The 72,089-nt window shown below is 39.4% G+C and overlaps 3 protein-coding genes across 6 annotated transcripts; 2 read left to right on the top strand and 1 right to left on the bottom strand.

Annotated features, from left to right (window-relative positions):
- Positions 1-15,086: 15,086 nt before the first annotated feature.
- On the top strand, positions 15,087-19,185 carry LOC134549454 (anti-sigma-I factor RsgI2-like; the record flags this gene model as incomplete). The annotated part of the gene is made up of 3 exons (XM_063394998.1): positions 15,087-15,107; positions 18,445-18,594; positions 19,111-19,185. Coding segments are annotated over exons 1-3 (246 nt in total), but the record flags the coding sequence as incomplete, so codon positions are not given.
- Positions 19,186-37,458: 18,273 nt separating this feature from the next.
- On the bottom strand, positions 37,459-56,420 carry RPAP3 (RNA polymerase II associated protein 3). Of its 3 annotated transcripts, none has more exons than XM_063396578.1 (17): positions 56,306-56,420; positions 54,258-54,416; positions 53,528-53,668; positions 52,990-53,112; positions 51,671-51,798; positions 50,967-51,088; positions 50,560-50,630; positions 49,434-49,565; positions 47,930-48,057; positions 46,187-46,308; positions 44,738-44,808; positions 44,457-44,573; positions 42,524-42,732; positions 41,230-41,425; positions 40,521-40,618; positions 39,029-39,129; positions 37,459-37,946 (listed from the first exon to the last, which is right to left on the bottom strand). In XM_063396578.1, exons 2-17 carry the CDS (start codon positions 54,411-54,413, stop codon positions 37,855-37,857), a joined length of 2,007 nt encoding a protein of 668 aa, XP_063252648.1. In that variant the 5' UTR covers positions 54,414-54,416; positions 56,306-56,420; the 3' UTR covers positions 37,459-37,854. The 3 variants fall into 3 exon arrangements, with proteins under 3 accessions (XP_063252648.1, XP_063252647.1, XP_063252649.1); XM_063396577.1 differs by lacking the exon at positions 56,306-56,420 and adding an exon at positions 54,511-54,836; XM_063396579.1 differs by lacking the exons at positions 39,029-39,129; positions 56,306-56,420 and adding an exon at positions 54,511-54,845.
- On the top strand, positions 56,411-62,516 carry ATP23 (ATP23 metallopeptidase and ATP synthase assembly factor homolog). 2 transcript variants are annotated; one of them, XM_063396581.1, is made up of 6 exons: positions 56,411-56,644; positions 57,896-57,941; positions 58,044-58,125; positions 58,417-58,554; positions 60,894-60,977; positions 61,975-62,516. In XM_063396581.1, the coding sequence occupies exons 1-6, from the start codon at positions 56,467-56,469 to the stop codon at positions 62,176-62,178; spliced, it is 732 nt and encodes a 243-aa protein (XP_063252651.1). In that variant the 5' UTR covers positions 56,411-56,466; the 3' UTR covers positions 62,179-62,516. The 2 variants fall into 2 exon arrangements, with proteins under 2 accessions (XP_063252651.1, XP_063252652.1); XM_063396582.1 differs by having other exon boundaries at positions 56,505-56,644; positions 57,844-57,941.
- The last annotated feature ends 9,573 nt before the right edge of the window (positions 62,517-72,089 follow it).

Below are 72,089 nucleotides of genomic sequence, written 5' to 3'. Positions count from 1 at the left end.
ATGCATGCTGGATTATAACATAGCTAATGAGCATCAGTGCTGGTGATGCTCATTAACTATGCAACATTTTCTGGCTTACTCATGATTTTGGCATTCCTTGTCTATCTACAGATACCAATTACTTTCTTAATGTAGGCTTTTATTTTGGTGGTCAAGTGAATGTTGCAGATTAGGGATCTGAATATAAGGAAAAGTTAAGTGGTTTTAGTTCCCATGAGAATGATTTTAGTCAACTTGTCGTCTGGCCGTTCATTGCGTGCAGTTAAAAAGTTCTGTCTTCCTTGATTGAACAATACTATAACAACTGACAGTCTAAAATCAACACAATCAGTTAATAAATACATGAATAAATAAATAAACAAACAAACAAACATTTCCAGCAATTAATTTTTGGGTGTTTTTTAATCCTTGGATATGCCTGCCTATGTCATTATCACTCCATAAAGTCCCATATGCTAAATATAATGTATTTAAATATAACGTTCCATATGCTTTTATGTAATAAAAAATAAATATTTACTTCTTCCTCAAGTTTGCACAACTACTTTCTCTAACTGAAAACAACCAGTGTGTAAGTATTGGTACTGGTTCTAGATAAGACTGTGGAACTTGATGGACAAATTAATCTAGTTTAATCCAATGCAATTTGTAAAACTACATTAAAATCGCTTTAAAATGATGGGTTGATTACAAAGATATTGGATATTTTATCTCCATATGGAATTTCATAGAAAGACATGGTTTTTAGTGAATTCAAAGGTATAGCTCAAAAATTATTTCCTAATGTAAAGCTGTATAGGATATTTTCATAATCTTCTGTGACAAATGAAATACATCTTCCAGGTCAATCAGACATAATACTGTGTAAAACTCAGAATATATTATCCTTTATTATTGCATGTCTGGATAAATTGTGTATTCAAAGATGATGAATATATACTTAGACTGAGCTCTTCTATCACTTAAATATAAGTGACAGACATGCATGCAGCTCTGTTTTGTCATGTGATGTCTTTGTAATTACTAATAAAGTAGTGTTTATTTATTTAGATTTGAATGAATAAACACTTATATTCGAGTTTCTGTATTTCACTGATTTGCCACTAAAATGCATAATGCATACACAGCATGAATTATTGTCTGTATTTGAGTGGGAGATGTTTTATGATATTAATCTCCTTTCTTTGAGTAAGAAGCTTTGCAATGTATACTGTGCATAATCAGACCACTGTTTAGCCTGCTGTGCATATCATCAGCAGTTTTAAAAGTTGCCAGTCAAGAGGGTTTTCATTTGCCTCAAATATTTCATCTGTCTACGTAGACAGAAAACAAAAGGAAAGGAATATTTGGAGCATCTCCCTGTGTTTCCCTGTTCCTCTCACCCCACTTTTCAGCAGATAGATGGAATGGAACTATTCTTTGTCTAGTTATATTGTAGAAAAAACTGACTTGGGGCTGGGCTGAGGGACCTATGATCGTGCTAGCATTGAGCTTGTGAATGGATTATGGTGACAGGGAATAGGAAAATGTTAGCATTCCCATCCTTCACATTTTACTGACAGAGGGATGGTTCACAGTTCTCAAAACTGTTCACCATATGCTGAGACTTGCAGCCCCAGACAGAAAATATTAGGGGTTTTTTTATATCTAGATGGCTCCACAGATCTCGGTGGGATTTCATTTGCATGAAAATTCTAAACAACCACCTAAACTATTTGTTATCAAATACATCCATTTGCACTCTGCCAACTTGAATTTTGTGCTGTCACTCCAAGGTGAGGTCACCAGCACCCCTGCAGCCAAGCATTCTTGCAAAGATCCCCAGCTACTGTTTCCTACCAGCAGGCCAAGAGTGCACATGGACACAGCACACCACTGAGGCACCCACTGACTCTGGTGATGAACCTGTCTGTAAGAGTTACTGAGTCCGATTATGGCAGAATAGTTGTACCAGAAGACAACAGCAGTTTGTGCTTCAGAGTTCACAGGATCAGCACATGGCTGGATGATGTTTCTGTCCTGGATATCTGAATAATTATTTTGTACATAAGAATGTCAGTATTTTTGTTTTGTTTACACTTAGTGCATACTTATCATCATTAAAAATACTGTGAATAAGTGATTTGCCTTTAATGGAAATGAATGTTGGAGTTGAGGCATTTAGGAGTTCTGCCAGGAGTGCAGATGAGTGAAAAACACAGTTCTAGCCTGTATATTTGTGATAATTATGGTTATGGTCCTGCAATCTTATATCATGTAATTCTTCATGGAAAGTTCTTGATGAAATATTGTCAGTTTAAATTTCACTCATTTTTTAAAAAAAGAAAAAAATTCTTCCCCAGGGGAAAATTATGAATTTCTGCAGATGTGAAATAAATCCAAAACTCTGTATAACAATAAGCCTCTATTCTATATTCCTCAAGAGCACCAGCACTTTCTTGCACCTTTTCAAGGTAATGTTTATAATGGTACTAAATTTTCATTTCTTTATACTTTTTTTTCATCCTGGATGTAGATAAACAGGTTTTACAATATCTTCTTTATCAGTACCTACATCCTAGTGGATTTGACCTTCTGCCAAGTGTGTTCCCTGGTGTAGAAAGTTCTGTTTATTTGTACCATTACAATAGCCAGGAAATTAATGGACTTCAGATCTCCTATGTTCATCTTCTAAGCCTCCAACACTAACTGTACTGTACTCAATAATAATACAAAAAGAACCTATTTATCATCCTCTGAGACTTCTTTTTAGCAACCACATTCCTGTAGTAATAAATACAGCAAAATTCATTTGTTTCGTGCCAGTGCTTCCATAATACAATTGTTTTTCTGAGCACATAGTGCAGCTTGCACATTGACTGGGCCTTAGATTCTTATTGCATTCCTTGTCTGTTTTCATTGTTATCCACTGCTGAGCTCTGTAGACAAACTTGAGGTTTCCTTCAAAGAAAAAAGGCTCTGAGGATTTAAATGGTAAGCCAAAGTTTGCTGTCCAATTATTTTTTCATACACGGTGAAGATTCAGTCTCAGCTGTGATTGCCCCTGGAGCCCTAGTGCAGGTCCACGTGCCTGTTCAGGGACCAGGTCACTCTGACTGGGTCACTTACAAGTGGAGCAAATCAGGCACAGACTTATCCTGGAGCACCTATCCTGTCCTGGGGTTTTCCTAAGCCAAATACACTGAAAATCAATTTTAGCAAACGGGTAGCAATAAAGGTGGAAAATGACTGGGAGATAGTGTAACTGTTTCTTGACTGTTTCTAATTTTGTGCAGACAAGGCCAACTTGTGGGTGCAGTCAGTGCTTCAAAATATGACTGAATATAAGGGTCTTGATGTTCAGCACTCCTCCCTCTATCATGACAAGACAAAACAAGAGAATTTTGCACATCAAGGTCTTACATTCAGAGAATCTAAGTTTTTCATTCTTTTTAAAAAAACTCCAGGTTTGAATCATCTGCTTGTAAAGCTCTCATGAGCTCTCATGATAATTTTAGTGATTCTGCTGAAGGTAAATAGTTCATGAGGACTGTTAAACTGACCTTTCTTATTAAGAAGAGATATTCTGGGGAGTCCCCACTGATTGCTGAGTAGTGTTATAGTGAGATTCTCTTTGAGAAAGTGAGTACATTTTGGACTAGCTGAGGTTTTTGGAAGGTTGGAATATCCACTCTCAAATTCAATAAGCTTCAGTAATTCAAGTGTCTATCATAGTATGCCGTTTTGGCAAAAAATTATGCCTGGTCCATTATGCAAACAAAACCAATTTTTTTGAAAGGTGAAAAAACATTCATGATTACTACCCTACAAAATGAACCACTGAAAAGCTGTCATGACAAAAAGCGGCCAGCCTGCCCTTTTTCTACCAGCTACTCTAGCAAGGGGTAAAGGCTATGTTTAATGATGTGGAAAGTAGTTCTTAGTATCTCAGCATCACTGACTGTCAAAATAACCATTCATTTCTGTGGCTTGAAATGGACTCTATACAGCTTTTCATGAAAATGCTTTGAAAGGCAAGCATTGTTTTCTTGTGAGTTATGGAATTCACATGGTAACTTCAAAGAAGAATTATATGAATTTGAACTGCATTAAGCCATAACTGGAATGAACATGATGATTCAGGTAATTCCTGGTGATGCTCTCCTATAGAAAATTGGGCATTACATACATTCATGTACAATAAAACCACCCAGCTACTTCTATTCTTCAAGCATTAATCTGCAGCAGGGCAGTTTTTGCTTTAAGCACTGCTGTACTCGAGGGCTGACAATTTGGATGTGATTACAGTGTATGGGTCTTTAAGGTTATAATTGTCATATGGTACTTTGTGCTCCTGTAGCAGGCCTGCATGATACTGGCAGTGAGAGGAGACAATGGATATCCCATGGAAACTGAGTAACCCACCTATGTTATGCTGCTCCTACCAAATTCAGTGGCAGTGTTTTCAATTATATCACTGTGAGCAGTATTGTGCCTGTCTGTGTGGGAATAAAAATGAGAGGCAAAGAAGAAAAGACCTGCATGAATCACAGACAAATCAGCATCTCAGTGTTTGATTTTAATAAAAGGTTGTTGGAAAAAGGGAAGAAAGGTAAGACTAGGAATGTAATTTAACTGTGGTTAAACTGTTCTTCTCAATATAATTTCATCACATGAACTTCCTTCTGTATTAGAACATTAATGATTGTCCTGTCTGAGGTCTGCCTTCTTCTCCCTCTGGAGCATCTGGCTCATCAGCTTAGGGATTGTGGCCTTTAGTGTCTGGCTTTGTGAAAAGCTACCTGGTGTTTCTATGTTTGTCATTGCTGCTATGTGAGCTGGGAAATGCCCTCATCTCCACCTGTCATCCTCATTACCAGAGATCTGCCACGTCAGCCTGTCCTCATTAAGACACATCCTTTTCTTCCCCACTCTCTTCAAACTTTCCTCTCCTCAGGTTTACAAATCCATGTACTCTTTCACACAGACAATATTTTTATGTTTTCATATTTTGGTTCCTATTCTTTTACTGCAGTGGTCTGCTGTCTGCTTTTGGCATCTGCCTTCCAACTGGGTGAACTGCTATTTTTAATGATGTACATTTCAGGAATATAGAAGAGCTTATCTGTAGGACAGGACCATTTATAAACCTATAGTTTTCAATACTTATGATAAGCTGCTCCATATAATATGTGTCAAATTCTTATCTCATGCTAAATTAATGCAAAACGTCACTGAAAAGTAGAAATCAAGTCAGCCTCAGCATTCAAGCCAGACTCATGTTTTTGCATCTTTACTTTCTGAATTCCTTAATAGCAAAATATCATGAAGGAAGGTTCAAAACTCAGAGATGGCAGAGGTACATGGATGTGGGAGATCAGAATAGATAAGATTTTAAAAAGAAAAAGATGCAATTCAAATGTGATTCTAATTCATCAAAGTGGAAATTGCAACACAAAAAGAGTAGGCCAAAAGATCAGAAATTCATGGACTTCCCTCTCCTACCTTCCTAGCTGTTGAGCTGTAGCACTCTAAAAATTTCTAGAACTTTTGGATATGAATTATTATAAAAGTGAAAAACAATATTTAATCTAATTTAATTAACTTTGAAGGGTTGATAAGGTATGGTGGACTCAAGAACTTACTGAATATGAAATGTTGGATAATATTTTTAAAATACAATGTAATTATTTTCTTTTATTCATAATAGATTCCTAAATTTTTTTATAAAATTTATATTGTCTACTTAGTAATTCAAATATTTGACTATCAAACTGAAAATGTGAAGAAAAAGAAAAGAAGAAATGGGAATTATTTATTTTATCTGAACTGTGTGAAGCTTCCATTTGAAAATATTAATTAAAATAAAAATGTGACTTTGGAGATTTTTTGTACTTATTAAAAAATACACATTTAGGCACCTTCAGTAAAATCACGATATTTAACATTATTTATGTAACACTGTGTTATATTAAAACCAGTTATGTTTCTTTATGAAATTAAATTAAAAGAAACATTCATCAAAACCACAAAGGTATACGTTCTTATTCGAACCAAAGTCATGCACAGACAAAAGATTTTCCTGCATACTTGTTTGTGGAGGGTTCTGCCTTTTTTTAGGAGTGTCTATTACAGTTTATTACTGTCTTTTGCAGTTACATAATTTAGCTCCAGGATTCAATTATTTCTCATGTTTTTCTGAATTCCCTGGGACAGCCTTTTCTGTTGAGGACAAGTAGAAATGTCAACAAAGGCGTGTTCACAGTAGTAGAAGTAAAATGGGAGTTTGGAGCAGGGTGAACTGTGGTGAACAAAGAGCTGTGTAAGCCCTGTAGGTGATGCTGTGAGGGAGAGAACAATGAAAAATGAAACACAAGAAGGGCAGACAGCTGCTGATAGGCACAAAGAATGAAAATCCAGGAGTGAGAGGGCTGGGGCCACAGGAGTCAGAGAGTGACACTCTGCAAAACACATCTGAGAACACCCACTTGTCCTAGAAGGCATCCATGGAGCTGGGGACACAGTGCTGCTTGAAGGCATGACTAGCAAGGAAGAAGAATTTTTTTCAGAAAACCCCCTTCTGCACAGTGTTTCCTCCTCCAGGTGGCAGGAATGGACAGGATAGACAGATCCAAGATGAGAAGATGGATTGTGTTGGTTGGGCCTCTGACAGAGGAAGAGAGAGGTGAGAAGACATGTGCAGCCAAAGTCTCAGCACAAGGATCTGAAGCAGTTGGAAGAGTGACAGTGACCTGAAGCACTTGGAGTACAAGTCTCTCATGGTCTACCTTTTGCTTCAGAAACCTCATGAGTCCATGGAGGGGAGGATGTGCCCATGCCCACCCACCTATGAAGGAAATTCCTGTATGTGCCACGCACGGCCTGAGGTGCAAGTGGAGGAGAGCTCTGACAGGTTCATCACACATGCCCCACAACTCTCCTCTCCTCCTCAGATGACAAAATGTCCCATCTCTTGGTGACTGGCAAAATGTAAGGGTGAGAAAATGGAGGGGCTTGAGGATAGATGTGAATAGATGATTATGGAGCCCAGTTTTGGGATGGTTGGGCTCTAAGTGAGACTGACAAATTCAGACATATGCAGGACAGTGGACTGAGGAGCAGGTCTGCAGAAGAGGGGCTGGATGGGCAGAGGCTGCCCTATGGCAGGGCACCCAGGACAGGGGAAACACAGGAGGCTCCTACAGCAGCAAACAAGGGGGTGGGCTACCGTGTGCACCAGTGGAGAGAGAGAAAGCAAATGCACTCTTTACCAAGAGGAAGGAATAGTTGAGTCATTAGAAAGACAAGGCTGCCAAAGCTATCAAAAAATGTAGGATAGAAAGAAATGGAAACAGGACAGATCTAGTGGCGATCTTTCAAGTTTCACAATTTTCATCCTGACCAAGGGTTGTGACTGAGCAGGACTTAGCTGGTTTTTGTTGTGAGGGAAAACCAAGTGAGCCCAGTGGTGTAACTGAGATCAAAACCTTCAGTTCTTACAGATGGGTTGCCTTTGTTCCAGTGTTTTGCCTGAACATGAAAGACAATCAAAATTCAAATTAAGCAGAGTCCCAAAAGCCTGTAAGGCTAATCCCAGGCTTTGACAATGTCCACAGCAAATTCTCCCCAGACAATTCACATGTTACCTCTCTGATTTAGTGACAAGACATGTTCAGCAGGATCCCCTCTGCTCCAAAATTAAACCCAAACTGTGCAAAGATCATTCTTCCATCCCCTGCAAAGATCAGAGAATTAGCTGATGGCAAAATCCCTTTGAAGCAGGAGTTGGCTGCAGCTACACTGTAGACAGAGGAAGGGAAATGGCAGTGATACAACATGTTCATTAGCTTGTGAAAGAAAATGTAGGCCATGTTCTAAAACACTGTGGTAAAGTCAAAGTATTCTCCATATTGGGGTTTCAAATTCTGAGACCTACTCAAGATTCACTAATGTGGCACTGCCCGATAAATGCTTCTAGAGAGAGGCTGCATCTGCATCTGTTCTCTCTTCCATGAATACATCTAGCAGCCACCACATGCTTCCTGCATTCACTTTTCCTATTTCTTTATTATACTGAGAATATAAAATAATACAGAGCATATTCTGTCACTGACAAGTGCTTTTCTGCCGCCAGTTGACAAAACCTGACATTTAATTCCCATAAAAAACGCTCTTGCATAATAACAAGCGGACTTGGATACTGTGACATTTTGTTGTGATTACTGGTGGAACTGCAGTGTTTTGGAAAGACAGGCCCTGTAACATGATGTGTCTGGCACTTACTCTTGTGCACTGAACTGGAGCTTCCGTGGGACTCAGTTTCAGGTGACATGTAAAACTTGATGGAAGCTGGGTGACTCCTTTGCTCGGTGGGAGCTGTTATACCCTCAAAATTCTCAGGGAGCTTCTGGGTGCAAGGAGAGGTTCCCAGTGCCTTTAGGTAGGACACTGAGGACTATTGTTTTCAATCTAGTATCTGAGATAGGATTGTAATTTTGGAGTTGATATCCAAGTTGTGATAAATTCTACCTTAACTTTAGCCATCTAAAGTTAACTGTCTAGTCTAATGTTTCTTAAGACTCAATTTTACTAGGCCCAGTTCCTCATGCACGACACACTGTGTAATGCAGTTTAACTGCTTGGCTACAGCTCTGCTACTTCTAGATCTAAATTATTCTATGTTTCTCTGGCTGTTATTTCTCTGTGGTCAGATCCTGCACAATCTGGAAAAAAAATGCTCTGCAGAGAAGGATCAAGCTAACATCAAAAAATGTCCTGAAAGGTCTCACATACCCACTAGATAGGAGTCTTGTTATGCTTTGTAGAGATAAAATTGACAACCATTTTTTGGCAGATTTTATCTGTTTGATAGCTCAAGGAATCTAGAAACTTTACTCCAGGCTCCAGATGATGAAAGATGTTATATTTCTTTTCATGTGGATTCATTTCATTGATTTACAGCATTATTTTTTAATCTCAAAGTTAATTTTCAAACAATTCCTCCTGCTCCCTTAATATCTAGAATCTGACAACAGCAATAATGAAAGTTTCATAGGGTCTTAATGAGCTAAATTGACCAATGTTGCTTCTTGATGATGAGACAGCTCTGCAACTCATTTTCTCTTCAGTTTGCAGAAGCTTATTAAAATAACTTGAAGGTAGAGAAAACAGCTCCAAAATGCAAAGACAGACATGATTGTTCCCAGAGAAGAAGAGAGAAAATTCACAATCTCTTCAGCCAAAATTTGGTGATATTCAGAGTTAGGCTTTGATTCAGACCCACCTAGTTATTTCCAGAAAGTCTTTGCTGGAATACTGATGAAGGTATCCCTTTGTAAAAAGCACAGTATTTTTCACTTAATTCCTTAGCAATTGATTACCATTGTAGAAACTGTACACATAGTAACAATGGCTTCACAGAAGGATAATTTCTATTATTGTGTACTACTTCCTTGAATTCAATGTTCCAGTTGTGTGGGCCACATCAGGCTAACAATGCCTCCATTTTATGAATTCAGTATTTTTTATTTGCAATAATTGCCTTACAAGTAATTGATTTCTGTCAAGAACAGATGTCAGCTTCAGAAATTCTCCAGTTGTCATTGGTAGCCATTTCCTCAAAGTAGTCATTAGCTCAGAAATAATGATGCTTAGCTCTTGGAATAAAATGGAAATCTTTCTATGCATGTCAGTAAACTCATCAGATTCCTTTGTGAGTGGTGAATAGTGTGGCTATTAAATCAACATTTTTGCATAATATTGAAGCTTCCACATGTTGCCATAACAATTAACACCTCCTGCTAAAAATTACTTTTGAGGAAATTACCTCAGCACATTCAATTACTTAAAAAGGAAAGAACATTTTGATGACTCCAGAGTGTTTCTGTTTGGCACATACGTGACACCACAAGCAAAGACAGTGATGGATTCCTTTGCTTTCTCTCTGTTAGAGATCCCAGAGTAATTAAAATGTTAACTTAATACGTGTTTATTCTGTTCTCCTATGCACAGCACACAGTAAACTTAAATGCTGAGTAGGTGGGAAGGGAAGGTGTTATTTTGGATCCATCTCAAGCAGTCTTCCACAACTGACACAAAGTCCTATGACTAGCCTGAATAAGAAAATTCACTAGGACTTCTGTCCTTATAAAACAAGTAACTGCAGCTTTCTCCAGAGAGGAAATGCACTCTGAATTTGTGCATGTCTTGCTTGCTGAGTCACTTTGGAGCCCTTTAGCTGGCTCCTACAGGGTCCTTTGAATCTGAGAAAAGCTACTCAAGAGAGGGTTGCAGAGGTCCAAAGTGAAACCTTGAGCTAAGTCCATCAAATCTAGTTCATCACTTGAAAGGATGTATACAGAGACCAACATTTTTGGAATAACAGGCTGCTTCAGGTTTCTGCCATTACTCCTTGGTTCTTCTTTATTATGATTGTCTGCTCCTCAAAAAATGTTTGGTTCTAACATTTTTCTCCCCCCAGATGTGCATAAGGCAGAATTAAGCTATGAGGCCTGGTAATGGGGTAATTTAGGTTGGATAACTAGAAACTCTTGTAAATGTAGTTTGGGTGTAAAAATGCTGCAGAACAAAATGTCAAGTCAGAGTTTGCTATCATTATGACTGGGTCTTAGAGACTTCAGTCTTCTCCTGATCATCCATCTAGTTCTTACAGAGGAAACACCTGCCAGTGTGAGTTTTAGGGAGCACAAAATCCTTATATACAAAGATGTGACCAAATTGGTTTCAGAAACACAGATGCAATAAGGCAGATATCTTCCCCTCTCTTCAGGAGTGCTCCCAGGTATTTGCACAACACAGAAGACAAGGCAAAATCTGCAAGCAAAGACATGCTGTTTTCCAATGATTGAAAATATTCATGGCTTTTAATTTCATTTTTTAAGTACCATTAAGAACATGACAGCCACATCCAGTAAGTCTCTTGGTAATTAGTTTTATTTTTTGCTGTTCCAATTACATAAATTAAATGCATGACATGACAAACTCATATATTTGGGAAGACTTTCAAATGAAGTATTGCTAGCAATGGGAGGTTGTTGATTATATTCCCACAGCTCAGCTAGGTCTAATTAGAGGGTTTTTCTGTTATAAGTGAGTATTCAGTCATATGTCATTTGGTAAACCTCTGCTATGTCTTGAACATTTCTCAACTTCCACTGGCTGAAGAGCTTCTGGTTTTTTCCTTATTATTTATACATTTCTATGAGATTGCAATGACATTCAGTGGCAATTAGAAGAAGTTCATGGATCAAAAATGATGACAAATGTAGACAAATTAGACATTGTGTAGAGTTCTAAAAATAAAACCCCCCAATATTAGTCTAGTCAATATTGTTTATAGAAAAATTACTTGCATACTACAAAATCCCAGCTTACAATAAGAGATGTTTTCCTGGGGCAAATGTGTTCTATATAAATAGACAAAATAATTGCATATAAAATGTGCCACCAACCAGCATTTTCAACATGTGAGAATAATTCAAGAGCAAACAATTCTCACAGAAGTCTAACAGCAGTGGTTCATTGTAATCAGCAACTCAATCACTCAATTAGCATCACTGATGCTGACAATTAGTCTTTTGTCTTTTTTGCATCTGGTGCTTTAGCAATATTCATTTAATTTAAAAGTTTATCTAGATACTAATGTATTTACCCTCTTGCTTTACTTATTTATTTGGTCATGAATGCAACTTGCATTCATGACCAAATGATCCTAATTCTGTCATTTTTAAGGAACTCTAATTAAGACTGCATGATTTAAATAAGTACATGATATATTAAAAACATACATAAATAAAACTTATATGTTTCTATACATTTGCTTTAAAGTAGGTGATACTAGGAATATATCCCAGGTTGTAATTTTTAACTATTTCTGCCACAGATCTGGGTAAAATTCAATGCAGATTTGCATGAAAAAACAAGGTATGTCTTGATTAAGTACCAGATGTTGCTCTCCTTCATTGTTCTGGGAAATAGGATGACTATGGGTGACAGACTTAAGTTCATTATCAGTCCCAGTATTGTAAAATTTTATTTTCATTTCTATCAATGGCAAAACAGAAGAAAAAATCATTTAACATAAAGAGATTTCTACTCTTTTGCTTATAAATTATGTTTTCTCCCTGCTCCTTGAAAAATAATGATCACTTTGAAAATTAGTTTTTCATGAGATATTAATCAAAATATCTTTTGAATTTTTCATATTTGTATCTAATTATACTTAATTAAACATGATTTTTAAATGCAGTATCAAAAACATTGACTAAAATGTTCTGACCCTAATATTTTCCTATGGATTAAGAGAACTAAAATTTGTTGTCAATTGTATTGTACCAAACTGTTTGTCCAGTGCATTTTGCCTGTTCATAATCTGCAAATAGCTAATTCTCACATCTGTCATTCTTCTAGAAGTGCTTCCTCAGTGCCACACAGCATCGCCTCTTCCATAAGGCTGTAAAAACATTTTCTGCATTTGGCCAAATTGCTTACAACAGATGTCCAACAATGGTTGTAACCTGGGCTTCTCAAAATGTAACTTTTGAGTTTAGATTGATCTTCACACAAATAACTACCTTTCATGATCAAAAGCATTGTGGTTTCCTTTGTAAGAAAGCAGTTTGTGTAATTCAAGGAGCTCAAGCAAAAATAAGCTTCTTTTAAAAGAAATATATTGTTTGTAGGCCACAAAAGAAATAGAAAGTCAATATTTTTTTTGTGAAATATCCTTGATGTATCTTTTGCTAGCAACTGGAATTGTGGACTGAGATAGGAAATAAAAAAAAAAAAAAGTGGAAAGAAATAATTTCTGAATAAGTCATGTCTCTCCTACTGTTCCTATAGGAGAAAATAACTTTTCCAGACACACCCCATCCTTCTTCTGCTGTGTCATTGTTATGCATATTGGATAGGATAGGTGATATTTTGTCAAGAGGTAAGACTCATTTGTAAAAAAAGAAATAGAAAACAAAGAAATCTTGTTACTTGACATTTTCCTATCACCTAGTAGAATTCCCAGTAAGATGCTATGCTGGTTTCAGACAGTAGGGCTTGAATGACCATGGGAAGAGCTTAGGGTCAGTCTTATAGCTTGGGTCTGTAGCACCACATCGATAAATCTGCTTTAGTAAAACACCAGCAAGGACGAAGTGCTGCTAGACAGTGCTCCTGGCATGGTTTTGGTGTAGACATAGTGACTTATATTGTCCCAGGACAGCACCAAATGGAGCTGGCAATGGCAGCCTGCCAGACTACTGGGGAGGAAGTGAATTCAGCTGTCACATTCCAGTGTCATCTGGCTGCATAGCAAACAACAGTCTCAGACTATACTGTAGCAACAGAGCCATTACTTCCACCCCTGGTATGCACCTGGAGTTTTTAACTGATGGGCTCTGCCCAGCTCCTATTCAAGCTTCTGAATCCTACTCAACACAAATGGACATGTCCTATCCTTCACCATCAATTAAAGACAGCAAAGTGGATTCTAATTTTCACCTGAAGAGGTATACAGTCTTCAAAGGACAGAACAAAACCCATAAAGTGAAAACACAAACAAATGCAACAACAAAAATGAACAAACCCCCAAACAAGAACAAACCCCCAAACAAAGACAAACAAACAAAAGCCAAAACAACGAACCACAAAACCAAAACCAAACCAAAACCAACCCACTTTGGAAATGCTGTACTTGATTTCACTCACTGTCCATAAATAAAGGTAGGTAGAAAGTACATTTCTTTCCCCTTCAGTGCGAGAAGCCCCTATTGGGAGTTCTAACAACAGAAGTATTATTGTGGAACCAGCTCATAGAGCAACTGCTATTTTTAAGGGTCCAGAAGATAAAGCCTGGCAGGCTGGCATTGCCAGCTCAATTTTCTTTTCTTTAAAAGATAAAAAAAAGAAAATAATATTAGTTTTGTACTGACTAGCAGCTGTCAGCTCAAGGGTAACTTCTCCTTACTAGTTAATGTAAGTTACTCCTTCAAAAAATAATATAGCCATCTAATTTTTGGGTCTGTGAAGTTTGCATTTGGTATTTCATGGCATTCTTTTCTCAGGCATGTTTTTTATGAAAAAGAGGAAATACCTTATGTATCTTGTGGCTGTGGAAATGTGTGCTATTTCTTAGTCATGTTTAGACTAGACACATATCCCACATTAAAAATTTAATTCTCCCAACATTGGCGTAAACAAATGTGGGAAATGTATTCTGGATGATATAAGGAGACACTCTTTTCAGAATTATTCCCTTAAGAAGCTAATATGTGTTACATGAGACAGAAGAGGGTGTATAAAATGACTCATTTTCAGAGTTTGAAGGTTTAAAAATAAAATTACCTGGTTATCCACAGGCTTCATGAATAAAGACAAATACTTGTAAAGTTGCAAAGCTTCAGAAGAGCAATTCCATTACTTTAAAGACTTCAGTGAAGTGCAGTGAACTGACTTCACAATAGAGTTTGTAAATTGTACCCTGTTAAATGCACTTATAGAAGGTGGGGGAAGATTTAAATATCACCTAATGAAATAACATCTATGTTACAGTATCTCATACTGTATGAAAGTTTAATACTGAGTTTAATTAAGCTTGTTTAATACTGAGACAAAGCAGCTAAAATAAATCACAGGAGATGAGCATATCTTTGGCTGGATAGGACTGGGATTTTGAATGAGCATATCTAGCATAGCTGATATACATAGTGGGAGTACAAGGATTAATAATCACAATTTTAGACAAAGAACCTTCCATTAGATCAATCCCTCTATTATGTAATGGCCATTGATTGCTTTTTCCAGTAGTTTATGTCATGATGTACCACAATAAATGCAGTCCAACCTGCATGCTGATTTAACTCACTGTAAGAACAACCAGCAAGTTGCACTGCACTGATGGAGGATTTCCTCGTCCTCTGCTGCCAACAGGTCTACCCTGGTACCAGGCATTTCCCACCAGAGGTGATATCACTAGGGATCTCACTGCTGTTTCTCCTCTTTTGCCCTTCCCTCTGTGAGTGTGGGTGGTGATTTGCACATTCTCAAGCAGGTTAAAATGATAAGGCTGTGTGCTGTGCCTGTTCCCTCTCGCGGCCATGCCACCTCTACGGCAACAAGTGAGCCGTGTGTGCAGCTCCTATCTGTCAGCCCACACAGCCAAGGCAAAGCTCCTCATGGGCTGTGGGAACATGCCATTCCATGGGCTGAAGAGCTTCAGGAGCGCATATGCATATGATGAGATGCTTCTGCTGAAAGATAACTCAGTCTAATAGCTCCTGCACAGCTTGAAGCCTCCCAGCATTGTCTGAAGTCCTTTAGAAATAAGTTCTCCATCCTATTGATGCCCACAGAGGTATCACAAATGTTGGTGACATTTCTTTAACAGTTTGACAGGTCTGGTGATCTGACTGGAAGAAGTTTGGTAGCACATATAAGTTTTCTGGCTTCATTTCTCACTGACATCCAAATATATTTTATGTTGGCACAGCAATACATTACTTGAGAGCAAACCTGCTCCCACTGAGACCATTAAAAATTCTGAGTTGTGGGAAATAACTCAGAATGACATTTACTCCTTCAATAGTATGCTAAAGAAATTGCAATATGAGGATTGAAAATAACTTCCAAAAAGTCAAAGAGATGGCTATGGAATTGCTTGGGTGTTTTTCGCCAATGTTGCAGATTCTCCATCTAGAAAAAATACTGATCTTGCAGATAGTTTAGGGAAATAAGGTTTTAGTTTTAGCAGTATAATATTTCAGAATAATTTCTGTAAGGCTCCCTTCACAATTTATTTTTTTAAGAATTAATATTGACATGATAATAATATACAGAAAAGGTGTCTCTGATACATTTTGGGAGCTGTTTATTTTACTCTGTTACATGAAAATTGCTCATGAAGTGATCTGATGGCATCACATATAACAGAAATGCAAAAACACTTAAAATGGGTAAACTGTGTGTTGGTGAAGGGTAAGAGGTAAAAATCAGAGCTGGTGACAAATATGAGCTTACTCTCTTGTTTTGTTGTCTGGTTTCATTTTATACCATTTGATCTGTGTCTGCTCTTCCAAATTATATTATTTTAATTAAGCAGAACTATTCTATCAGAAAGCAGAGGGTTCGTAGCCTGTCTCACAATCTTCAGACCTAAAATAATTAAGGATAGCATGGTGACAGCAGGATGCTCTTCTAAAAATACTCTTATGAATGACTTTCCTTGAGTGAGATTTTTTGATAATTACTATATTCCAGCACTAAGCATATGGAGATGTCTTAGTGAGAAATTTGCTCTTGTGAAGAAGGCTTGAACAGTTTCAGGTCTGGTTGGGGGTAATGAATCATCTGACTGGAGCAAAGATCCAGCCAGGGTGAGAAGTATGCAATGACAACCTTATCTTTTTCTCTTTTTTTTTTCCTTCTTTTACTCAATTACTCTGAAGTGAGAGGAGTCACACATCATAGGAAATCTCTAGACTAGTCCCTGTCTCCTCTGAGGAAATTCAGTTTCCATATCTCATCTGATCATTGAACTATGAACCACCCTGACAAACAGGGCAGAGAAGGAGGTTTCTCATCGCTTTTGTTAACTGCCCATTTCAAGCAGAAATCCCATTTCAAACAAAGTAATTGAAGCTTTATCAAATGAAAGGAGAAGGAACAGCTAGACAACAAGTAGGATATTGACCTGGAAATGACAAGAAATTATTTTCAATCCCTACCTTCCAGGTCAGAGAAAAGGTTTTATCTTCTTCTCTACACTCCATCCATAGATTGTCTTTGGCATGCCTGTGGGAAAACTGCTGTAGGTATCCAAGTCTGAATGAAGTTCATGGTAAGGAAACCAAAACTTCAGATGGAGGAGAGAGGTGACAGCAGAAAAGTTTTCATGGTCTTTTCTGTGGTTCCTGAGTATCCCTACCAACCCTTGAACAACAAACCCTGATTGGAAAAATACTTTCATTTTTCTGATGCTAGTACAGAACCCCAGTAAAGTACTGTCTTTTTCTGGGTTGGTCATGGCATCTTCATGTCCTTTATTTGAAAAAGAATGTGTGTGTCTTTCCAGTACTATCTTCAAAAAGAGAGACTGAAGACAAAACTTTTTGTTATACTGCTTGTTTTATACTGTTTAGTTAGGGTTACTAGACCTGTGCCCACAATCTGACCTGTGTAATTTTTCTGCCACACTCAATTTCCAAAAGATTAAGGAGACTTCCAAGGAGGAACAGAGCTACGCAAACACAACTTTGGCTTTTGTAGTGTCCCCAAGAAAGATACAGAAAGGAGCCAAACAAGTCAAGGGTGATAATGGATTACTTGTAACAACTTACACTTCTACTTGTCAAGAGCACTCCAAACGGAGCTCTCTCCTGAGCATAGCTGCTGCTATGGACTGTTGCCTTGGTTTTTCTGAGTTTTTTTTAAGCCTTCTACTTGTTCATAAGATGGAGTCAGTTCTTTAGCTTCTGTACAATATTAAAAGCAGTTTTTCACTTTCTCACACTTTGGAACATAAACAACCTTTCTTGGTTTTGTTCACTGTCCTTTGTTTACATATTTCTAGCCTGAAAATAATGTTGGTTGAAAGCTGGTCTGGCCAGTGGAGTAAAGGGGTAGTAACCCCAGAAGCCAATCCACAACTAGACTCAAATGTATACAAATGTATGAAAATGAAAGAAATAAACAGACTTGTCCTCTTTTTGAGGGAGCAGCTTTTCATTGCAGACCTCTTGCCTCTGTGTTGTTGTTTTGCGTGCCGCTTTCAAAACGGACCATCTCCTGAATCCAGGAGCAGCTATTCAGAAACATCCCAGCCAGCCCCAGCTCAGCACATCCACACCCACATCCACACCCACATCCACACCCACATCTACACCCACATCCACATCCACACTCACATCCACACCCACATCCACACCCACATCTACACCCACATCCACACCCACACCTACACCCACATCCAAACCCACACCTACACCTACATCTACACCCATATCCACACCCACACCCACACCCACATCCACACCCACACCCACATCTACACCCATATCCACATCCATATCCACATCCACATCCACACCCACATCCACACCCATATCCACATCCACACCCACATCCACACCCAAATCCACATCCACATTCACACCCACATCCACACCCACATCTACACCCATATCCACACCCACACCCACATCCACACCCACATCTACACCCATATCCACACCCACACCCACATCCACACCCACATCCACACCCACATCTACACCCACATCCACACCCATATCTACACCCACATCCACACCCACATCCACACGCACATCCACACCCACATCCACACCCACATCCACACCCACATCCACACCCACATCTACACCCATATCCACATCCACACCCACATCCACACCCACATCCACACCCATATCCACATCCACACCCATATCCACACCCACATCCACACCCACACCTACACCCACATCTACACCCATATCCACATCCACACCCACACCCACATCCACATCCACACCCACATCCACACCCACATCCACATCCACACCCATATCCACATCCACACCCACATCTACACCCACATCTACACCCATATCCACACCCACACCCACATCCACACCCACATCCACACCCACATCCACACCCATATCCACACCCATATCCACATCCACACCCACATCCACACGCATATCTACACCCACATCTACACCCACATCCACACCCATATCCACATCCACACCCACATCCACACCCACATCCACATCCACATCCACACCCACATCCACACCCACATCCACTCCCACATCCACACCCACATCCACACCCATATCCACATCCACACCCACAGCCACACCCACATCCACACCCACATCTACACCCACATCCACACCCATATCCACATCCACACCCACATCCACACCCACATCCACATCCACATCCACACCCACATCCACACCCACATCCACTCCCACATCCACACCCACATCCACACCCATATCCACATCCACACCCACATCCACACCCACATCCACACCCATATCCACACCCATATCCACATCCACACCCACATCTACACCCATATCCACATCCACATCCACATCCACACCCACATCCACACCCATATCCACATCCACACCCATATCCACACCCACATCCACACCCACACCTACACCCACATCTACACCCATATCCACATCCACACCCACACCCACATCCACACCCACACCCACACCCATATCCACATCCACACCCACACCCACTCCCGCACCCACACCCATATCCACATCCACACCCACATCCACACCCACATCCACATCCACACCCACATCCACATCCACACCCACATCCACATCCACACCCACATCTACACCCACATCTACACCCATATCCACACCCACACCCACATCCACAGCCACATCTACACCCACATCTACACCCACATCTACACCCATATCCACACCCATATCCACATCCACACCCACATCCACACCCATATCCACACCCACACCCACATCCACACCCACATCCACACCCACATCCACGCCCACATCCACACCCATATCCACACCCATATCCACATCTACACCCACATCCACACCCACATCCACACCCACATCCACACCCACATCTACACCCATATTTACACCCACACCCATATTTACACCCACACCCACATCTACACGCATATCCACACCCACATCCACACCCACATCTACACCCATATCCACATCCACACCCACATCTACACCCACATCTACACCCATATCCACATCCACACCCACATCTACACCCACATCTACACCCATATCCACATCCACACCCACATCTACACCCACATCTACACCCATATCCACACCCCCACCCACATCCACACCCACATCTACACCCATATCCACACCCACATCCACACCCACATCCACACCCACATCCACACCCACATCTACACCCATATTTACACCCACACCCATATTTACACCCACACCCACATCTACACGCATATCCACACCCACATCCACACCCACATCTACACCCATATCCACATCCACACCCACATCTACACCCACATCTACACCCATATCCACATCCACACCCACATCTACACCCACATCTACACCCATATCCACATCCACACCCACATCTACACCCACATCTACACCCATATCCACACCCACACCCACATCCACACCCACATCTACACCCACATCCACACCCATATCCACACCCACACCTACTTCAACACCCACATCCACACCCACATCTACACCCACATCTACACCCATATCCACATCCACACCCACACCCCCATCTACACCCATATCCACAGCCACACCTACATCAACACCCACATCCACACCCACTTCCACATCTGTGTGGCACTGTGCAGATAGATTTCACTCAGGAGACTGTGCCCAGGCCTGCTGGCTGTTCTTGCCAGTGAAGATGATGGTATGGGATGCAGAGCCAGTGGTGCTCATTTTTTGGTGTTTGCCAGGTCTCTGCTAGCACACAGTCTGCTGTCCTGCACTGCAGCTTGGTGTGGGCAAGGACAGCAAGAGGTGGTGCTGGGAGCTAACCCCACCTGAAGAGACACAGTGAGGGCTCTTAGTGTGGAGACAAGCTAAACTCAGTTTAGATTAAAGGCACACTGTCCCATGATACATATCAGCCCAAGCATTATGCTGCTGTGCATGGTGTGAACTGAGAGGTGTTTAAAGGACGGACCTCACACTACTCCTGAGACTTTTAAGATTGAATGCAGTCAAATATGCTTTAAACTTTATACCCTACTTAATTTCTCATCTTGTATTCTCATACAATAAACTCAGTTATCTCAATAGTCTTTCTCAACCTAAATGATTCTGTGATTCTGTACTCCCTGACAAGTAAAACTATATGTTAAATATCAAAATGTTGTGGTGAAAAAGGTGTTGCATGGAAACACTATAGAGTGCTGTGAAGCTCTCTTGCCAAACTTGCCAAGACAGTTTAAAAATCACCAATAAGCACTTTGGGGAGATTAAAATAAGAGTACTTAAGAGTTCATCAACCTACCCTTATGAAAACTAATAGCTGGAAGTTAAGCTGTATTCCAGCTAGAGCTGAAGGACTGCTAGAACTTAGGAAGTAATTTCAATAATGAACTAGAATTTAGAAACCATAACCAAAAAGCAGGCAGTTCTCCCTCTCCTGCCATCTCCAGATCACATCCAGATGCTGTCATCTGCTCTGTCTGAATGTAATTATTGGTCTTGATACAGAGACAGGAAAGATAAATCAAGTTTCCTGTATATGGGATGTCTCATGGGGTGATAGGAAAAACAAGAGCAGTCCTGAAGCACAGAGCTGCAGGCTCAGTGGCTGAGATTTACTGGAATGAGGTGCAACCATGGGAGGAAACTGAGAACCAGCTGCAGCCAAGTGTGATGATGGGCATGGTTATGTAGTGGTGCACATCACTGAGACAGACATTTAAGCCTACAGTCAGACTTGCTGAGAGAAATTTGGCAGCTGCCTCCAACTGCCTGGGTCAGAGTGCTGTACTTACACAGCTTTAGGAGTCAAGGAAGCACTTTTGGAAAGTACTCATGTACCTGGTGACTGGCTTCTTTAAAAAGGTCTTCAAATTCCCCTTATAGTGAAAAAAAATAGATAGAAGTAATATTGAATTCATATTATCACAGGTAAATAGAGATGAGGAAGCAAATTTATGTAGCAGTAAGTGAAAGTCCTCTGCTTATTTTTCATACTCAGTTGAAGACTATATTTCACCCATATGCATTTTTAGAGGTGTAATAAGTAATGGTGGGCAAGGAGAGAAAGAGGCTGGATGTTTTTGCGACCAGTGCAGTTTAGAACCATTCTCCTCTCCTCACAAAGGGTTACAAGCAATGGATGCACACAGAGCAGAGCATGCATTCCAACTAGGAGGATGTATTCTTGCCTCAGTACATTTGTATGTGATTTTTTTTCAATGTGAATTGCAGTATATGACTAAGAGATTAATCAAAAAGATGAAGTGATTTTAGCATCTATTCAGGAAATGCTACATTAATTACGTATTTTTATTTACATTACAGAAAGAAATTGTCTGAGACCTGACTTCAGGCAGTCAGAATTTCATATATTTGTTGCCAACAGTCTAATAAAAAGATCAAAATTGGTTCTTTTTTTTTTTTTTTGCTGTTGTTCCACACCAGTTTATTTCCTCAAGGCAGTACCTAGTTCATATACTTAATACTTTGTATTTTAATCAATATTTTTTTCCACTTACATTCGAAATCAAATACTCGAAGACTTGACCTATTCTTCTGGTTGAAATGACTGCTTCAGATATCTCTATTAAAATATTAATGAAAATATACCATTTTCTTATAACTATGACTTTTGTCTGCACTTTTGATTCTAATTAAAAACAGTAAATCTGTCAGAAAAATCTTATTGTATAACTCCAGAATTGTCATAAAATGGGAACATTTCATACCTCAATATTGTTTTCCAGAAACTCGGCTTTAAAATAGGAAATTAAATAGTTTTAGAAGACACTATCATAAAGAATTAATGTTAGTCCTGTTCTTAAGAGTTCATTAATAGTAGTTGTGTACGCCAAATCACCCATGAGTTTTATGTGAAACTTTTTCCATTAAGTTTGTCTGTCCAAGAGTCCAATGAATTGATGCAAAGTGAAAAAAACCTAATGTGTCCACAGTAGCCATACTCAGTGAGGTTTTAGATAATATTTTCAACAAAACTTGAAGCAAACCATTCATTTTAAAACACTTCTCCAATGATGTTTGAGAGGAAAGATGCTAGGAGGGATGAAACAACATACTTTCTTCTCCTACCTTGTTTTGTTGCTGCTATGTATTCATCATCTCTGACTCTGGAGAGTTTTTCAAAGCCAGAGAGGTAGATGTGGATCAATACTTTCCAGAAACTTGACATAGTATCATAGAATCATAGAATTATTACAGTTGGAAAAGAACTCCAAGATGATCAAGTCCAACCTGTGACAGAGCACCACCATGTAAACTAAACTATGGCACTAAGTGCCACATCCAGTCATTTCTTGAATACCACCAGGGATGGTCACTTCACCACGTCTGTGAGCAGCCTTTTCCAATGCTTAATCACCCTCTCAGTGAAAAAATTCCTCCTGAGGAGTTCAAGTGAGTTATGTCTACTTTTGAGGCACATCCCACTTTTGAGGCACATCCACTTATTGCAGTCTTACATTCAGATTACACCTCCTGAGTTTGACTACAAAGAATTCTGGATTCTACACATCAGGAAGTCTGGCTTCAAGAGGAGAAATGGAAATTTATTCCTCCCTCCATTAATTTTTCCTGTTTCTTTTTGTCTTTAGTGCAGATCTCTTACTGCAGTTGAGTGTTGTCGCCTTGTAGTCTGATATAAAAGGTGACTGGCAACATAGATTTTTGCTATAATTTTTGAATGAAAGAGACTGTGATTCTCTGCTGTTGCTGTAAATACAGGGAGGTCTAAGTACACTTATGGTAGTAAAGACATCTGCTCACTGTGCTATATTTGAGCTATATTGAGGTCTCCCACGCATTGAAGATGGCTTTGATGCTGAGGTATTTTCTCTCTATGCATGGATTTTTGTGCCTACAAACACATTGGACAACACAAACTCTTTGTCTCCAGCAAAGTTTCAGTTTTTCATCAACCTTCTTCCTTCACTTTTTTTGGAGATAGATGGGGCAATCTACCCTGGGAATGTGGACTGTGTGCTACAATGCAAGTGGAGACCTCAGTGATTTCCCTAAGAAAATTATTTAACAGGCTTTCCACGAGAGGACCACCATACCTACTAATAAGGTATTTGACCATCCAGAGTGGAGGTCTGCCTGGAACCTACTGCATGTTCCTTTCTCCATGAATCTGGGTTTTATTTCCACAGTAGGAAGGAGTAGGATGAGAGGAAAAGATTGTGATACACACCCAAGTCAAAAGGCCAATAAGCACACCAAGACCGGCTGCTACGAGTACAACAAATATTAAGGGAAGGGAATGTTCTGCAGATAACACCATGTTCTGTTTTCCTCAGTTTTAGCAGGGGACTTTACACAAGATATGTGGCCCACCTGCTGGATATTGCTCCTACAGCAACCAATCCAGTATTTATGCAGTTATAAACTAGTTATGAAACTTATTCCCAGCAGCTGAAGAGAGGTCAAGTTTTGTATCATTGTATTCTACCATATTCTTCCACAATTCTTCAAAGCAGACAATTATCCAATGATCTAATCAGGTCATTCAAAGTTGAATTTTTGGAGGCATTTAGGACCCACTGCCCAGGATATTGTAGGGCACTGGCTTGTGCTGTAAGGATGAGAAAAGTATTTGAACCAGAATTTTTCCCTCTGATGTTCATCCACTGTGATCTTAGGGAGTGTATAACGACACCAAGTTTTCTCTTGAGGTATGGTTAAACTAAAGGATTAAGCCCTGTTGGTAGGGAAGATGTACCCCAAACTGGTTTCAGCAACGACTAAGGGTTGTGCAGCTCTATTGTCTCTGGGTTTTGGTGGTCAGCATGTACCCACTGTGAGGAGCTTAAGCTGATTGAGAAAATTCAGTAGCAAAATTGATGTGCTGAAGTCATTTTACCTCATAGGTTGGACGAGAAGATCTGCTACAGTAATTTGGGTCCCAAATCGTCTTTGTGTTGTTGAACCTCCAAAAAGCCTCTCTTGCCATCATTATTTCATGTGGAGAAATGAACAAGACTGAAGACTGTTTATATTCCTTCTACTGCTGAGACTATACATATATTGCACCCTTCAAATCCCCAACATGCTGCTGGACTTCCTGAATGTAAATTGCAATCATTTCAATAATTAAACCACGGAATTATTAAACAACTTGAGAGACTCCAGCAGGAATATTGTAATTTTAATGCCTCAGGATGAAAAGCCCTCCTAAATAAGAATGTGAAATAGCAAGAGTTGTGCTCATGAATGCAAGCTGTACAAGTCAAGAGTGTAGAACAGTTTGAAAAGGAAAAAGCCAGGCTTTATATTTACCTTAATTTGCATTCAAAGTCTGGGCTTTGGGGCACACTGTACTCTGCTCAGCCAGTTTTATTGGTTTTATTGCTGCTTTCATTATGCCAGTTTTTGTGCTGGTGCTTTTTTCTTTTTTTTTCAAGATAAGTTTTTATTGGAAAATTTTATTTATTCTATTTATTTTTATATATATTTCTTGAAGAAAATTTAGAAAAAAGTTACAGGCTGCAAATGTAATGATGAGGCTGGCAGTCAGGTTGTTCTGACTGGACATTTCCTCTCTCTGTGTTAATTTTCTGCACAAGGTTTAACATTGGCTTTTCCAGCACAGTGTAACAAACAACCATCTAGTAAGCCACAGTGTACTTGGTGTGATCACACAGGCTTAATCTCATCCTTCCTCTTTTAATTTCCCTTCGGTGGAGGCTTTTCTATAAAGCTATTCATTGCTTTGCTTTTCTTCCATTAATGTTCACACATAAAAGAGCATTATGAGAAAAAAATCAGTGTTGCTCTAACCTTGTTTTTCTTTGTGTCATGAACAAGACTGTAGTGTGAAGTCCAAAGAAGCAGCAAAGAATCATGAAATATTAATGTTTGACATGTTTTCACATCGTGTCTTTAACTGAGGAAAAGTGATGCTAAAGCCAGAAGGAAAATATGTGTGTTGCATATGCTATTGGAAACTCTCAGCTGGTGAGGGGAATGGGTGACACAGCTCTATGCCTGAAACCAGGGTTTTCATTCAGTGTTGCACAAACTTGCCTTGGCATATGAAGAATTGCTATGATTCCAACACATAGTGGGGTGTAGAAAAGGTCAGACAACCAAGGAGAGGGTCTTGATCCCTTTTTATCCCCTGCATCCCTCACCTTCCATTTTTGCTGCTGCACAGCACGAGAGATGTTCTCCATACAGAAGAGCATGCACAGCCTGAGAAATGCTTTCTTCTAGGCTCTGTTCCATGGACAATGTGCAAGAAGTGCAGAAATTTAGGAAAGGCATTTTTCAGCCCCATGCACCTTCATTCTTGCATCTTTCCATCAATCTTTGCCTATTTTACATAATATTCATTCTTGTGGCATGTCTGGTCTAAATGAGGTTCATGACAGCTCAAGCCAGTTGAAGAAAACTCCTTTGTGCAATAGAACTGCATTTGCTTAATTCTTCTTGAATGAAAAGCAGGGACTTCTGCAAAATAAACATCCAATGTTTTTGTCTCTGCTACAGGACTCACAACAACTTCGTTTGATGTTATATTAAGAGATTTTAATTTCTCCAAATGGAAGTCCATTTCTATGCTTTCTTTCTTATTACTTTTAGAGTTAACTTTAACACTGTAAAGAGTTCGGTGTGTGATCTTTCACTGAAAATGCATAAACAATAAGGAAAGCCTGTGAATTAGATTATTTCTTCACAGTGCACTCTTTTGCCTATTATGTTGCAGAACATAAAAGCACTGAAGAGCTATTTTGGTTTTGTATCTGCCTGAAAAAAAGGGATGGAGATACAGTTGCATCTCATTTTCTGTTATTGTAGGGGCATTAAATGAATCTGTTTCTCCCATTTTGCCTTTTCCAGAAAGGACTGATCCCTACTTTCCATTTACAGTGCCTTTCTGTGAAGCTGCATGAACCTCCCATGCACCTCCAATTACACTACCTCCACATCTTCCTGCTGAGCTGGCTCTTCCCTGAAACATTTTCCCTTCACTCTATGATCAGACGTTTTTCTTTTTTCTTAAATATGTGGAATTTTTAGGGGAGTTTGGAGTGCCATGCCACAAATCAGAGTAGGCACAGCTTCAGGAGGCCCCCAGGAAGCCCCTCTCCCCCTGGCACCCCCGCCCCTATGTTTCTCCTAGGAAGGTACTCACCCGCGGCTGCCGGGTCTGAGCTCTGCTGCTCTTGCTGCTGCCAGGCTTGATTTTAATTGCACAGCTCCAGCAACTCTCCAAAGGGCTACTCAATGGAGCTGCTCTCAGCCTGACTGACACGAGGAGTTGTGCTGTGTTTGGCTCAGCTGGAAGTGGTTTTTTCCATGTCTTTTAAGGTACTTTCACAATGCTCATGGCTTGTTCACTGGGGAAGCGTTATGGCTCATAGGCACAGTTAATTAGTACTTATGAATAAAAGAAAAGTAGAAAGGAAAATTAGAGCAGTAAGGACAACAAAAACAAACTTTAAAAAAACCCAATGAAGATCTACTGGAGCAAGACACTCAAAAATTAATTAAAAATATATTGATGTTGTAGATTTTATAGTGATTTTTCATTCCCAGTCTATCATAAAGCAAATACACACTGGCATGTGGTCCAGCTGAACCAGCACACACACGTAAGTGTGTGCATGTCTGTCTGTCAGGTGACTCTCTGGAGCCAAACAGCCAGGAAACAGAGGAGTACTCCAACAGGGAGAACAGGATGACTGGGCACGGCTGTCATCAATGCTATCAAGAAGCTTATAAAACCCAGCTGAGGAAGGACCACTGGTTTCATTTTACTTTGCTTCCTGTGGCTGCAATTCAGCTAGGTGTTTTTGTAAACTGTATTATGAAAAGCTCAAAAGCATGGCCTATGCTGCAGAGAGGCTTCCCTCTTGATGGTTAAATGCACCAAAAATCCTCCTGGAAAAAAACTACAGTGTTTCAAACAAACCACCCATGTTTGTAAGATAAATACATTCCAAGCCTGCTAGAAGCTAGACTGATAGAAAGTAAGAAATTTGGTGAAGTGTGTAATTAAAGATTATACCATCATATGAAAAATACACAAACGGACCAAATAGAGCTAAGGGTCACTTTGGGCATTACTGGCAATTTGAGCCTTTTGAGTGCTTGACTTTGCCATTCTACTTCTATCCTTTTAAGAAGAAGCTTTGTTTCCATGACTGTGTTCAAACATGATCAGTAGGGTCAGTACAGCCAATGCATCCTATTTATCCATAAATAATACACTTTACATTGAGAAATAACTGGTTGGGCAGAAGAAATCTGTATCAGCTAGTATGGCATTTTGAGGATTCTGGGATAAATCAGGGCAGAAAGAACAAAGAGCTGTGGCCAACTTTGCTCTTTCTGTCAGAGCAGAAAGCTGTGGCCCTTTCTGTCAGAGCAGAAAGCTGTGACTCTCTACGCACTTTTTTATTGCCTTTGAATAGCACCAATGTGTCATTTCAGGGAAGAAAATCTACCCTTGAGCAAACAGTTGGCCACTCCTGTCTATCTGTTTGTCCTGGCATTCACACCCTCCCTACATGCCTAACTGCTGCTCTTTAATACCAATAGCCTTGTCCCCTGGAACGTTACCCCTGGAAGACCAGTTTCCAGTTTGTGCCCACACTGTCTGGTATCAGTTTCTCCTGATACTGGATTTTAGGCAATTCTGTGAAGTTTCAAAATTTACTGACACAATGTGTCTTGCTGGTAGGCAGTTGAGTAAGATTGGGAATCAACATTCTCATTTTTAGCATTAGATAAAAGAGGAAAAAGCAACCATGATCCTAAATGACAAGTCGGATGATGCAGGACTAGGTGGTAGGAAGCAAATGGCAGGATGGGACTGAAATAATTGAAGAGCCAAAGGTTTTCTTTGCTGCCAGAAATAACTCAGTGAAGATAAAGGCCTTGTGCTCTCTTTCCCTTACAGCATTTCCTTTCTCCCAAGCTGGGTCAGATTCAGAGCTTGTCAAGTAAATTAAACAAATAAAATATAATTCATACTTTTCCCTTCACAAAATTCACTTCATAAATTGTCCATGGGCTTTCTTGAATCATTATACCAGCTGTATAATTAGGAAGGAAAAAGGGTATTTCATGTAAATGCCATCAAATACAATCTTTAATAAGTAGCCCTCTTAGCTGTAACATGAGCCCAAAAGTTGCTCTAAGGTTTTTCCTTCTAATTCTCTGTTTCCAACTGGCTCCTGCCAGAATCCTCTTCCACTGAGAAGTCCAGTGTACCTCCCTTTGCCCAGAGTCTCATGCAGACCCAAAGCTGCCTCCTTTATCAGAAGCAAACATTTTTACCTTCTCCTGTCAGTGAGGAGAATCTCATCTCCACACTTGGGCAACAGTCTCCTGATCATCTCTGAAAGTCTCAGATGTTCCACCTGAGTTGGTCAGAGCATGATGGAAATAACACCAGGGTCTTGGGCTCAATACCTCATTTGCTTAAAAGCTGACCTCATGATCCTTCTGGGTCCCTTCCAACTCAGACTATTCTGTGATTCTATGATAAATTTCACAGGTGATAATCTGCTTCTAATGCAGCAGTGATAGCACACTGTTGGGGGTTAGATTTGCCTCTTTTTCACTTACAGAATTTTTTCCATAAGTTGCTAAGAAACTTTAATAACAGTGCTTCACCAGAACAAAGGGAGTAGTTGAAGGACATGGCAGCACAAGGCTACACCTATTGTTTTTGAGTCTCGGGGAGTGTCCCTCAGAGAGGAGAGATAACGCAAGCTTTGAGAAAGGTAAAAAGAGCTGGGGTGGGGGCAGTTGTTCTCTCTCGCTCTCAGCATTGGAAGAGGACAGTCAAGCTGCCCCTCGCTGCAGGAAGAGTTCATGGCCATCACTCTGCCTCTGTCTCGTACTGGGAAATCTACAGTCATCTGCTCGTGTACCCAGGAATCCTGAGCTCGTTTTCTCCAGCCTCCCCCCACCGCCGCTGCTTCTTCGGAGCTCTGAGGCTTTCCTGCTACTCTGTAGCCCTGCACTGCCCAGCCCTGCCGGGACACCCCTGCTGCTCCAGCTGCCAGCGCAGAGCTCCTCATCTCATCCACCAGCCCGGGACTTTTCCTTCCTTCCAGTTCGTCCTCTCGGAGTCCTGCAGGGGCACCGAGATCAAACTGCTCTGGGCTTTTGTAAAAGAAAGCCCTCAAGGTTCTTGGTTCTGTTTATTATTGATGCTGTAGTTGTTGTTTGTTTGTTTTGTCATATATACTAGTAAAGAACTGTTATTCCTATCCCCATACCTCTGCCTGAAAGCCCCTTTAATTTTCTAAATTAGAATAATTCGGAGGGAGAAGATTCAAATTCTCTATCTCTAGGGAAGTCCTGCCCCCTTCCTAGCAGATACCTGTCTTTCAAACTAAGACACACACAAGTACAGGTATGGTGAAAAAAAAGATCCAAATCTTGAACTTACAGGACAACTGATTTCCAGGTAGGAACTCACCTGAGATATGAGGCTATGCACAAAAATGGGACAATTCTCAACAGGAGACAATTCCCCAAAATCATGGAATATAATGATGGGCGACTTGGTCTCATCACTCACTTCATTGCCCGGTTTCCCTTCTTTTCCCCAGGACTGATTAGTGTATTTGTGCCTGTGGCCTGTAATAAAACTGCAAAACTGGACGTAGCACTGTTCCCATAGGCTCCATAATTCAGCTGTTTTTTCCTGCGTTTTAGAGGCACATGGACATTTAATCATCACATGACTTTGGCAATGTCCCAACAGATGCTCATCAGTTTGGAAATATCTATCTTGTTAAATTTTGAAAATTGTCAGTGTGCATTACTGTACGTGGGGGAATCTTGTACACACATTGAATACATTGCGGTGCCTGAAAATACTCTTTGGTCTATTATTCTGATTTAATTCCACCCATTCAAAACATCCTCCTTGCTCTGACAAACACATTCTATTCAGTCAGGAACTGGAAATGACAGAGCACAGGCTGAAGGATGGCAAATTAGCATTTGAAGATTAGGACAAACTCTGTTTCATTGATTAGGCAACTGGGAATAATAAACAAACTTCCTTTATCAACCTCTTTAAGTGTGAGATCTGAAGAGCCATGCATTGTAACCTCAGGTAGCTGAACAGGAACAAACAGGCCTCCTCCTCAGCCTCTGAGCACAGCAGCGGATCCCTGTGATATTTTGCTTGGCGTTACTGCAGTTGGAGGAAGGAGCCTTATGAATGGAGTTGAGACTGGAGCTCCGGCTGTGTGGTACCACGGCTTCCTGGCTCTACCAGCACAATCCACGTAGGAATACAGTCAAGGCCTGGCTGGTTTATATGCAGCATGTAGGCAGTCTTATTGATCCAAATTTGTGCCTGAAGCAGCAGAGGTGTCCTGATGAAGTCCAGTAATGGGAGCACTGACTGCAGGAATCTATCCTCAATACAGCTGGCTTCACATAAACCCAGTATGTGACAGGCACAAGCATGAAAAGACAAAGACTAGGACAAAATGGAATTCTGAGAGGAAAGCTAGTGGAAGTTACTAAAAAAGGGTTAGTGGAGTTCTCCTGTTCATAACTTCTGCAAATCCTATGTTAAAAACATAATCAATTTTTAGATTTTACTGAAGTAGAGAAATGTTGAGACTAAAATTCTGAAAGCTCGAGAAAATATGCTGATCTTGAGTCTTGTGAAAGGGAAATTCACTTCTCCTTCAGCTGCCAGTCACTGAGTGCTTGGATTACATGGAGCACTCTACATCTGCATCCCAGATGGTGTGATGTGTCAGATGATGGACGTGCCTCCATGAGAGCTTGGGGAGATGTCCATCATCTTGCCCCTCTCAGCTCAGGAGGTGTCTTGTATAATGTTTTTACCCCTCTTTTGAAAAAAACACACACTTTCACTTAAATACTGCATTTAATGTGATGTAACCCAGTAACAGCCTGGTTAATTTTCACAACCACCAGAATCCAACCACAAAAAGCAAAGAAATCTGAACAGTAAGGACAGAATTGGACTCCTCAAGGCTCACATGCTACATGGTGTTACATACAGGCTCTGGTGAACAGCAGTAGCTCGGTGCTTTTTATTTCAAACATCTGAACTTCGGGCTATTTTAGAAAGAGTTAGCAGCTTTTTCACTTTTCAACGAAGGCTCTGGAGTATATTTTTCTCAAGTCAGCAAGGTGTTACTGATTCTTCCAAAAGCAATAGCAATTCATTATAAACCAATCTCTATTTCAACACTGTCGATCAGCCTCTGGTAGAAGGCCCAAGAAATGAGGGCACTTCAAGGGTCTTTGATGGTTTACAACACCTTATAAGACATGACAGCTGTCTCTCACATCACTGTAGTTGAGCCAGGTATGCCCTGGCACAAAGGATGAATACCTTCAGGGGAATTTTACACCTGAGCCAGTTGAGGAAAGGACATTGATATGATAAAAAGCATCACCCCACTTCCACAGATCTGTTTCTCCTAAGTCTTTTCCCCCATCTGGCTCAAAATCCAGCTTGTTGCTAAACAAAAGTTGGTTTATCCTGGTCATTCTCTAGTGATGGATAGCACTCTCAGTCTGTTGTAGGTCAGAGGTTTCCCCATCACACACGAAACCCTCTCTTTCCTCCCCTTTGCTTGGGGGATGCAAACCTGGCCTCAGCAAAGCACTCTTGCAATTGGCCAACTGTTTGAGCCATTAACAAGTAACATTTCAGTCTCTCATAGGGGTTTTTGTGGATGTCCTCACTTAGACTCATCTGATGCTCAGCTCGTTTTGGAAGACCTGTCTAAATAAGAGGCCACAAAACAGAACTTAAATAGTTTACACAGAGCATTAACCTATCTTATCAGGCATCAGGACAAGGAAGACTTTTGTATATTCAATTGTTGGTTAATATAACACTGTTCATACTTCATGGTACATTTCTTGCTTTAAAAAACAGGTAGACTCACTTGGGACAAGAAACCAACTCTGTCTTTTGTGCTTTCATCTTAAACTTCATTAATGCAACAACTGCTACTAGAGAGACTGGAAGGTCTGAAGTGTGAAGAAAACACTACTTTCTGCTATTATTAAGAAAGCAAAAGACTGTGAAGTATTCAACCACAACTGAACTCAGCAATCACTTGAATAGATAGCAAAAGAAAAAAGAAAAAAGGAATTTGCTTGGGGTTTATGCTGTATTTACTTCAGTTTATCAAGTCAGACTTTAGAGTGGAGTATTTCTAGAAAATGGAGCCTGAAGAAGCAAGGTTACTAGAAGGAGCTTTCAGAAACAAAGAGCTTTGAGCAGACATATTTAGAAACTAGAAGGGGCCTTCAAATGACACTGTCAGAAGCTGAGTTGTTTGCAACTAATGACAGGAGAGGGAAGGCAGTGTTTTGAACAAAAAAGGGCAGAGTGAAAATGAAGACATTCAGACAGAGAATCAGCACATAATGACAGATGTAACAAGAAAGATCTGAAACAAATGGTTTATGTGAAATGGTACAAAGAAAAAGTGACAGACGCATAAAACCCATAAAACGTTACTATTTCAAGCAGTCTGAACTGCATGCTTAACAGAAGACACAACAGTGAAAAATACACTTTCACCTTTTATCCCAAAAAGCTATACCTTCCCTAAGCCTGACCAGCAAAGAAAATAAAGTCAGATCAATCACTAATGCAATTTGAGGTCATTTGGCAGACTTGCATGAAGGCTGGATTCCAGCTTAGAATGTGTTCCTTAGAGATCAGACTCGTTTCATCATCCCTCAAGGATAATCACTAACAAAGGATTTTGCAGAGCAAGTGTCCTCTGAATAACACAACCCTTAGAAATACACCTTAAGGAAGTCAAAAAAGCATAATGCAAAAATAGCAAAGATAGAATGCAATTCAAAACACTTAACTGCTCGCTAAGACATGCGGAAGAGTGGGTTGACAGCTACTCCAGCAGAAAAGCTACAGGGTGAATCTTACATGGGGAGAAGAGCCTATAAATGTGCAGCCCTGTTGTTATTAAGGTCCTTTTTGCTATTCCTAGCAAAGCACTGATTTACAGAAAACAAACAAACAAAACTTAGTGGCAGAAGAGACTGGCAGACTCTTTGCCTCATAGTTGCCCCTACCTGGGACGCCGGTGAAGGAGAGAAAAGAGGCTGTATATTTAATGTTCCACACTCTTGGATTCTAATACTGGCAGTAGAGCAATTCCAAGCTGCCTAGACACCACAGCACCTAAACACTTTAAAAGCTTCATTTCCTTCATCTACTCTCTACTTCCTCTCTTGTACATCGCTCATTAAGCTTTCATGGGAGGAAAATAAAAGGGCTGAAAAGGCTACACCAGAGTCGGCAGTTACCAAATAATATCAAGATAACAAGCTCAAATTATGGCAACGGAAAGAAAGGATTGCAAGTGTGAAAAGGGGAGTAACCTCAACAAAAAAGAGCTCTTCAATAATCTCAAAAGAGAAAAGCATGTATGTAATGAAAATGAGGACAGATTGTTTAATAATTAAGTAGCAGTAACAAGAAAACACAGAACCAGGAGAGGAAAACAAAAGAAGTAGTTGATGGGAGTCAAGAAGAGACTGCACTGTTAAATGCACCAGCATTAAAACACACACAAAAACCAAAACCAAAACAAAAAACTACTACCACCACCACAAACCCCCCCCCAAAAAAAAAACCCCAAAAAACCAAACCAAAACAAAAAACCAAACAAAAACAAACAAACAAACCAACCCCACATACCAACAAAAAACAACAACAAAAAAGCCAAACCCACCCTGAACAACGGAAATGTTAGTCATGCAAGATGGAAGCAGCAACTGAGAGCTGATGACACTGGTAATGACACTTCAGCATCTGTTTCCATTTCAGTATTCTGTAGTGATGGCACCTACAAGCAACTGTATTCACATCACTGACAAAGAAAGATCTCTGCACAGTAAAGAAGAATGAGCTAGAACCTAAATTTCCTGAAACTGATATTCACAGGTTCTCTGGACTCCAAAGTCATATACTCTAAATATCAAAAACTGGTGTGTTAAACTTATACTAATATTAAAGATATTAAAATTATACATACATTTATATAAATGAAATTATTCTAGAAGTACCTTCAAAAGCAACAGTAGTTGTTGATGTGAGAATTGGAAAGCTGAAATGTCTATTTTTAAATAAAACAACAAGGAAGAAGAGAAGCAGCAAGAACTTCCTGAGCAGTGTCATAACCACTACTTTTCAATCCTAAAAAATCTTTTGAACAATTACTCATAGTATATTCATTTATGCTTTCCACAGTAACTGACACAAGTATTGCCAAGTACAAGTTATGTTAAAACCTTTGACAGTAGTGTAATGAAAAAGCAGTAAATCAAATGTCTTTATCTTGATGTGTGATTGTCACAGGACATCCTTATAAGCAAGGCAAACACAGCTCAGATTTATGAATGCAGAGCTACCCAGAATTGCTGGAAAGCAAAAAAAAGTCCGTCTACTGTTAAAAGAGAAAGCTGTAAGGATGCTCTGCAGAAGAAAGCCGTAGGGTAAGTTCCCTCAATATTCTAACAACTTGTGTTATGGAACCAATAGACAATATAGAGTTTGACTGTCCCAGAGATCAATATTCAAATTTTAAAAATTATCTAGATAAATTAAAAAGTTTTCTAGAAAAACTTTAACTTAATACTGGTAAGTAAAAGAATCATTCAAAACTCAACCCTGAATCCATCACTGCAGCAAGCATGATCTCATATTTTTGACACCTTGAACACTGAATCATAGGAAAGGGCTATGAAGTATTTTACAGTTTAACTGCTTCACACTATTTATGTAACCTTTTTTTCCTCCAACACAATAGCATTATAACCACTGTAGTGTTTAGGATTAAAAAAAAAAAAAGGGGAAAAATCCACTTCTCTCCCCCAAGATTTTTTACTTGCTTCACATCTAGGAATCTTCTGCATGTTTTATTAAACCCTACAATTTAGAAATTTGGCAGTCTTTAACAATTTAAAAGGGAAAAACACTGCCATCTCCTGGTGCAGGTAGAGCTGGCAGTTCTCTGAATACCTGCATTCTACTCTCCATCTTACAGTTTTATGTACTGAAAAGTAACTTCAGATGTTGCATTTAAAAATAAGTCTACAGTAGCGTATCATCTGCATGATTAATTTTGGTGGCCTAAGTTCAGTAGAAAATCAAAAGGTCTACTCATCCATCTGACCAAGTTCTATGTGCTTGAAAAACTTCACCAGCCCTCCTCAACATGAACAAATCCTAAACAGAAATCTCTGTAAAAATAGCAGTTTGGACAAAACCCAACCATGAGAGTTTATTTTCATTAAGAGCACAGCACAGTGGCATTGTAGGTGACTCCTGGCCTACAGTTTCAGATCTTTCTGCCATGATCTTGCTTTTACCTTTGAAAGTCCATATTCCAATCACCTGTTTTCATACAACAGCAACCAAAAAGTAGCCTTTGAAAATGTACTAAATGGTTTATTAGTATAACCTAGTCAAGCAAACACCTCTGCTCTACACTGCACAACTCATACCATTCCATAGGAAGGTACAAAATCTGTACCTATAAAATTATCAGGTAACTACTCCATCCCTTACTTTTTATGAGTCACAGCAGTATTCCCAACACCTTATCTATCAGAGGTGCTTTACAATAAGGGGAATAAATAGCCTGTAACTTGGGACATGCCTAGTAGTAACAATTCTTACTGTAGGTAGCCTGTAAACAGTGCATGTAAAGGCTCTTCCATTTTTTTAGCAGCAGTCTGCTCTGGTGCTCCAGTCCAGGGCTAATTTGAAGCTACCTTAGGGATCCAGTGGTAATGCCATTCCTGTCAACTGCTACCAGATGTGAAGATGCAGCTCAGTTACTTTTTAACTGGATTATATCTGAACTAGGATATAACACAGCTGCAAATGTTTTAAAATTAGTTTTCTAATACTACATAGAAGACTACATAGAAGACAACATTTTCATTTTTTCCTACTAAAACCTATAGTGGGAATTTGAACTCTTTTTGAATGCTATAGCTATTTAATCATTTTCCTGAAAAACTAGCAACCCAAAACTTTCAGAGATGCATCAGTACAGCACAAGGGTGTAATCAGGATGAATGCAAACTGGCAGGATATTAGCATGAGTGTGTGGAAGAGCTAGCAGATAAGCTTACACCACAACTTGGATACTACAGTTAGAGTATACTTGACGGGTGCTGTTATTTCCTCCTGGTCATATGAGCAGTATAAGTAATTTATTATGCCTCATGCTCACTCTTATCTAAGAATTTCAGTTAATTTCATGCTTTTGCCACCTTCTACTGTTGAGGTATTTTGCTTAGCCTCCTGAGTTATCTTAAGGGGCTTACCCAGTCAGGAACAACTGACCCACAAGGATGAAGTTTCAGCAGATTGTCTTACAAGTACCCTTGAAAGAAGACAGGAATTGTTTTTCTTTAAACTTTGAGTTTAATTCTACAGTATTTGTCTTTTTTCTATCCTGCAATTATAGTTGAGGTTCACAGGAATAGCTTCAGTGGTTCTCAGCTACCAATGCTAAAACTCCACTTTTAGACAAACTCAAGTTAAAATTCTGGAATTTTGTTGCCATCATATTTCAGGTTCACTTCGCACAGTGTAAGTTCTGATGTGATGGATCTTTACAGAAGAGTGATTTAGGCACCTTAATAAAAAAAAAATCCTTCAAAATATAGTATCTTCAATTCAACAGTCAGTTTATTTTCTAAAATAAAAAATCATGCATAATTCTAATATACAGACTTTGATTCTTACCAAAGACATGTTTATAAATATTTTTTTCTTTTTAATAAAGATCTCTATCTACAGTCCAGATCCTGAATGCCAATCTGCCCAGCTGCTTTTCAGGAAAACATTTCACCGAAGAAAATGTAGCTCCATATTGTTTCAGGTACTGGAAAACAAATGTACTGCAGAACTAAATAATGATCTCTTCAGGCACTTGCCATTTGGCTAACCCAAGTTTAAGAGTTTCATTATTTATAAAAAGCAACAAAATTGCAGTAGTTATAGCCTTCTTAGCTAATTTCCACATGAAAAAAGGTGCAAATCCAGACATTTATGTCAGCCATCTTGCTAGGAGAAAATGCCGTATTTCTTCGCCAATTCTTCAACAGAAGTATCTTTTAATCCCATGTGGTTCACATGATTGAATAATACCTGTGTAACTGAAAAAGAAAATCCCAATATGAACTGTTATTTTTGTGATTCACTCTCTTAAGGTAAATTAGCCAAATTCTTTCCTTGGGGAGAATAGGGGGCATATGGATCATACAACTGAAATACGAATACATTTTTAAACTACTGGGATGAACAAAAGTAACAAAGCAAAACTCTCACTTTGTTTTGATGCCCAGGAGCTGCCTAACAACACTTCCTTATACAGGTGCATAATCCAGGCAACAGCCAGCTTTTAGTTTCTTTACTTTTCTTGACACTATGCCACTACACGCAGAAGACAAATGTTAATGCCAGAGGCAGACAAAGCTTACATCAGGTAAAGGCATGACTGCCATTTGTAAGAGGCACTGCACTTCACTAAGTCATTTTATTTTAAGGAGATTCACATTTCAAAATTTTTAAGTACAATGGTTATTAGCGAAACTCAGCTGTAGATAGTAAATTGAAATTTACATGGTCCCAGAGAAATGTTTTTCTTGTGTCTCACTAATACATAGTCTGTCTTGTGTGCTAAATAAAGAAGAAGTTTGACAAATCCCATGTTTATAAACCATGAATTCAAGCCAATGTCAACACAAATTGCAAACTAATGTGAGTGACGCCTCCAGAACAGGACAGACAACCAGGCTGAGTGCTTTAGAGATGTCTGCATTCTTATGCCAGCAGAAAAGTCAGGATTTGTCAAGAAATAGTTGTAAATAGTGGAAACTGTATAATCTGGATACCTTGGATCTCGGATGTAGGATTTCATACAAATTCATAAATTTGTAACATTACCAGCTACAAACTGACAAGCTGGCAAAGCTTATTTTATCAGAATAAAATGCAGTGGTATTACTGATTAAAATAAGAGGATTTAGCTGTAGTTTTCTAGTCTAAACAATAAATAAGGAGTCAAAGGATTACGAAAAATTACATGACATTCATATTAACTTCTAGGACAATAAAAAGCTAGACAACTAAAGTGATTATATGGAATAAACAAGAATAGTGCTAAGTTTTATATATTGTTTGTCAGATTCCATAGTATCACAAAGTAACTTTACAAAGACACTATCAAATTACTTACTTTTTTTTTCTGAACCTGACATAAACATTACTGCCATATCAAATCTTTTTAATTCAGAGAGTCTCTGGAGGATTTCAAGGATGAGTGATGGGTTCTCTTTCCTGAAGAAGATTATTACAAATATAAAAATAACCACTGTTGATTAGAAATATTCAGTAGCTCCAAGCAATATTGAAGAATTCAGAAACAAGAAATTAAAGGACCAACAGAATTCCCTTCTATCTGTGTCTTTCCTGTTCATTTGTCCATTCACAAAGCAAAAAGTTAATATCCAGAAAGCTTTATCTTGGTATTAATGTTCTACTGAGCAAGAGTGAAGAAATACAAAAACCTAGACTGATGCAAACTGACTGCTGCTCATGTACAGAACACCCAGTAGATGATTTAATGCTTACACCTGGCTGTACCATCACTGCTTTTATATGTATCGGGTACTGTGAAAGGAAGCAGCATCTGTGGCCATAGGAAGCTCATTGAAAAGCTGAGCCAATACAGCAGCTTTAATTTTCATCCATACAAAAAATTCCTAGACTGTGTTTGTTTTGCATTTTTCTGGTCAACAGTAAACAGGCACTGACTTTGTTACAAATATTAACAAACTGTTTTTCTTTCATAACTTCACATTTCTTTTGGAGGTAGATAGGACTCTTACCTTACAGAAAGCAATTTAAGCTTCCTAGCCTTTTATGTTGTATCACCAAATGCAGGACTGTACCTCTAAGAGAGCATTTTCACCGATTTGATGGATATTTTACTTTTTAAGGAAACCAAGGGAAAGGTAAACATTGATTTATGCTTGCTTATCTCCATAAAACAGCACCAAAAAGCATCAAGTGTGTGCTTCTCAGACAGCTTAATTCAGAAAAGCAGTATGGTGCCTCTGACAGACAAAATGAACTTCAGGACTCAAATGGTAGCATGGATAGAAATTTCAAAAATAACTTGTCAGGTCCTGTCTTATCAGAACCTCAGTCTCCAATATACATTTGCTACAGGCAACTGTAAAATGCTAGCAGGTAATTAAGTCTGAATGCATCACAATAAGTGTGGCATAAAACCCTCTGAATTTCTCTGCTTTAGAAAGTTAAAATAAAGGACAATAAGCAATTCTGTGTGCTCTCAGAATAGACACACAGTAATATGAACAAAAGTTATTTTATACAGACTAGAGAGTTTCTGATGGTCTTTAGTAAAGCACAATTCAACAACACTCAGAAAAAGTATTTTTTCACTTCTTTTCTACCTGATTTTTCATGATGAGTTTCACTTCTTAAGAAGTAACTATTGAGTAATTCCAATTATTTCATTATGTTCATGTAATGCTGTGTGTTGGAAACAATTCTGTAAGCCGGAGGTTGGGACTAGAGACAACATAAAAAAACCCAAACACAACACAAAATAACAACATTCCCCTACCAAACAAATAATAAATAAAAACCCCAAACCTTTCAGGACAGCAATTAGCAATGTAAAATAAAGGAGTGAAACTTACTCAATGTAGAAGTCATGTAGAATTTTCAGGATCTGGTTAAACAAGTCTGGATCTAAGGATCTCTGAAACAGCTTTGCATAAAGCGAGGGCTCTATTTGCTGTGGAAAAATTTAGTAAGTTAATTTCAAACAAAAAAATACAACTGTATCATGAGAATAACAAGTGCATTTTTAGAAGGTCATGGACAATGGTGAAGTGCACAAAAGCAAAAAAACCAAATCACACAATTTGACATCAAACAACAATTTTTGCTTGTTTGTTTGATTTTTTGTAATGGTAATTTCTAACTTCTCTTAAAAAAATTCTAAGTGATTTTTTTTTCAAAAAATATGGAAGTAAAAGTACACATTAAGTAGATTGCTGTGTTTCAAGCATTTGCTCAGTTTAAAAATGTTGCTATGACTAATTACCCTAGAAGCACTCACTTGAAGAGTTAGAATGTAATAGTTACTAATGTATTTAAGTCTTAAAAAAAAAAGGGCCTATATTTAAAAAAAATGCAGAGACTACTTAAATAAAAAAGGTGCAAAAGAAGAAAAACTCAAATGCACATCAAGCTACTTATTGTTATGTGAAGACAATTAAGAAAAGGGACTATTGTACACTTGAGACACTCTAAACATAGCTATCCCTTCCTCCTAAGGGTACTGTTTCCTCCACTGCTGTTGAAAAAGCTGTCCAAACACTGTTGATACTCTGTGTTTCCTACCTTCAGGTACAAGTACATGTTTTCAGGGCAGCCTTTCAACTTCCTGAAGTCAGATTCAAGCTGGAAAGAATTTGCAGGAATGGGAGGAACTGGACAAGCAGACATAAATGACCTTCTGATGTCTTTTTCTCTCTGTTTGCTTGCAGGAAAAGATGGATGCAATGTTGACGAAATTCCTTTCACATTTACAGGCAGCCTGCAAAGGTATTTTGAAAGACTTAATCAAATCAACTTTTAAGGAAATTCTACAGTGAGACCTAATTGGAGATCTTTCTATTTATTAAAAGCTAAAATTTAAAAATAATTAAAAAGAATGTGCTTTAATTTAAGCAGATATTTTAAAATTCCTTCAAAATATACAAAAAAACCACATCAGCAAATACTTAAATTTACTCAGCCTCTCTCTACTTTGTTTCTGGAAATTACTGCATTTTATAGTAGGTTTCTGCCAAAAAAACCCACCACATTTTCTTCAATTTCATAATGCAAAACAGTAACAATGTCAAATGGATAAACTAGTTTCAACACTGATATCAGTAGATCTATTTTTTATCCTATAATTTGTCGTTTAAGTCCATTGTCTTTTTAGAAATTAAGAGATGGCTAAGAATATACTTTTTTCTTCAACACATCACAGTGAATCCATCTAACTGAGCTAGAAAAGGTGGGTGGGACCAGTGTTTCTCATGGAAATTCTTTGATAAGGAGTCTTTATAGTAACAGAATGAAGCAGTGTGAATGCAGCGGACAATGAGTCCTAAAACTGAGCAAGGATAACGCTTCTGTACTTCAGCCTAGTTTCAGCCAGACAGGCTTGAGTTTGCCTAACTAACACAAGTGTGACATAGAAACTGAGCACATCTGAAGCCACCACCAGCCTCAGAAGAGGAAGAGTGGTGACACTCATGTGTTCCTCTTCTCTCACACAACTGGGGTACAAAGAATGCCTGAAACTGTTCTAAATAGCTTCTAAAAAACTAAAAATAAAAGTTGTAAAAACAGCCAGGGAAGATGGAGTGCCCAAGCAAGAAAAGAGTACAGCATGCATGGAAATATGAATTCTTTTATATTTGCAATTTAAGACTAAGTTCTTCATCTGACACTAAACAGATCATATTTGTATCAACCACTGTGTGGTCGAAGAGGCAGATGTGCAGTTTCTTTCAACATTTGTTTTTTAATTCAGATTCTCCAAACTATCTTCAATACCTCATCACATGCAGACATCTGGAAACGAAGATTACATTTCAACTACATTTACCTTTCTAAAAGAGGATCAGAAATACACACTTACTGCAATAGTGACGTATCACTGATTTCTTCTATTTTCAAGTGCTTTGCTTTTGGAATATCAACTGTAGTCAACAGATCATCCTGATCTAGAGTTTCTGTTTCTTCAACACTCACTGAATTCTTCCAGTTATTAACTAAAGTAGTGTTGGGCAAGTCACCATCTGATGTATCATCATCAACTTCTTCAATATCTATTCTTCTCAATGGCATCTAAACAGAGCACAGACCTCGTGTCACTCGTGGACTAAACATAAGTGTCAAAGCAGACACCAGACACGGCTGGGTGTAACTTAAAAAATCGTGGGATAACCAATTACCTCTGTAGTGGTGCACAGAGAGGACACTTTGCAGAAAGGCAAATGGCAAAACCAGGAAACCATTAAAATTCTACATGAAGCCAGATCTGATAATTTTATTGCTTTACCATCATAAACCAATATATCCTTACCCTAGCAGATCTCTGTATGCAGTCTGTTTTCCAAGTAATAATTAAAAATGTATATTTTTTTCCAACTAAGGTTGACTAGGCAAGATCTATCATATACTTTGTCCCATTATGTGGTCAAGCTTTGTAATTCAGCAAAACAAAAAATATCCAACACAGGCCTTGGACCACAACTTACAATTTTTATATAATCAATATCTGTAACTCAACCTTGCTGATTGACCAAATTATATACATCCTACGGTAATTGATTCCACCACATGCTAAAATGCTTCTGTTTATTTAATCTCTGCATGATCCCCATTATTTCTGACCATCACCCAGCTGCACCATCACAGGTCTTAGAAAAAAACTCCTCATCACTTCTTGCTTTAGAGCTTCATTTCCTGAACATGAATGCAGAATGTATTGCTCTAGAAACAGAAGCAAATGCACACGATCAAACATACTCAACAATTTAGACTTCCAGGAAATGGCACTACTAAAAGCACAAACGTTTCATCTATACTTATGGTACCTTAACAGAGTAACAAGAGGAATACAACCAACCTAGCATCTTCACTTACTTTAGCAGCCAAAGCAAACATTTAATAAATACGATTATGGTATTTCAGCTACTTCACAATAAATTCATTTAAGTTTAAAGAAATAATATTTCTAGTTATAGAGAGGACATGATACTCCCCTCTCCCACAGGATCAAAATAATCACACATTTTCTACTAAAACTATCCATATGAATGATATTATTTATGAGGGTAAACTAAGGTTTTCAAATAGCATGAGTGCATACACATACAAAATATGAGCACTCTTTTGTATTTACACAACTCATTGCTGAATGTATAAAGATTAAATGTACCAGAAGAGGAAGCCTAATACACAAAGAAACCTAGTATTACATTTTTTCATCTGTAACTCATTCATCTGACTATAACCACTGATAATTCATAGTCCAACTACATTGCTAATTGAAAACTAATATCCAGCTGTCCTGCAATTTATATGGATGGAAATGCATGCTCAAAGCTCATTGGAAAGCAGCCCAACACGACAGCAGCATATGACAAAAGCAGGCAACATGTCTTATAACCACTATGGCTGCTGTAAAGACTGTAAACAGCAGTAGAAATGAAGGAAAGTTTACCTAGAGCCTCTCAACTTTCTCCCATTTACTCTCAACTGCAATGTCACTATGTGCACACAACAGGGTTTTGGGGCTGCCTACTATTCCACATTATAAAGGAAGGCATACACCATGTTTGCTTAGGGTGGTACTGCAGCCTGAACGCTTACACCACCACTGCTGTGAACCTCAGCACTTCCACGGGTGTGTATGTTCTTGAAAAATACCAAGAGTAAATTCATACATTTTTTGGCTTTCCACAGGCAAGGCTATCTATTAGAGGTTAATCTACAATACAGAACATAGGTTTTAGCTCTAAGCTCTACTTTTCCCATAATTATAAAATGCAATTCACATAACTTACTGTTGATTTAATCTGTAATGGATTATCAATCATTTTCACTATATTTTTCATTTCTGCTTCTTTAATCAATACTGCAGGATATTCTTGGTGAGTCTGCTGCTCTTTTTCCGCTAATTCCTGAAAAATAATGGCAAGTTGGTCCAAAATATTAGGTGTTTCATGAATAAATACAAGGTATGTTAACCATAATGTAATAAAGAATAAAAACCTCCTAGTACTACAGCCTTAGAAAAAGCTTCTAAACAAACAAAACCCCACTATACCAGAATAAACATACATACATTCCTTATTTTCGTGAGTTCATTTATTGCTTGTTTATTTCCAGGTTCCAGCTTCAGAACAGCTTCAAAATCTGAGTGGAAAACAACACATAAACTGTGGATATTTCAAGTTACAACATACATGTGGCAGATTTTTAAACCTATTTTCCTTTCATAGCTCTAAAGATAATTAAAGGCAGGTAAGTGACAGAATGGGCAAGTTGGAAGGCAGAACCAGTGGGTCATCTGGTCCAACCTCCCTGCTCAAGCAGGAGAAGGAGTGCAATGTACAGGATGGTATCCAGGCAGTTCTTGAATATCTCCAGTGAGGGAGACTCCACAATCTCTCTGGGCAATTTCCCAGTGCTTGATCACCTGCACAGCAAAGAAGTTCTTCCTGATATTCAGGTGTAAGTTACTGTGCATCGATTTCTGCCCATTGCCTCTTGTCCTATTGCTTGGAAACCACCAAGCAGAGCCTGGCTCCATCCTCTTGACACCTTCCCTTCAGACACTGATAGACATTGGTGAGGTCACCCCTCAGTCATCTCTTCTCAAGGCTTAACAGGCACAGCTCCCTCAGCCTTTCCCCATAAGACAGATGCTCCATTGCCCTGATCAGCTTTGTCACCCTCTGGGGGACCCACTCCAGGAGCTCCACGTCTCTCTTGCACTGAGGAGCCCAGAACTGCACACAGCACTCCAGATGAGCCTCCCCAGGGCTGAGTGGAGGGGCAGGATCCCCTCCCTTGCCCTGCTGGCAGTGCTCTTCCTAATGCAGCCCAGGATTCCATTGGCCTTCCTGGCCACAGGGACACTGCTGGCTCATGGACAGCTTGTTGTTCACCAGGTCCTTCTCCCAGCAGCTCAGCCTCCAGCCTGCGCTGGTGCAGGGGTTATTCCTCCCAATGTGCAGGACCCTGTATTTGCCTTTTCCCTCCAATCTGTCAAGGCTGTTCTGGAAGGCTCACAGCCCTCTAGGGTATTCCTGCTCCTCCAAACTTTGTGTCATCACTTAACTTGCTGAGGAAGCATCTGCCCCTTCACCAAGTCACTGATGAACAAGTGAAACCACAATGTGCCCAGTATGGAACCTTGAGGGACACCACTAGGGACAGGCCTCCAGCTAGACCCTGTGTCAAGCTGGAGGCCTGTCACTTATTAAGACTCTCTGGGATTGGTCAGCCAGTTCTCAATCTACCACATTGTCCCCTTATGAATCAACCTTGTATCATTACAAACCTTTTAAAAGAACTTTCCAAACTATTTCTTACTACTTATGAACAGCAACAGCTGTAATTTCACAGAAACGCAAGAGTTTTTATACCTATTCAGTGAAATCCAACAAAAATTGCTTAATTCTTAACTTTTGCACTGATAAGTCAAAACAGTATGTCAGAACATAGAAAGATCAGGATGTCCTTATGCTGATCTCTTACCTACCACATTTAGGCTAATTCAAAATCATACCTTGAATAGCTTCCTTTAGCTTTCCAAGAGCAACTCTGGCAGCTCCTCTTCTGGCAAAAGCTTTAGAATAGGAAGCATCTAAGAGCAGAGCTTGTGTGCAGTCATCTTCTGCCTCTTTGTACCTCAGCAAAAGCATAGCACAAAATTAATAATCAGTTTCAAGAGGCAGTTTCAACTGAAAAGTCAGAGCTACCCAAACCAATTAAAATATAAAATATCATTACCTACATACATAAACATATCACTGAGCTAAAGCGTGAATTAAAAAACTCCCGTAAAATACGGTTTCTCAGCACCTTGAAATTTAAGCTGTATCTTTTGGTATCAATAACAAAGTGCTGACTGTTTTTAGCATTATAAAAATTCACATCCTCTGTAAAAAAGAAAAAAACACTTAAAGCTTTTCAGAGCAGAGTTCACTTTAAAAATTCAACAACAGAATTAAACATCAAAGTTAGTACCATGACTTTGTACTTCTGAAAACGAGAAATACCATTACAAACAAAGGAAATGTACCAGAGAGGAGAAGCAAGTATGCCTGAGAATAAATTTTTCTACATTTGGAATCCTGTAATTTGTCCTTAACTATTTCAGAATGAGAATTCAGCATATCCTTGCATAAATGTCATTTGCTTCATTTTAAGATTAAATTTCCTCATCCCATTTATACTGTTACATGAGATCATGATTCCACTATGAGCTTAATGAAGTATTTTCATTCATTCCTCTTCCCCACGTTCAAACTATCATTAAATTTATGCAAAATAATTTTTATTGGCCGTTCTCATCAGTACTAGCAATTTGTAAAAATACCAATGGGCTTTTGTTGCATTTTATGTTTGGTCCTCTTTCAAATGTAAAGACCCATGATACAAGATTTATCATATGGAATCAATTTTCTTGCTTGGTCATTCAATTCAAGTATTTCTTCCTCTGAATCTCCCTGAAAATCATTTGCATTCTGATATCCTTTAAATTATAGGTGTTGTGTCGGAAGTACTATCCATGCAACTCATCCTAATTTGAGATCATTACACTGTCTCTACAGATACTCAGCCATGTCACATTAAAACAGATGACCAACATAACCCTCTGCTTTCTGCTTCTCACGCTACCAGCTCACAAGTTTAAAACTGCCACACCATCACAGAGTCAAAAGAAGTTCACACCTAAAAATTGTCCATATGGAACTTAGCTTAATTTGCTGGAAAGCATGAGTTTCCCTCCAGTTTCTGGGTTATTTGGATAAAACTTAATTAAAAATAAAAAAGCGACACATACGTGTCTTTATCAGTGAAGTTAAAAAAGCATTTTTAAAAGATAACAATTTCCAGAAAAAGGTTTCATTTGTTCCTTCCAAAGTCCGAAGTTATAATCCACTTCTTTTTACAGTGCAACATTTACCTGACTGGTTTTCATAGTCAAAGACAAAGCTTTGGGCAGTTCCTTTCCAAAAAGTGAGTATCTGAATTTTGCACACATAAAAGAATAAAAATCCAACTTCAGAAATCATTCTTTCATACTGGTGCTATTTTATTCTCTCAGAACTTACTTCCTACAAATTGCATTTCAAGATCACGTATACAGATTTGTTCCCTCTCCTTTACTGCTTTTAATGTGATTTATTCCAAACTGAATTCTAACAAAAATGAGGAGGAGTGACAGTAACTTGAGTGAAAACCTGCTGAATCATTACTCCTCCTTTTTTACAACAAACAGTACAGCATGTGCAATTCCACTTACTTCTCAATCTTTAGGTAGGCCATGGCTCTGTTGGCTGGCAGTAGTGCATTGGTGCCATCTGCTGCAATACCACGGGTGTAACATTCTATTGCAGCCTCGTACTTTCCTTCTTTGAAGTAACCGTTACCCTGGAATATTTAGGTCAGAAAAAAAAACCCGCATTGAGAAATCCTACTGCAATGAATTTCTTCTTATCCTTTTTTGCAGAGAGGGTCACAACACTATGAAGATGAATCCCAAAGAACACCCGCATCAGGGCGGACAGTTACAGTGTATTTGTTCCCATCTAAGTTTGGAGGCAGAACACAAAAAGTATTTTAATACTGTCTAATACTTCAAGGATTTAAAAAACCAACTTTGCTACATGCATAGTTCAAATGCAGACTTGTAAGTCTACAACTTATTTAACTTCATGCTTGATGGTCAGGATAACCTACCCTGTACCTCATGAATTTAAACACAAACTGAACGTCTACAATTCCCCTTTCAAGACGATTTTTTGCACTTCACTAACTCATCTTTATCCTGCTCCATAAAACTTATCCTCAAATATTATTTGGGTCCAAATGTTGTTGTTGTTTTCTAATTAATGCTCCATACAACAAAACTACATGACTTTTTTGTTTGTTTCTGGGCGACTAAAATTACCTTTTGCTTCTCAGCACTAATTTGAAGCTGCACATCTCCTCTGCCACTACTCTTCTGACTGACAAAAAACCAGAAAGGCCGTAGTTCAGACTTGCAAGAATCCATGTTGTCAGGAACAAGCCTGCAGTGAGGCAGCTCTGCTGCTAACGAAGTACTGCATTAGACTGAACTTTCTCTTCTGAGACCTATTCACACTCTTGCTCCTTAATGCATACTTTCATTCCTATCTGACTAATTACTTCGCACAATCACTGTAGCAAATCTGAATAATGTCAGAAGTTACATAGCTAGGTAAGTGAACAGAAAAATTCTGGTTTACTTGATAATGTTATTTATTTATTGAAAGACTGGTGAGAAGGAGAAATCAATGAGCCAACCGTGAATCAAGACTATGTATCCAGAAATACCTTTTTATTGTCATTGTTGCCTGTACCCCCAAAGTCCTTTTTATAACTATTATTCATCAGGTAATCAGAGGTTTGAAAACAAGAAATAGTCCACAACTCCCCTTGGATAAGCAAGCATAAGGTACTTATAATAACGAAGAAATGGGGTCTTTGTAAGTGCAGTTTAAGTTCTATTTGTCTTACCACATATTTGAAGTTTTGCATATACAATTTGGGTTGTAAAAGCTACCTTTTATAATTATTCCTTCAGACAAATCCAAACAGAACTCCCTGTCCCACTCACCTTCCTAGAGGCCAAAATGCAAAACATTTAAGGTAACACCAAGAACATTCCATGTATGAAGTTCAAGGCAGTATCAGGTTTAATTTATACATTTGCATAACTAACAGCACAACACAAGCCTTTTCTTTGCTAGGCTCCTCCTGTTCCAACAGAATCTGTGACCTACCAGATCTTTTTCTGCAATTGCCTTCTGCTTGAGCTGCTGGTCTTCAATGCGCTGCTTCTCTTCATCTGTTAATCCTGTTCTGACTGCATCTTCAAACTCCTTCTGTTCTGAATTTTCTTTTGATGACAGAGCCTGAAAAAATTTTTTCCCTTCAGTAAGTATTTCCCCACTTAAACATTTTTAGAACATAAATTACAATAATTTCTATACTTATAAGAAAATCTGCCAAGCTTTTAAACAGAAGTGCCTGTGTTGTAAATTAAATGCAAATTAAAGAGACAATTTAAAAACAGTTTGAAATTTTTTCTTGAAAATGTATTTCTATGAGGGACTGCAAGTCAGAATGATGCTTGGTAAATAAAAAGTAAGTAACTTCTAAAGCACAGTGTGAAATGACTCATGGAACCTTTGTATACAGTCCAAGTCACAAATCATTTATTTCTTCAGTTACTGAAGACTGCATCTTCATTCTGAAAACAAATTTTTCAACCACCGTCAAAAATACAGTTGAAGAGGTGTAACTAAATTCATACAAAACTGACAGGTGAGCTTATATCTACAGAGGTCATCATAATTAACATTCTCCTCCCTGTCATGAAAGGGATCTAACTTGCACTAGAGTATTTTGTTCTGTTCTTAGAACAACTTTCTGGTTTGGCTGACCACAGCAATCAGTGTGACTACAGGCAGGCTAGCAATGCAGTTTTATGGCCAAGAGAACATAAAGGTTCTCTCATGTGCTGTGCTACCTTATACCAAAATACTAAGCATGATTGAAAAAAGCATTAGCACAGGAGGCAGAAAATGGGGGAAAATTAAAAAAAATGAACCAACCAACCCACCAAAACCCAACCAACCATCGAAAACCAACCAACAACAAAAAATGCAAAAAATGCCAGATAGTGCACACACGCAGTCTTAGTCTGTGATCCCCTCTTAAAATGATATTTGCATATGTGTGCGTTTCTCCAAAAGAAACTCCATTAAAGATTTTGACCTCAGTGAACTTCAGATGCCAGAAAAAGCATGTAAGAGTTTGTTGAATCTGTTCTTGTTATAAAAATTGACACAAACATAAGCTAAACAGAGTGTATTAATTTATGTTAAGGCCTATTAATCTTATTACCTGATTGATTTTCTTCAGTTCATTTTTTGCTTCGAAGTTGTTTGCATCCAGCTCCAAAACTTTTTCATAATCTATCAGAAGACCCAAAAAATATGTTTCAGGTAGGAAGCACAGAGCAGTAAGCAGAGCATTCTTCTGAGACAAACCATTTTTGCAGTTATCCAAGAAGCCTGACATATTTCAAGGAATACATTATTCTAAAACAGTTAAAGCTGAATTATTCCAGAGCTAACAACATCTAACACTATCATTTGGACTTGCTACTTGAATTTTACCTTGCCAGAAGAATATGCAACATGGCATTTCATTTCTTTGTTTATAGGAAATGAAAACTAAATTTCTACATGAAAAAAGCAGATCACACAAGTTTGTACGTATTTTAAGCAAAGATTTTAAAAAAGACCCACCTTCTTTAGCACCTTGCAGATTTTTCAGAGCAAAGCGTGCAGCCCCTCTTCTTGCATAAGCCTTTATGTAATTTCTATCTAAAGCAAGTGCTAAATTGCAGTCAGATTCCGCAACAGAATACCTATCAAAGAAAATGAATGAGTAGTTTGGAGACATCTGGGTAACAAACCCCCAAACTTCAGTAGTTTATCTTACTCTGAGCCTCTCCAGGTTCTTGATAACATGGAAATCTTACATGCCTCAGAAGGGGCACAAACCAAGTATTTACAAATTTCTTGATTCTGAATACATCAAAACAAGAAAGGAAAAGAGCAGTCAAGAATCTCTACTGCTGCAGAGAGAATAACCAACTCCCCTGTATCCATTCTTCACCCAAAACTAATCAAAGCCTTAGAAACAGAGCTCACTGAATATGAAAGGAAATTAAACTCCCTCTTTGTTCTTCAAGCCTTACACTGTAACACAGAAGATGCCGAACTTCTAGTCTGCAGGCCAAGGAAAAATTGATGAGGGAGACTGATTACCAGATTGCTTCCCCTGGCAATTCCTATTTTACTTTGAAACTGGAAGGCAGTTGCAACAATGGCCTTACACAGACTGCATCACAGCATGATGTACAAATCAAGAATTAAAACTAGACCAAAAATCTAAAGGTAGCACTTCAAGTATGAAAATATTACAGATTTAACAATGCAAGTCTTACTTTTTCATTCTATAAAAAGCTGATGCTCTGTTTGTGGGCAATACTGGATTGTATGGATCAGAATGCATCCCTCTAGTATAGCATTTTATAGCTTCATCAAAGTTGCCTTGTTTAAAGTAGTTATTACCCTGTGAACAGAAAAAAGCATTTTCAGCCAGTTACTGTACATTGGCAGACACATTGCTAATTAAAAACCCTGAAAAATCAAATATTTTAGAAACACTTAAATATTTTTTGTTCAACATTTCTCACGAAGTACTGCTTTACCATGAAATATGCTTTCCAACTAATATATCTAAGTGAACCACATCAAATAATTTTCAGGAAATACTCTATAACATGGGTCTATAAAATATTCCTTTTTAGTATCTCTAGGTCATTTCCAGAAACCTGTACCAAGCACATACATAGCTACTTAAATTACTGATTTTTTTTTCAAAGTTTTTAGTAACTAGGTTTGGCATCTTTGCTTTCCAAATAAACATTCTCACTTCTGCCTCCTCTGGGACACAACTTTTATCTCATGCACCCTCAACGACCTCACTGCAACCAAGATAATAATGGCTAAAGACACCTCAACTTCTCAGTGTAGACTGTAGATTACATGTCAAGGAATTCCCACAGCAGCAGGAATACAACACAGACATCATCCGCATATGCAATTTAAATCAAACAACCAACCAAGCAATCCCGCAAAACCCCAAACCAAAGCTACAACTACTGAAGTCAATACTGACTGACAGATGGGTTGGGTGACTGCTTACAAACAAAGAAGCTTATAAAAAACACAGAAGCTGCTACACAACTTAGCCTCTTTCTCATGGCAGTAAGGCATGAGATGGATCTCTTTCTATATCCTACACTATTAGGTAAAACTGAGCTGGTATGAACTTGCCATTATTAAAGCAAAGAAGTTCACCCATCACTCCCAGATGTGCTGGCATCACAAAGGGAATATTTTAAAGTTCTTGCAGATTTAGTTTGGGGCATTTAGATGTTGTTCAGTTTGCTCTATATAGTAATTCTATACAGCCATTCAACTTCTCCAAGCAAAACATCCCCAATGCATTCATCATCACAAGCATACATTAATTTGAATCTGCAAGGCTTGCTGCTACTGCCAATGAGAAGGAATAGAACAGCAGTGAACAGTGCTGTTCTACTTTGGAATAGTGGGCAAGGAAACAGACAGAAAGACTTCCAAATAGGCAATTATTTCACCAGACGTGTGGTCTCAATGATCTTTTAAAAGAAAATTGCAAATATTCCTATACCCAAATTGCTACTCCACCAATAATAAACATCTATACTCTTATTACCTTTTCCTTCTCTGCAAGAGCCTTTTCAGCATCTACATGAATTCCATCTTCTTCAGAGTCTGATTCTGGAGATACAGAATCATGAGTACTATCTTCTTTATCAAGTTCTTCAAGTATTTTATCCTAGAATCAGAAAAAAACCTTAAACTGTTGTGTTCATTTTAATTTAACAGTATAAAATAATACAAGCAAGATTTTATTAATATGTCCACCAATACTGAAAGTCATGTTTAGTCTTACATTCTACTATAATTATGACATTTTAATAGGTCTATTTTTAAAACAGATTTTTTTTTCCCTTAAACTCCAATTCAATCTCCTGGATGAAAGCACAGTCAACAGAAAACAAGTATTTATCAATATTCCAAATATTAAATGTGTAACCCTTTTGGGAGAAAGCTACCCTATGTTCATGCAGTACCCAGCATAGTAAGATACTGACAGGTGGACTAAATTCTCAGCACTGTAACTCTATCTTATTTAACACAGAATCAACTGGGGACAAGACTCAAACAACAAAGGAAATCTTCAGACTCACCACATCAAGTTTTCCCCATGCTTCATAATCATAAGACTTGATCTTGTTTTTCTTGTTTTCCTCAGAGGTTATCTTTGAAGGGACTTTATTTTTGCTTTTCTTCTTTTTCTTAAAAGCCTTGTTTCGAATTGGTGGCAAATTCTAAACAGAATTAAGTAACTTCTTATAAAACAGATGTGTGAAAATCACTTGCACTGAAGAATTTACAGTACCTGTATCTAGACAGTGTAAGTATCTAGTGGCTACTTTTATTTTAGAAATCCATCCAGCAAGCTGTTCTCATGAGCTCTACATAATCACTAAGAACAACAAGCATAAATCTTTCAACACATTATAGTAAATATTCCATGTATGATATAAAACTGAGTATTAGAAGACAACTCTCTTCAGAGTATCACTGAAGAATCAATTCAATATACTGAATGTCAGCAGTAAATTAGAAATAGTGATGCTGCAAACAGAAATATTCTCATAGATCTACCCAGAACTGATACAAAATTTACTGGCCTCATCACATTCAGAGGCTACTGCCCCACAGCTCTGCTGGTGGTGCAGTTTAGAGAGGAATCTCGTGTTTCCTTCAGGTGAAGAACGCACCATGAATTAGTTCATGCCTTCTATTCAGATATTTTAAGTCAACAAATGTAATTTTGCTAACGCAAAACATAATTATTATAAACACTATCACAGTATGAATAACTGAGTTGACACTGGTCTTGTGTTTTCTTACCTCTTCTGGGACCCCACTCTGTTTCCTGAGTTCAGAATCCACTTCTTTAATATCTTTTTCCCAGCTCTCCAATTCTCTCATAAAATCCTGCAGCTCTTCAGCATTTTGTTTCGCTTGCAGCTGCAGTTCTATTGCTTTACTTGGTGCACTCATCATAATCTGCCAAAAATCAAGGAAAAATGCCTTCTAAAAAGAAGTTGGAAGTATGTAGAGAAGGAAGCTAGCTACTTCAAAATTAACAAGTCTGACTTACATGCCTGTCAAACTTCCCAGTAGCACAGTAGGAACATTAAACACTAAAAAACTAAGAAAAAGACAATTTAAATGTCTTTGAAAAAATGAAGGGAACTCACATTATTCACATATGATATACAATAATGTATATCATAAAAAACAGCAATTCACATTTTCCAAACTAAGTATAAGTTAAAGCACCCAACAAGTCAATGGTAATCCTGAAACTGCAAGCAAGTTCCTAAAACACTGTTTAATAATAACTAACACTTGACTGTCTTTATAAATTTTGTTGTCTCAATTTTGTTGTCTTAAGTGAAAGAAGTTTTATTATCAGAAAAATATAAAGTCACAATAAAAAGTAACCTTAAAAAAAGTCTTAGCTACAATTCAGAAAGAAACCCCATGATTGTATAGTTTGTAGCCCAAAAATCTGAAAGGATAAAGCAAATAGGTTTTGAAAACAATCATGATTGAGTAACTCATGATAAGCTAAACACAGACTTAGACAAAGAGAGTTATGAATGGTTCCTAACTATAATCTCTTGCAAGCTTCACGATCTGTTAAAAGCCTCATGGAAGTATAGATAAGCTATCTGTAGAGATACTATGCATACAGATTTTAAGGAAGAAGAAGGTCGAGGATATTTAACATGCTTTATTTAACATTATTTTTCACACCTGTGCAACAACCTAGTAACACAACAATATAGAAATTTATGAGCCAAACAAAGCTAATGATTTCTCTGGTACAGTGTGCTGTACAGAATTACAGACAAGGATCTCAGAGAGATGGAAAAACACACTGCAGGTTTACTACTGAACTAATGCTACCAAAGCAGAAATGTTTCCACATGCTCAGCAGTAAGCAGCTGAGCAGATACCCTGCTACAGCAGTTGTGTTTCGCCCTAGTTCATACACAGGTGCAGACATGATTATCCCGAGCCACGTATTAGGTCTATTTGAAACAAAACAGAAAGAAACTTTCAGTGAATCCAAAAATACACAGCTTTCATCACATTTCCAGTTCAGGGGCTTACTATATTTTTTTCCACCTTCAACTGCTATCGCATACCAAACTACCATCCTAATATTCACTTTGTTAATTTCGTGCAGCTTGGGCATGAGACACATCAAATATTCCATACAGCCTTGCATTTCTAGGTAGCTAGAACAAGACACTTAAAAAGACGCAAAAACCCCCTTGTAATCTGCTGAACTTCTCTTTTTCCTACCTTTGCTAAAACAGTCTTCCCATGCATACGAGAAGCTAACATGAAATCTGGCTGTTTGCTCTCTGCCACTCCAAAGCATCCTGCTCTAGTGTATAAAGTCAAACTGCTCCGTTACCCACTAGCCGCACACAACTTAACAAGGACCTTAACCCACGCACTGAGGGCAGCCTCTGCGGCACAGCTCTTACACCCGTCAGGTGTCTTACACACTTTTATTCAATCTCGGCGCTGAGCCCTTCCAACACCCCAAGGCTGCTGCTTCCAGCGATTCCCTCACAGCGGCCGCACCACGCCGGCGGCCTGGCCGGCAGCGCAGGCCCGGCCCGGAGCGGGTCCCGGGGCCGCGCCGCAGGACGCCCCGAGGCAGGGCAGCCCCTCTGAGCCTCAACGCCCGCAAGCTGCAAAAGAGGCCTTGACTCCCTCAGGGTGTACTCCGCTTCGCCCCGCCTCAGCATCCCGCGCGGCCACGCCGCCCGTGGATCACATGGATAGGGATGGGGATGGGGCTGCGGGACGGCGCCGCGAAGGCCCCGCACACCCGTCCCGTCCCGTCCCGTCCCGTCCCGCCGGTGCCTCACCTGCGCCGTGCTCGGCTCCTCCCGCCGCGGCCTCACCCGCGCCGCTCCCAGCGCGCCCGGCCCGCTCCCAGCGTGCCCAGCGCGGCCCCCGGAGGCCACCGCGCCTGCGCGCGCGGCGCCCCCCCGTGGCGGGAGCGGAGCCGCGGTTGGCGCGGCCCGACATGGGGGAAGGGGAGGCGGACTCGCCGGCGGCGGCAGAGAAGAGAGGGGCGGAGGAGGATGATTTCGGCTACCGGCTCTTCCCGGACCGGCATAAGAAGCCGCAGAGCTTCCTGGTCCGCAGCCTCTTCACCTTCCACAACAAGTGCCAGCTGATGCTGAAGCTGACCCTGGAAACGAGTAAGCGCTCGCCCGTCCCCCCGCGGGCCCGGCCGCGGCGCTGCGGAGGTGCCGAGGCGGGAGCGGGGCCGTCCGCGGCTGCTGCCGGCGGTGACCTTGTGCCGCGGGTCCCGGGGGCAGCCCTACCCTGCTGCCCTCCTGCCGGAGCACCCCCGTGGCGGCCGGACTGGGCCCGAGCGGGGTGGGACTGCTGCTTTAGGAAAACGCTGATTTTGGTTGTGACAAAACACGAAAGTGGCTGAGAGTGGTTTTTTTCTTACAGGGAGGTTGTCCTCTACTTCTTCTTTTTTCCTGAGAAATTAAGATGATTTGTCAGTTTCTGTGCATTCGTGGCCTTTTCACTGTTTAATGTGGACTCTGAGTGTTAACAGCAAAAGATAGTCACTATAGACCGCCCTATTTATGTTCATTAGTAGTAAAATAATGTCAGGAATTACTTGATTCCTGAACAGCTTTTACTCTGTATGCTGGGCTACATCAACAAGACCATGGCCAACAGGTCCAGGGAGGTCATTCTGCCCCTCTCCTCTGCCCTCCTGGGACCCACCCGTGGTGCTGCATCCAGCTCCAGTGCCCCCAGCACAAGAAGAACGTGGAACTGTTGGAGAGAGTCCAGAGCAGGGCCAGCAGGTTCATGAGGGGCCTGGAGCACCTCCCCTTATGAAGACAGGCTGGGAAAGTTGGGGCTGTTCAGCCTGGAGAAGAGAAGGCTGCATGGAGACCTCAGAGTGACCTTCCAGTGTCTGAAGGGGCCCACATGGAAGCCAGACAGAGAGACTCCTTATCAGGAATTGCAGTGACAGGACAAGGACTAATGGGTTCAAACTGCAATAGGGCAAATTTAGGCTAGATATACAGGAGAGATTCTTTACTGTCAGGGTGGTGAGGCACTGGGACAGTTGCCCAGAGAAGTTGTGGTTGCACCATCCATGGGAGTGTTCCAAGGCCCAGTTACATGGGGCTTTAAGGAACCTGGTCCAGTGGAATGTGTCCTTGCTGAAGGCAGGGGATTGGGACTAGATTGTCTGTATGGTCTCTTCCAACTCAAACCATTCTATGATTCTATATCACATAGTCTGATTTGTAACAGATGCCAGTTGCATTGCAATAAGATTAATACTGCAAAGTATAAATTTTCACGTCTAGAGCTTTTCTTGTTTGTTTTTCTTTCCTTGATTGTCTTTATATTTTGTTTATAGATGTTTTCAAAACTTTTGTCTAGAGAAATTGATTGCAGCAATATTTTTCTAGATCCTTATGCTCGACTTCTCCTTGAAGCTCTGAAGCAATCTGGTTGGTATGTAAAGCTATTTGTCTTGTTCTGTGTAGTAGCATCACTGTGATAAGTAGTGAGTGAAATTTCTCAAATTGTGTAACTTTGTTTGTTTGGGCCTTTCAGCACTGTCTTCAATGACCGGCACTTTTCTTGTGAAAACTGTGATGGCTGTGTCAGTGGAGGTTTTGATGCTGCCACATCTCAGGTAGGTGCTGGACCCTATCCCCTTTCAAAGGACTGCAGTTTTTTTAGTGTTTTGTTGCTAGGATTAAATCTACCAATACCGATACCAGAGTAAATCATGAAAACAAGATAAATGAAAGATGTTCCATGGTACTGGAACTAGTACGCTTCAGTATGATAAGACTGTTAATGTTGAAAAACACCAAAGGGTCCAAAGACCCTAAATGCTGTCAGTGGTGTGTGCTGTATCTCTGAGAAGTAAGGAAGGTGTTGAAACTTAGTGAAAAGACTCCCTGTATCTCTTCTTCTGCAGATTGTTCTGTGTCAGAACAACATTCGCCAGCAATCCCATATGAACCGAGTGGTCACACATGAATTGATTCATGCCTTTGACCACTGCCGCGCACACGTTGACTGGTTTAAAAATGTCAAACACTTAGCGTGTTCAGAGGTAAGTTAAAATGCTTCTAATGGTGTTATTTTATTAATTATTGTTGGTTATTAGGATCGCTTTGTGTTACATGGTCTGTTACACATAATTCATATGTTTTAATCCTGTTAATACATTTTGTGCTTTCTATCAGGTCAACCTAAGTAGTTTTGTTCAGAAAACAAATACTTAGCTTTCCCAAATGTTAGTAAGTTAATGTCATACTAGAATGTGATCACTGTGAGTGTAAGAAGTGGTTATTGGTAAATGACAGAGTACCTAAAAGTGAAAACACATTCATACATTAATCACATGCTTATAGAATTCTTTTTGTCCCATCCAAGCCTTGGTATGTTGGGTAGTTATCACAGTAACATTGTTTTTGTTTAGTTTTTTTTGATTAACAACAAACCTGTCTTTTCCTGTAACATTCATTTCTTGAGTAACTGGTTTTGCTGCTAGGCCACTGTAGTTATGAATCCATCACCATTGGATGGGGTTCTGAGCAACGTGGTCTAGTAGAAGGTGTCCTTGCCCATGGCAGGGAGATTAGAACTAGATGATCTTTTAGGCCCCCTTACAACCCAAACCATTCTGTGATTCTGTGGTTTTAGAGGACATTTGAGTATTAAAGGCCTTAATACTTGATGCTTTAGGAGGTGAAATTAAATGGCACACAGGTTAGGAAGGATTCCTCCTGTGTATGTGACATAGGTGTTGTGTGTATGAATCTGCAAGCTCTTATTTAATTTCTTATGTAATCCGTATCATTTGGTCACAGAAAAGCTTATCCCAGGCTCAGCTTCATTCCTTCATTTCTGATCCTTTTATCTCCTTCCCTGCCAAGTGGCACAAGAAGCCAGGGAACGTGAGCTGTGATCAGGTCATAACACTTTCTACTGCTCCTTCATCCTTGCACTGTTTCCCTGGTCCAGGATAGAGTCCTTTGTGAGCTGCTTGAACATGAGTCTTTCCCTTGGGCTGCTATTCTTCGAGACTTGCTCCAACTTGAGTTCTTCCCACAGCATACAGTCTTTCAGGAATGGACTGCTCCAGCATTGGTCCCCCAAGGTCCACAGGTCCTGACTGAAAATCTACTGCTGCATGGGTCCTCTATGGGCTGCTGCTTTTTTCAGGGTGTGTTTGTCTTTTGTGTTGTGACGTCTTTCTTGGACTGCAGTGTGGGTATCTGCTCTACTGTGTTCCTTCACAGACTGCAGGGAGCCAACCTCTGTATCCATGGTCTTCTCCGCAGGGACAGGGAATCTCCTCTGATACCTGCAGCACCTCCTCCCTGTCCTTCCCCACCATCTTTGTGTCTGTGGGGCTGTTTTCTCACATTTTCATCACTGCTGTGTCTCACAGCTGCCCTGTAGCTTTTCTTACCCTTTTTTAAACGTGTCATCACAGAGATACAACCAGCACCACTAAAATCCAGTTAAAAAAAGTCTGTGTGACATAGGGACAGCCACTTCTCCAGACTCACAGAAGCCACCCTGGCAGGCCTCCCACTGCCAACATTATGCCATGTAAACTCAATGCAATAATTCTGAGTTAGTAACTATCATATATTTTTTTTTTGCCCAAGCATTTACACAGTGCAGAATAGAGCATGTGAACCTCAAACATAAGTTTTGTATAAATCAAGATTGTGCGTGTTCTTGCTCTTGTCAGGATTATTTGGTCACTTCAGGTCTTTTGGTTATTTAATCATGGTATTTACTTTTTTTATTGACAGCTTTTTAATTATTTTCCATATTTTCCATGCATTTATTTTCATTCTGGTACTTAATTATAGGAAATAAGGATTTACTTGCATTTCTTAATAGACCATGTAGGGTATAGAATATTTAGCAGACACAAGAAATTCTAGTCTACAGGACAAGACAGTTAAGCTAAAACATACGTGCTCATTTAAATGTAGCTTTTTGCAAAACAGAAGAGGATTACTGCTCTTCTGGTATTGCATCTGTAGTCTTTGAAAGATACCTGCCTTTCTTCCTGACTCTTGTAATAGACTCTGATGTAGATTGGGGAAAACACTACTTTCCGTGTTCTTGTAGCGGTTAATATAACTACATACACACATACACATAATCTCTACTGCTCGTTTATTTAAACTTTAGGGTTATGTGAGATGTAGCTCCTGGAGAAACTTGAATGTTGTTGTAGTTCACTGAGGCTGAGCTGAATGTAAAGGGTATGGTAGTAACAGGTACTTAAGAAGTTAAAGTGGCCTCAAGAATGTCCTCTGCCAGCAGTCACCAGAAATATACTGAAGAAAAGTTTTTGTTACAACTTTTTTGACATTGTGTTTTCATGTGTTTCTCTGATCTTGTGACTTTTATTTTTCTCAATAGATTCGAGCTGCTAATCTCAGTGGAGACTGTACCTTGATGAATGAAATAGCCAGGTTTAAATTTGGATTGAAAGGGCATCATCAGGTAAAGATTGTGGATGTTAAAATCTAATACTTCGTTGTGAGCCTATCTTTATGTAGTATCTTTACCTACTTGGTCTCAGAATACTGAACTTTCATAGCTGAAAACTTTAGAAAAAGAAACAGATGCCATGGACTTGCTGTTTGCTCTTGACTAGCGCTTAATGATTGATGTTAGGGGTTTTTTCCCACCTTGTTATTCTTATTGGAGTGAAATCCCTGAGTATTTAGTCAAGTTTTAAAGCATTGCCACTGACAATGGATGGCTAATAAAACCAAACAAGAAGCAGGGCTTGCAGGAAATGTAGTGCAAATAACTTAACCACTGTAAGTGGGTAACACTCTTTTAAAAAATCTTTCAAAACTAAAGGAAGCAAAATGAGAAGTATTCTCAATAATCATGTGTGTTAAGTCTTGTAGGAATTACTTTTTGTCAATAGTGGTGAAGTCTGCAGATTGAGACCCAAGTAGTTGCTCATGTTAGAGTGGTAGTAGTACAAGTGGTAGCTTGTAGATGATACTTACGTATTTTTTGGTCTTTTGGTAAACAAACTGTGTAAGAAAAAGTTAGCATAAAGAGGGGTATCAAAATGAAGGCCAGTAAAGAAGTCCTCCCTTTGATTTATGGCATTTCAGTTTGTAAAGGACCAAACTGGTATTTGTGTCTGTTTCCTTCTGACTTTTATTTTTTTTCTGTGTCCAGGTCAAGTTCTACAAATACTTAATACTACAAAAAAAGCTAATTTGTATTTTAATTCCTGTTCTAAGGAATATCTTTTAATTATTTCATGGTTTATGTGTACATGGAAAACTAAAGCACATAGTTTACATAGGATGGAACTAAAATGTACTCTAATGCTTATTACAGGCGCTGTTTGAATTTTCTTTTATACAAAATTATTGCCCATACAATAGGAGTTAATACTTGACAAAATCTGGAAAAAGCTATGCTAATAATGAGATTTTTCTTTTTTTTTTTTTCCACTTTTTTTTCACTTTAGACTTGTGTACGAGACAGAGCAATCCGTTCCATTCTGGCTGTGAGAAAGGTTAGCAAAGAAACAGCGGAGAAAGCTGTGGATGAAGTTTTTGATGCCTGCTTCAATGATCTGGAACCTTTTGGAAGAATCCCACATAGCAAAGCAGATGCAAAACGTGCTTACAGAGACTTTCAGAACAGAGATCGCTATACTGCTAATTTGTAAGGGAGGGGAAGCTGCATGAGAAATTACATCAATACCTGATTATTCAGTAACATCTGCAGTTATAGTCTATATCCACAGTACTGCTGGAAATGGCAAATTTATCAAATGTATCAATTAATTTTTTAGACATGAGCCAACTTCTGTGGAGGTATATGGGGTAAAGGAACAAGCCTAAAAACTGTATTTCCTCACCTGTTACTCCAGAAAGATAATTTAGTATGCCAGATGACTTGTCAAATACAATTCAATGTGCTTTTAATTTTTTTCATTCTGACTGACTAGGACTTGGTTTCTGAAAATGTATTTGTCACTGAATAAATCTTTTCATAAAATCTTTACATTTTCACTATCTTTGATATACAGTTGTGAACTTGATAATCTTCATCACTGTTTTAAAAGATGGGCCCCTGAACTACAGCTCTGTGCTCTAAGTTTAATAACAATGGCTAAACCCAGAATTTAATAACTAAATTTAATAATTTGCTTTTGAGCACCTCCTGAAATTCTTGGGTGGTCTAGTATTTCCAGTGGTGGGAAAACTTTTGTGACTTGAGTCCTTTATGCCCTGAATTGCTACTCGTGTCCTGATTGTCTCTGGTAGTGGAATGATGATCAGTGTTGCCTTGTCCAGTTCTGTGTCCCAGTATGTTTTGTGACAACAGGACTGTCAAATGTATGAAACTTTTCCAGGCAATACATAACTGAGGTTTGGCTGTGGTGGGGCAGCAGACTCTGGTGAGACGAGCTGGAGTGAGGCACTGAACTGCTCAGGGAGGGAAATGTCAGCACATGCACCAGTTTCAAGTGCCTGACATGCTACAGCTGAAAGGGGGAGGTACTCCCAAGTACCTGTCCAGAATTTGGCAGCTTTTGACAGGGCCCTTGTTTGACTGCAGCCTTGGGGCTCCCCCAATCCATCTATTTATGTCTCGTGCCTACAGTGTTTGGATCTGACTATTATTCTGTAATTTCCCCCTGGGAAGTATTCAGTCATGTGATAAGTCTCCAACCCAGTGGTCCTGCTTTGAAGGTGTCACTCAGGAGGAAGATGGCTGAAGATGACCAACAACGTGTTGCCTTTTCCTGATCAGCAGCAAACACCGAGAAGAGTCAAACCTGAGCATGGTCCTCACAAAGGACAAAGCAGAACACACACAAAGTGCCTGAGAGAGCTGATCAACCCTGAATTGCCTAAGTTCTGTTGGTGTTGGACTATGTGTGGGTTGCATTTATTTCCAGGTGTAGTATAATTCATACCTACAGGAACCCTTATTCTGGGGCTAAGCATTAATGTAGATACCTCAGAAAGTCATCCCAGTTCTACTGGAGGAAGTTAGGTCTTGATTAAGATTCTTACAAACCTGTGCTTTCAGTAGTTTTACAGAATTTCAAATGGAGATTTCATAATCTTATTTTTGTGGGATAATTCATCAGTGCCTGGCATATTCTTATGACTGAATATCTGAAGAGAAAAAACTGGGTATAATAACCTAGATCCTTATGGAGAAAATTGCACATTGAATTCTAGGCTTCCCATATGCCATGTAGTCTGTATAGACCTTCAGTTTCCAAAATCCCCAGAGGCTCGGAGATGTCTTGAAATCAGCATAATAGTATGTGTTAATATTCCCTTTACTGCTCTTCAAGTCACCATTTTAGTCAGTATGATGTATGATGCTGGGTTTTTTATACTTCTGTCATATATTCTGGCAGATAACTCCTTCATTATACCTTATAAACCAAAGTTCTGTTTGAATGTGTGTGTGTTTGCATTTATATTGTATTTTGACCAATACATAGTTTGAATATTTACATTTGTCTTCTCTCTGGGATAAGCTTTATCAAGTCTACTTAGAAATGAAAAATACAGCAAAATAAACTAGAAAATGCAAGCATAAAAGCTACTTCTTTTTTTTTTCTTTAACATTTTTGATAGGTGAACACGATGAAAATCTTGGAAAGAAAGTATTCCAGAGATATCTGCAAGAAATATAGCTAATAAAAAGGACATTGAGCTGTATAAAGACATAATTATTAACATATGTGTCTATATCACTATGAAACAGTTGGAATCCATGCTGGGCACTGTAATCACAAAATATTTGATTTTGCAGTTCTTGGAGAAGGAGAAGACTCAGCAGAACTGGGACCTTGGACATCCAGAGGACAGATTTGTCTTGTTTAGGATCTTGGTTGGCAGGTACCTTGAGAAGCAGTCCTCAAAGACAGAGGAGTCCAGGAAGCCTGGACATTCTTCAGGAAAGAAATTGTCAAGGGGCTGGAACAGGCCAGCCTGACTGAACAGAGAGCTTTGGCTAGAACTCAGGGGAAAAAAAGGAAGAGCTGGAAATTGGGCCAGGCAGCTTAGGAAGACTACAGTGACGCAATGAGGTTTTGCAGTGGGAAAATGAGAAGGCCAAAGCCCAATTAGAACTTAATCTGGCTACTCTGTAAAAGACAAGAAAAGTGTTTCAATAAATACCTTTGTGACGAAAGGAGGGCTAAGGAGACTTTTTTTCACATGGGAGGGTAAACACAGTAACAAAGATAAGGACAAAGCTGAGGTACTCAATGCTTTTTTCCTCAGTCTTTAGTAGTATGACCAGTTGATTTCTGAGTACCCAGTCCCCTGATCTGAGAGAAATGGGCAGGGAGCAGAATGAAGCCCTCATAATCCAAGGGATTATGTCAGTGACCTGCTACACCACTTAGACAGACACAAGGGACTGGGACTGGATGGGATCCATGCAGGGTACTGAGGGAGCAGACAGAAGTACTCACTGAATCTTCATTTATCAGCAGTCAGGGTCTAATGGGAAGGTCACAGTTGACTGGAGGTTAGCAAATATGATGTCCAGTTACAAGTAGGGTCAAAAGGATCCAGCGAACTAAGTCTGTCAGCCTGGCCTTTGGGGTGGGGAAGATCATCTTGAGTGCCATCCCATGGCACATACAGGATAAGCAGGGGATCAGGCCCAGCCAGCATGGTTTATGAAGGCAGGTCCTTCTTGACCAATTTGATCTCGTTCTGTGACGACTTAGTGAATGTAGTCTACATAGACTTTGTTAAAGCCTTTGACACTGTCTCTCACAACATTCTCCTGGAGAAACTGGCTGCTCTTGCTCTTGGTGCACTGTTCAGCAGGTTAACAGCAGGTTGGGTGGCTGGACCCAGAGAGTGGTTGTGAATGGTGCTGCATCCAGCTGGCTGGGGGTCATTCGTGATGTTCCCCAAGGTTCAGTATTGGGGCCAGTACTGTGTTTAGTGGTGGACTTGGCATCATTAGAGTAACAGTTGAACTCAATGATCTTTCCAAAGTAAATGATTTTTTGATTCTATGTAATAATGTCTATGAAATAAAATTGCATATCCAGAAAAAGTCAGTTTAAGCGATAGATACTTTTCAGTTACACCAAGTCAAATTATAATGGCAGAATATATCCACAGCAAGTCACCAGAAAGCAATCAGGACAGTCTGATAGGCTTCTTCTCATTCCCTGAGAAAGGGAGGGACAATAATTACATGGAACTTTGCACACACTGTTTATCAATTTGAGCAATCATTTCATTGCTTCAGGTGCAACTTTAATCTGCATCCTTTTTTCTCATCAAAGCAGAGATTTAAAAAAATAAGTAAAAACTCCATGTAAATATGAAAAAATTTGTGAATACATAAAGCAGCAGAGGGAGCTGAAGGACTGTGGAACAGCATGCTGCTGTGGAAAATGAGCTGCAGGCCATACACAGCTGTTCTTCAGTAAGCAGTTCACTCTTGGTTTAAATTTCTGTTTCAATCAAACTTGCATAACTTTAATATTAAAAGAGGTTAAAAATTAAACCATATTTCAATCACTTTTCTGTTTCTGAAGAGTGTTTGCTTCCTTTAGAAGACCATTTCAAAACATGTATGGAAATACTTTTGTCATCTGTTCTGTTCTGGAGTGTGATTATGTTCACAGGTACACTTAGATAAATGCTGGGATGCATGTGGCAGACGTGGCAGAGTTAAGCTGTAATGACCCATCACTGGTAATCACAATCATGCAAATGACATTAGCTTAATTCCTTATTCCTCATGCCTGAATTTTCACAAGATTATAATTTTTTCTCTTAAATCTGAAAGACGTTCAAGTTTTGACCAAAAGAAAAGGGCATAAATGTCCACATAGTAAAGATACATAATTTTACATAAAGGAGTCATTTAACTGAAAGAGCCTTCAGGAATTTTACTTCTGCTAGAGAGGAAGTGCTAGCTGTGACATACCTCACTGAACAGCTCCTTGGCAGACTAAAGTTTATAGCACCTAGCTCTCAGTTGCATGGATGTATGTCAGTTACCACAGGAGCCTTCCTATATTGATTGTAGCTTTTAACATGGTTTTAGAGACCGTAGGAATTTTAAGTGAAAACAACAAAATATCGTGAGTAAACAGAAAAATCCAACTCTGAAATATGAAAAAGTTCAGGGATTTTCATGGCACTGGAGTCTTACCTCTCGCTAGATTGGAAGAATTCAGCATCAAGAGGTTATTATCCGCTGGATATCCACCCAAATTACCTAACAAGCATTCATCCTTTAGCCTGTCTGTATGCCTGATTAAAAAGAAAACTAGAAAACAAAGTTTTATTTGGGTTTTTTCTGTTGTTTGGTTGGTTGGTTGGTTTGATTTTATTTTTGGTTTTTTTTGAGGTATTTTTTGCTGTTGCTGTTAGCCCTTTAAGGTGTCATGAAAAAATAATTCAGAGCTTAGGAGAGAATTAAACCATTACTCTCACTTTCCTTGAGAAAAAGTAGGAAAGTAGGAAAAAGGAGAAGAAGATGAAAGTAGGGGAAAGGAGAAGAAGGGCATACACAAAGCACTCTCTGCTGCTGAGAAAGGAACCAATATATGAAGAGAGATCTAGGTCTGACCCTGTTCGAAGCAAGAAGTTCTGAAGTGCTCGCTGGTTTTACACCCATGTTCTCCACTCAGACATCCCCTGGGGAAAGGGCTGTAAACAAGGCAGGCTGTGTACCAGCTGGGCAGAATGATGGCTGCAGGGGGGACAGGAAGCCTCTGGTATCCAGGCACTTCAGTCAATTCCCCTCACTCCTTCCAAGTGCAAAGTGGAACCCTCAAGGGCACCTTTTCCACCCCCAGAGTGTTTCACAGTTCAATGATTTTCTTTCATCTCCATTTTCTGTCCTGCTGTTTTCTCCTTGTTTGAGGGAATTACTTCGCCATGAACACATTACACCTGTTCCTCTTTCCTACTCAAATTCCTCCTATACATGTCTATAATGAGTGTTTTAAGATTGCTTAAAGGAATGTCAGCAAAGGCATCAGTAAGAAAAGGTTTAATATAAAAGTGACAGCATGACAAAATTTGTTGGCAAGGTTTACTTACTTGGTTAAGGCACACCAAGGAAAAGCAACAAAATAATCCAGAGTCAATCAATCCAAGCCCTAAGGGCCCAGTAGCATTTAGCAGCACTTAAATTTGATAGTACTTAAACTTAACAACATTTAACTTAATTTGCATCATAACTTAAACAATTTGGCGAAGAATTCATATAGGATTTACTACATCAAAACAGTAATTTACCTTCAGGCCTAACTTACTTACAAATCTAAAATACTTAGGAATCAAGGAGAGAGGCATTTCTCCCACATTTGATATGCATGCTTGCATGCACGCAGACATAGAGTCTGTATAAGGTACCTGTGAAAAATTACCTTTGAAGGCAGATCACTTCAGATGCCTTTTCATCTTGTCAGTGGATGAAGGGTTGAGCCTCAGTGAGTGTGGGTGTCAGATTTATTGTCGTTCGGCAATCCTTTGGGTACAGCAAACCTGAGCGTTTGCAGGCTCCGAGAGGTGTTCTGCACACAGGGAGGTTGCTGGTCACAGCCTGCTGTGATCCAGGACAGCTCAAAGGGTCTCATTGTAGACCACTGTTTATAGGGCCACAAGACAGTCAGCAATGTTTCAACCTGGCTGCACTTCAGATCGGAAACTTTCTTTGAAAGTATGAGAATAAAAATATCATTCCACTTGAGCTGTTATTCAGGCAAAAAAAGTTTCCAAGGTTGTTCAAAAACAAGGAGAGGAGCTCATTAGGCAGCACAAATTCCTGGGAGCAGATGGTGCTTCTGGTAAGCTCAAGAGTTGCTCAGCCCAAGTGCTGTTGGTCAGGGCTGAGGCCTGACAAGCATTTCTCAGATCATACTGAGGGGCCTGGAGATGGGGGGATGCACCACCACAAGTAGGCATATGCAAGTAAAGGATGGCCTTTCCTCTTTTCCTTTCATTACTAGTTACCTCCTTCTTCTCCCACTGTGAGTCTCCAATGTACACAAGGGAGAGAGTAAATGAAATGTTATCTGGGAATGAATCTGCTGTTACGTGTGTGGGAACAAGGGGTATTTCTTCGAAGTGTCCTCTTTTAATTTCCACCTCCTAATGCCACAGCACTGGATTTTACTGTGATAGCTTCAATCTGGTCTGGTGGGAGCCAGCTGGGAGTTCCCAGGATCAGACTGTGAACGAGTAGTTGAATCCCCTTCCCCAGGTCCTATTTTACAGAGCTTCCTTCTCACCTCTGGTCATATGCCCATGAATAAACCTAGATACCTGTAGGCATCTGTGTCTCCCTCATTTCTCCTGTGCCCCAGCTCCTGCTACTGTCCTCCTCTGCTCCTCAGCTACCTTCACACTCCCTGTATCCATGCCAAATTGTTGTTGGTGCCAGGTAGTGTCGTACCACATTTTAGTCTCTTGATTTGACACTTTACTGGAATGCACTTGGGAAACCATTGGGGAATATGCTTCTTTACCATAGGAACCATGGAAAGGGATGGGGATTACCTGTCAGACCTCATGCTGATACTGAATTGAATTTCTGTCAGGGCTGAATATTCATTCATGGGAACTGGAGCATTCCTTGGTATCACAGAATATATATTACCCTCAGGTTTCACGCCTTCTGCTTTAGACCTTCTGGTACGAGGAGTAGGAAACTAATTACCTGTAGGACTGGGAATACAAGAAAAGAAGGTCACAGGTACATATCTACATCTTGATGCATTTTTCTGATTGCTGAGTAAAAGCAGACTTAAAAGGACAGCTTTTATATAACTATCCTTTCCTGCTCTTTGGATGCCTCCAGTAGAGTGAATTTTTCTGCCAGCTACCAACTGAAGTGGACTGCATATTATGTCAATTCTTTCTGGTTCCTGTACACTTCTGCTTACTCCATGCAAATAAAAGATACCCTTCATGCTCTTTACAATACCCATACTCTGACATAATATTCCCCACAAGGTGAGAAATCGAGGTTCAAACTTTTAGGACTTTAGTTCAGAAAGAAAGTAATGCTCCGTGTTTCAGACACATGGGCTCAGGAAGCCTTCCTGGGTTCAGGCAATGAACCTTGGAGAGCTGAGTCTGATGCAATTTGGCTTTCAGAAATCATACTGCTCACAGGCCTTGTAAAATGCCCATCTCATATAGAAAATGCAGTTTGCTGAAGATATTTTCTAGAATCTGCTCGGCCCATTCAGTAGAGACTGGGCATGTAACTTCTACACTGCACATATTACCATGAAGTAAGGCATCTACTGCATGTGCAGTTCTACAGTCTTAACATGGGGAAAAAAGAGTAAATTTTAACTCTAACATTTCTTTTAGATTTCACTTTAGGAAGTATTATGTTTAGAAAGTATTAGTATTAGTTTGGGTTGCTTTCGTCTTGGCATATTTGCCTTTGTAGACATTTTTTAAAAATGTGTAACTGTCACCATTCATGACATGCTTCATGTAAGCAGTTTAACTCCAATTCAAATGCTGACATAAAAGGCAACAGATCTGGTCCCAGAGGTTGGGTGTCTCCAAATAGATGGTCCTATATTGTCCAAGGGTGACTGAAGCACCTGTGGAGGAACTTTAGGAAAACACTGGGATAACAGATTTGCCTATTCAAAATCACCCTTCCCTGTGGTGATCCTCTTTCTTCCTTCTTCACGACTCTTGGACATGCTTCTTACCTCCTAAGAACCTCATTGAACTCCTGTCCACTCTCTCCACCCCCTTCAGCAGAGGTAGCTGTGGCAGCTATCCATCTTCAGGCACATTTGCTTCTACCTGAGAAATTCTTAAAATAGTGGTTAGAGTTAACCTTCCTCTTGTACAGTCTTTGTTGCAGCACTGGAGATGTCTATGGAAACCAGCATCTCTAGAGTTAGTCTAGCTGCTGTGTAGAAGACTTTTAAAGATCCAGGTTTTGTTTGTCCAGATTTCTTCTGATGTGTTTTAAGTGGGAGTTTTTGTTGCTGTTTTTCTTTGTTTGTTCTGTTTTGGTTTGTGAGGGGTTTTTTAGTGTTTTTTTGGTTTTTTTGGTTGGCTGGGGTTGTTTTGTTGTTGTTGTTGCATTTTTTTGGGGTTTTTTTGTGGTTTTGGTTTTTTTGGTTTTGTTTCTGGTTTTTTTTTAACAGAACCCATGTCCTCTTCAGCTGTAGTCTCATAAAGAAAAAACCTCTAAAGGAATGTGTGAAGGAAGGGATTTGGGGAGAAATTACTTATTTTTGGCCTTGTAAACTGTGCCAGTGAAAAAACCCAAACATTTTCACTGCCTTATTTCTCTCCTTCAAGAATCCTAGTTTCAAGATGTGAATGTCAGACTCTCAGGAACACAGACTCTTTTATACAGCTCTGGATGTTCTGATCAGTAAAGCACTCAAGAAGTTACTTACATTTAATCATGTCATTTTTACAGACTTACTATCTGTTGCCTTGTGAACCACAGTACTCAGCACCTTGGAGAACAGTGCTCTAAGTGCATCAAGTGCACTTGAACTTGCTCAGTGAGCTATTGCATGTATGGTCCTCTCCAAACACAAAAGGAAGGTCATTAAATTGATGTGACACACTTCCTAAGTAGTATGTTAACTTCAGTGGTCTCTTTGCATTTCCATTTAAAGTGTTATTGTCTGCCTGCTGAGACTCTTCCTGCTTTATAGCAGGCACATCTCCTACTAAAGCGAGCTTTACGGTGTATTGTTAAAAACCTCTCACAACAGAGGCTGCTGGTATTCAGTGGTGAACGGTAAGATTCATGTGTGTAATTAGTCAAGTTTTGTAGCATTTGTGCATTCTTTGGCATGAAAACCACTCCCCAAATGTAAGATCATTACGACTGTGACTTGTCTCCTTGGAGAGAGAAAAACGTGACTAGTCTAAAAAATCCTAGCAACATCCTATTAAGGCCTTAGGTTTTGTTCATTCGAGTCACAAATTTCTCAACAGAAGTGAAAATAACAGGATACTGATAGCAAATTGTTTTTTTCCACATCATGACTATAAATGAGTTACTAAGCCAACTTTTCTAATCCAATTTCTGTATGAAATTTTGCACCTAAGTTCAATGGAAGAATGATGCAGAGTGACTATTGCTCCTTATATCTGTCCTTTGATTAACTCTTAGATCCCATAACTTAAAATAACAAACATTTCACACAGATTCAGAGCTACAAAGAAGGCAGATACATAACTTTAAATTGTAAAACCTACATCAGGGGCAGGGGGGAGATCACTAGTAGAGCAAGAGCCATGTTATAGTACGGCAATGTATTTGCAGAAATGCTTTTGTCTTTTAATGAAGGTTTTGCTTCTGATATATTCATACCCCTCCTTGTATCATCCTTTCTTGTTTCCTTTTTCTCCATAATTTACTATTTACAATGCTGTGTTTGTGAAGATAGAATTTTATGAAGCAAAAGAGATTTTAGATGAGGCAGTTGTGAGATGCTCAGAGAACTTAAGTTCTTCAGGTGATTAGACATTGCATCCCTGAAGCCAAACTTCATTTTGCACAAAGTATTTATTGAAGAATTTCAAACAGAAAATTACTTTCTGTTTACCAAAGTACATG

This window comes from Prinia subflava, chromosome 4 (assembly GCF_021018805.1).
Source record: "Prinia subflava isolate CZ2003 ecotype Zambia chromosome 4, Cam_Psub_1.2, whole genome shotgun sequence".
NCBI lineage: Eukaryota > Metazoa > Chordata > Aves > Passeriformes > Cisticolidae > Prinia > Prinia subflava.
This window is presented reverse-complemented; position numbering and strand designations above follow the sequence as displayed.

What these genes read in the sequence shown, in the direction of transcription:
- ATP23 (XM_063396581.1), top strand. Translation starts at nt 56,467, where the DNA reads ATGGGGGAAGGGGAGGCGGACTCGCCGGCGGCGGCAGAGAAGAGAGGG. An exon ending in GCTCTGAAGCAATCTGGTTG is followed by an intron (nt 57,942 to 58,043) that starts GTATGTAAAGCT and finishes TGGGCCTTTCAG; the next exon opens with CACTGTCTTCAATGACCGGC. An exon ending in AACACTTAGCGTGTTCAGAG is followed by an intron (nt 58,555 to 60,893) that starts GTAAGTTAAAAT and finishes TTTTCTCAATAG; the next exon opens with ATTCGAGCTGCTAATCTCAG.
- RPAP3 (XM_063396578.1), bottom strand. Translation starts at nt 54,413, where the DNA reads ATGATGAGTGCACCAAGTAAAGCAATAGAACTGCAGCTGCAAGCGAAA. An exon ending in AGAGTGGGGTCCCAGAAGAG is followed by an intron (nt 53,669 to 54,257) that starts GTAAGAAAACAC and finishes AATTCTGTTTAG; the next exon opens with AATTTGCCACCAATTCGAAA. An exon ending in AGTGATACGTCACTATTGCA is followed by an intron (nt 41,426 to 42,523) that starts GTAAGTGTGTAT and finishes ATACCTTTGCAG; the next exon opens with GCTGCCTGTAAATGTGAAAG.